The 72,089-nt window shown below is 39.6% G+C and overlaps 3 protein-coding genes across 3 annotated transcripts; 2 read left to right on the forward strand and 1 right to left on the reverse strand.

Annotated features, from left to right (window-relative positions):
* Nucleotides 1-40,387: 40,387 nt before the first annotated feature.
* On the reverse strand, nt 40,388-41,104 carry ACRALDRAFT_1069547 (uncharacterized protein; the record flags this gene model as incomplete). Its single annotated transcript, XM_071017679.1, has 4 exons — nt 40,388-40,450; nt 40,586-40,693; nt 40,841-40,927; nt 40,988-41,104. The coding sequence occupies 4 exons, from the start codon at nt 41,102-41,104 to the stop codon at nt 40,388-40,390; spliced, it is 375 nt and encodes a 124-aa protein (XP_070875844.1).
* A 2,615-nt stretch (nt 41,105-43,719) lies between these two features.
* On the forward strand, nt 43,720-44,872 carry ACRALDRAFT_1069548 (uncharacterized protein; the record flags this gene model as incomplete). The annotated part of the gene is made up of 5 exons (XM_071017680.1): nt 43,720-43,834; nt 43,930-44,070; nt 44,144-44,166; nt 44,633-44,775; nt 44,845-44,872. Coding segments are annotated over 5 exons (450 nt in total), but the record flags the coding sequence as incomplete, so codon positions are not given.
* Nucleotides 44,873-45,267: 395 nt separating this feature from the next.
* ACRALDRAFT_2079340 (uncharacterized protein) lies at nt 45,268-45,447 on the forward strand (the record flags this gene model as incomplete). Its single annotated transcript, XM_071022358.1, has 1 exon — nt 45,268-45,447. A coding segment is annotated over one exon (180 nt), but the record flags the coding sequence as incomplete, so codon positions are not given.
* Between the last annotated feature and the right edge of the window lie 26,642 nt (nt 45,448-72,089).

Here is a 72,089-nt window from a genome sequence, read left to right on the forward strand (position 1 = left end):
GGTAGTAAACCTATTACCGGTAATAATAATAATAGTAATAAGGGCGGTTCGGGTAATAATACCGCTAACTAAAGTCCTTTATAGAGGCATAATCTGCCTTTTTAGGAACTAATAGGGGGGCTAGTAGATTCCCCCCCTTTAATTAACTTATAACTAGCGGTTATCCTCCCCTTATATCTAGGTCTTTGTATTTTCGTGTATTCCTTATAGTATAGTCTTATAAAGGCCCGTTATTCGTATTAGCGGGACCGTATTTTACTTTAAAAACATCTAACGTTATAGTATTCTTTATAGCGTCTAGCGGTTCCTATATAGGTTCTACGTATCCTACTTAGCGTATTAATACCTTATATTATACGCCGCGACCTTACCGTTTATTCTATACGTATAGGATATTTTCTACCTCCTACTCTTTATTACCGTGGAGGGTATCTCGGATCGGTTTAGGCTAGGGGTCGGTCACGACTTATCCAGGGAGGGGGTCGCGACTAGCTTATTTTAGGATATCGATATAGAAGCGGGGATATATTCCTAAGGGTATATCTAATTCGACGATATAGGAGTTAATCACTTTTATTACTCTATACTTTTAATATAGCTAGCTTAGCTTTTTTAAAGGTCTAGGCGTAGAGTAATTAGCTATAAAAAGCTAGGCGAGGTCTCCTACCTCGAAGCGTTTAGCCGGAAGTCGTCGTTTATTCGCGGACTCCTTATCCTATAATTGCTTTAAGGCTATAGCTGCCTATATAAACTCTATAGCTCCTTATAAGCGACTTAGTAGGTTATAAGCGGCGGCTTTCTTTAGGTACGTGGGTATAAGGTCGTGGATTTAGATAGGGTTAACGTAGAACCCGTGTTCTAGGAAGAAATGGTTTAGCTAGGTCGTTAAGCTTTTCCTGCTATTAAGCCATAACTACGCGGCGGGTAATAAGCGACCCTAATCGTCCTAGGAATAGTATATAAAGGCGCGGAGATAGGCCTAGATAGCTTAGTTTAGTCTCTTAGGTCCTTTATCGGTTTAAGGGTAGTAAGCCGTGCTAAGTCGCTATTTAATCCTTATAAGCTTATAAAAGTATCGCTAGAACCTCTTAGTCTAGTTCGAGCCTTAGTCGCTAATAATTAAGAGGGGTATACCGTGGAACCTAAAGTAATAGTTTAAGAAGCGTTTAGTATAGGCCTCCGCTTTTATTATTTTTATCGCTTTTAACGTTACTAACTTTATTAGCCGGTCCGTGATTACCTATAAGAACCGCGCCTTACCTTTACTAATAGGTGGTAGGTCCGTTATAAAGTCTATCGCGAGGTAGCTATAGATTTACTCGGGTATAAGTAGTGGTTTAAATAGTCCGCGCTTCGTGTTCCGCTACTAGTTACTCCTATTACACGGATTATAACTACGTATAAACTTATATATATCCTTATTTATACCGGGCTAGAAGAATTATCGGGCTAGTATAGCGATTATATTCTCCTTACCCGGGTAACCGCTAATAGTCGAGTCGTGGATCGCTTATACTAAGCATCCCCTTAGCAGCGAGTCTTCTCCGGAGCTTAGAACCTAGAGGCGATCCCGGAAGGTTATATATCCTATAGGGTTAAGGCAATATTCCGCGATCTATGGCTATAGTCTAAGGGATAGGTTAAAGCTATAAGCTTTTATAGTAATCGCGGCGAGGACCCCTTAATACTAGGGGTCGGTCGTTATAGTCTTATCCTAAAGTCGTTAAAGGTCTTTATTTACTTTGAATACACGCTTAATCGATATTTTCCGTATTATCGGCCCGGGGGTTATTTTTAGGATCACGGAGTTAGGTATTAATTAAATTACCCGTCCCTATTCCCGGTTATCCGAGCTATTCTTTAGGGCGTCCTATTCATGATAGGAGAGTATATCCGCCACGAAGTTCTTAGTACCTCGCCGGTACTCTCGTATAAAGTTAAACTAAGCTAGTTCGCTAGCCTAACGGCTTTGCCTTTTAGTAAGGGACCGTTTAGTTATAAAGTACTTAAGGGCCTTATAGTCCGATAATATCGTGAATTACTCGTAGCTAGTTAGTTCTGCCTTCTAGGCGAGTACGTAGCTTATAATTACTAATATCTTCTTATCGTGAATAGGGTAGTTATACTTTACCGGGGTAAGCTTATACGAGTAATACGCGACTATATAGCAATATCCTAGTTATCTACCTAGGACAGGATACCACCTAATATATAGCCTAAACAGTTAGTCTTTAACGTGGTTTTATAGTCTGGGTTCTATAACTATAAAACGGGTTCTATCTAGAAGAGTCGTTTCAGCTTTTTAAAGGCGGTGTCTTCCTCGGTGCCCTACCTAAAGAGTCGATCCTTCTTTATTAGTGCTAAGAGGGGGGCTATAATACCTATAAAGTTATAGATAAATATCCGGTAGTAGTTTATAAATCCTAAGAAACTTTATACTCCCTTTACCGAGGTAAGGGCCTCCTAGTCGCGGATAGCCTTTAACTTCTCGGGGTCGTAAGACACTCCCTTATCCACCGTAATAATAAAGCCTAGATATTTTATTATCGTTATACTAAACTTATACTTAGCTAGGTCTAGGTTTAGGCTAGTATCTATAAGCCTATATAATACTAGCCGGACCTTCGCTTTATAGTCCTTATAAGATCTACTAGAGTAGATTAGGATATCGTTAATATACGCGGTAATAAAGTCGTTAAGGAACTCCTATAGCGTTTAGTTAATATAGCGTTAGAAGGTGGCGGGTGCGCCGCTTAGTCCGAAGGGGCATACTAGCTACTCGAAGAGACCGAAGCGCGTCCTAAAGGCAGTTTTGCTTTTATATCCGGGAGCTATACGGATCTTATAGAAGGCAGCGACTATATCGAGCTTTATAAACCATTTAGCGCTAGCCAGGTTACATAGGGTCTTAGTGATTAAAGGGAGGGGGTAGCGATCTTACTAGGTGATCGCGTTTAAGGCTTTATAGTTATAATAAAAGCGTAACCCGCCCCCTGGCTTCTTTATAAATAAGACCGGCGTAGCCGCCGCTAAGCTACTAGCTTATATAAATCCCTTATCTATTAGGTTATTAAGCGTTTTCCGGAGCACTAGCAGCTTTTCCCTTAATATACTATAAAGGGGACCCTATAATAGAGTCGGCTTAAGTTTATCGGGACCTTATTTTAGGGTAATTTCGTGGTTAACGCCTAGGTAGTAGGGGGGTAAGTCGTTAGCCTTATTAGGCGTAAAGAGGTTACCGAACTCTTATAGTATACTCGTAGGGATATAGTCCTAAGGGTCTACGGGTTCCTTCTCGTGGAGGGCCTTATCGATATCTTATATACTAACAGCACGTATTAAGGCGTTAAACTTATCTCTTTCTTTTCCTTTTAGCCTCCTTCTTATCTATCGTATTATAGCCGTAAACACCGATCCCGAGACTAGCCTCGCTTTACGGATAGCTTACACGTTAGCTAGTTCTTCTTCGCCTACTAGTCGTAGGTTAATATCGGCGACTCTATAGTATAACCTACGATTCTTCGCGTAATATATAATATTATTATATTCTAGCCATAGCTTCCCTAGAAATATATCCTAATCTAATCCTTTTACTATATAGGCGAAGACTCGCTATATATAGCCGCTAATCTTAATCTTAAACGCGGCGATCCTGGCGTTAGTAGCCGGCTTAGACGCGTCTAAGAATCCTTTTAGTAGTTATTTCCTCTTATCGACTAATAGTAACTAAAGTCTTTAGGTAAAGAGTTTATTTATAGTAGCGTAGTAGTTATAACCCGTATCTATAAGAGTATATATATATTTTCTATTTACTCGTATTAATATTAAAACTAAGTCGCTGCTAGCTAGGTATTTAACGCCTCCTACTCCTACTATAGAGCGGTTATCGGCTCTAATGCTTATTTTCGTATTAGAGCTATTCTTTTCCTAACTCTTTATTATCCGAACTATCCGAACTTATAGCGATGTCGCTATCCTCGGCCTAGACCTTCGCTACGCGGGCGCCCTTAGCCTTCGAGCCCTTATCCTTATCCCGGGACTTATAGTTTATACGGATATATCCCTTCTTCCTATAACCCTAGCACTCCCGGTTATTATAAGGTCGGTCTATAATCGTATCGGGCCGCACCTAATTAATCCCGCCTATTATAACGTCTTTATCGGCGTCGGTCTTTTAGTTCCGGGTTCGGTTCGGTATATAAGTATTCCGGCTAGTTAGGCATAGACCCTCTAGCTTCTGGGCGATGCTCTGGACCTTAATAACCCAGCTTATATAGTTATAGGGTAACTTCGCGGTAACTAAGGCGCTACGTAGCTTCTGGCTTAGGGCTCCTTCTAGGAAAGTGATCTTCGCCGAGTCTGCCTACTCGCTACTACCTGCTTAGGCGATTTATTTCTTAAATTTCAGTAAGAACTATAAGAAGGTTTATTCCTTATATTATCGGAGGGTATATACCACGAAGGCCGCGTAAGGCTATTTGTTCTGGTCCTTATATATACGGTCTAGGTAAGTAAGGAACGACTCCGGGTCGCGGGTACCTCCCGGCCCCCTAGCGGCGTAGAAGCCTAATACCACTTACTAGGCACTCCTTTCTAAGTATAAGTTAATATAGTACTATATTTCGGCTTAATTATTAAATAAGTGTTCGTCTAGTAGAGGTTTATCGCGTATCTACTACGACTAGGTAGCGTACTCTATTCGCCTTCTACTAAACTTCGCGGGGTATAGTAGGGGCTTAGTATATAGCGGACATGGCTCCTGATATGGCTCCTATAGGACTTTGATTTAGGGAGGGGGAGCAGAGGTCGCGGGGGTAGGAGGACCCGCTACTAACTCCGCGGGTGTATTTATAGGGGCTCCCTCTAACGGAGGCGCGAGGTTAAGAGTAGGTTACTACGGGGCCTAGGCGTTCGCGAGACTATTCGTAAGTTATTAGAGTAGCTCTTATTATTAAGCTATCTGTTCCTATAAGGGGCCGAGCATCGTATTAATAGCCTCGGTGATCCTTCTATCCGTCCACTTAGCTAGCTTAGCGGGGTTTATAGGACCGCCGCCGCCTAACAGCGTGTTTATATCTAACTCTATACTAACATAGCGCGTAGGGTTCGTAGCATTCTAGCTATATAAGCGGCTGGTTATAAGGTAATCGCACTAAGTAAGGCCGAATAATTATATTAGCTAGACTTAAGGAAAAGGAAAGGAAAAAGGTCTATAGAGAGGTGTAGGATTTACTAGGTTTATACGAATCCGCGGTAAGGGCAGCGAGAGGTCCAAGCGTCGGATCTGCGTGCTAATTAGCGGTTCCGGCCTTATACCGGAACTATACTTTCGAGGGGTTAACCCGTGATAATCTTATACTTTAGAAGCTTTATTTATTCCTTAAACCTAGGTTAAGGGACCGTCTAAAAGAGCAGACAGTATATCTCTAGCTACCTTCAAAAAGTCCTCCTTCTGTTTTATAAAAGGATTTACTAGAAGGGGCTTTATAATATCTTTAATATATTTTCCCTTATAGGCAAAGTAAGCGTGTATTCCTATAGTCTAGTTTTAATAGTCTATGCTGCCCTGGAGCTTCCGGACTAAAGTTGCTTTGCTAGTCTTTTATTAGGCCATTTTTAAGTAGTAGAACGATATTTTTATTATTCATTTAGGTTAAAATTAACTAAGTTATTTAACGATTTATTCTTATTATTTTTATTCGTTTTCCTTTATTCCTTTTTCTTTATTACGTTATCGATAAAGGATAGAAATAAAGAATACTAAGCTAAAGGTATGATTCTAATTAGCCTAGCTTTAAAAAGTGGGTCTAAAAGTGGGTCTAAACGGTAAAGCTATTTATAGATCTCGCGGCGCGAACCAAAGCGATACTCGTATAAAGCGAATAACAGGATTTCTATAGGCGGACTTTTTGCTAAAAGCTTATATACCGCGTTACGATATCCTGTTATTATAGGCAGCGCGGTAGGTCAAGTGGCTTAATTCTTATAGCCATTATTCGTGTATACATAATAGCTCTTATATTTAATCCACGTATTCGTTATTTTTCTTCTTTTTCAAAAAGTCCCTTTATAAATAAAGGAATAGTATATCCGATCATAACAAAGAGTCTTATGCTGATCGTATAGTTCTTCCCGGGCAGGAAAAGCTTAGTATAACTCTTAGCAACTGTATTAGGAAGAATAAAGAGCTTTAAATCGTGGTATCGGTACGAACGGTTCGAATCGATTAGCTATCTTCGGGAGATAAAGGGATTTCGTATAGTCAGAGATAAGGATCTACGACCGGGGGAGGATAAAGGGACGGCCTAAATAGGCAAAAACGGCCCAAAAAGGCAGGAGTCTTTTTAGTATTTCGAGTAGAATAATAGGGTACAAAAGAGTAGATTTTCTTCTTTACTAACCCGGGCTTATAACCTTTTAATAAATTAGGCTACGAGTAGTAGGCTGTACGCGGGGAAGAGAGGAATATTAAGTAAATAGCTATTAAATTCGTAGATCCGTAGGATTACTGCTTATTACGTAAACGCGTAGTTATATATGTAAAAAGCTTATAAAGAGCTGACTTCTAGGAGTTCCTCCGAGATCTGGGGCTAGTAAAAGACCCTAAAAGATTGGGTGGCGACTATTACGTTAATAGCCTACGCGACGGCTATCACGCTACGTTATTAGCTTAAGTAATAACCAAGATGTCGTATTTATAATACCTAGTGTATTTATATTATATATATCATAAGCCAAGTATATAGACACGTATAATACGTATAGTATTATAGTATAGGTTAAGCTGGTTATAAAGTAGACATCTAGTTATATAGTTATAACTATATACTATTTATTTTAACTTAGATATTATACTTATAATTATTATGATTATTACTTATTATAAGTATAATATCAACAGAGTGTATCACTTTAAGGGTAATAGCCTTTATAAGTCAGTTGGTTATAACCTATAGGTACCTATACTTCTTCTTTTTAACGGGAGGCAGATCCGTTATAAAGTTTATTAATAAGTCGCTCCTTATTCATTTAGGAATCGGGAGCGATTTTAAGAGTCCTTATCGGGTATTCCTCCACGCGTAGCTCTAGTTATAAATATCGTAGTTATATATAAACCTACGCACGTCTTTATTTATCCCGGGCTAGAAAAAGCATCTTGCTATAAGGGTAATTATATTATCTCGCCCTGGATAGCCTTTAATCGTGGAATCGTGTATAGATTAGATTACTCGTGTTCGTAGTATACTCCTATTTTAAGCTCCCGGCACCTATAAGCGATCTCGGAATATTAGTAGTCCTTATAAGGTGGTCCTATATTCGGCGATTTAGGCTCGGAGGCCTAATAAGGGAGGGAATTATCGATCGCCCCTAGATATAGCTTATATAGCTTAGCGATACTAGTTATCTTCCTCTACCGTAGCGTCCTATAGTTATTATAACTCGTTATCGGCTTTAAATACTCGTGGGTGTTTACGAAGAAGACGGATCCTTAGGGGAATTAAGGTCTCTAGGATTAACTATATATATCGTGTCTATTCCTATTCGTCGGAGAAGTCCTTTAGTTTATCTTATTCTCTTCGCGAGAAAGCGTTAATAGCATAGTTATCGGCACCCTTACGGTATTCTAATATAAAGTCGAAGTAGGCTAGCTCGCCGGCTTATCGGCTTTACCTTTTATTAAGTATCTTCTTTATTATAAAGTATTCTAAGGCCTTTTAGTCGGAAAGAATCGTGAAGCGACTATAAGTTAGGAGCTTTACTTTTTAATACGTTACGTAATTTATAATCGTTAATATCTCTTTATCGTGGATAGGGTAGTTATACTCGGCCCCCGTAAATCGTCTTAAATAGTAGGCGACTATATAATAACGCCTTTATTCGTCTTCCTAAACTAATACGCCTTTTAGTACGAATCCCGAGTAGTCGGTTTCTACGAAGGTCTTATTACTTAAGACCTATTACTATAGGATTAGTTCTTCTTAGAACCTCTTCTTAACCTTTTCGAAGGCCGCTTATTTATCGGGACCCTAAGAGAATACTCGGTCCTTTTTTATTAGCCTTATTGGGGCGGCTATAATATAGGGGAAGTTCTTTACGAATATACGGTGATAGTTTATAAAGCCTAAGAAGCTTTAGGCTCCCTTTACTAAGGTCGGGGCTTCCTACTCTCGGATCGCTTTTAGTTTATCGGGGTCGTATAAAATACCCTAACCCGCGGTAACTATAAACCCTAAGTACTTTATAGTCTTTATGCTAAACTTATACTTTACCGGGTTAAGTATTAACCCTACGTCGCTTAGCGTTTATAGTACTAAGTTAACCTTCTTTTTATAGTTATATAGGGATCTACTCGAGTAAATTAAGATATTATTAATATAAGCGGTAACGAAATCGTTAAGGTAACGCTATAGCGTCTTATTAATATATTATTAAAAGGATATACGGGCGCCGCTAAGTCTGAAGGGGTATACTAACTATTTAAATAAGCCGAATCGGGTTCGGAACGCCGTCTTCGCTTTATAGCTAGTAGCTATTCGGATCTTATAGAACATAGTAACTATATCGAGTTTTATAAACCACTTAGCGCGCTTTATGTTCCGGAGTATCTCCGTGATTAGTAGGAGGGGGTAGTGGTCTTTTTACGTAATCGTATTTAAAGCACGGTAATTGTAATAGAATTATAGCCCCCCTCCTGGCTTCTTTATAAACAGAACTAAAGCTCCGGCGGCGGAGCTTCTAGCTCGTATAAACCCCTTATCGATTAGGTCGGTAAGGGCCTTCCGTAGGACTAGCAGGTCTTCCCTGGATATATTATAAAGAGGGCCCTACGGTAAGTCTGGCTCCTTACCGTCGGGTCCTTATATAAGGTTTATTTTATAGTTAACTCCGGGTCGATAAGGGGGAAGGCGGTTCGCTTATAAATCGGAGAATAGGTTAGGAAATTAATATAGGATCTCTCCTAGGATATACTTCCGGGGGTGGACTAAAGACTTACCTCCAAGGGCTTTATCGATATCTTTAATACTAACTACGTAGAGCGCGAGTTCCTCTTTTTCGAACCGTTATCTCCTTTATAACCGGCGTATAATACCGGCGAATACTAACCCGGTTATTATTTAAGCTCCGGGAATAGCTCTGATATTATCGGGCTTTTCTTCGCCCTAGAGCCGGATATCTATCCGAGCTACTCTATAATAAAGGCGACGTCTTTTTACGTAATAGGTAATATCGTTATATTCTATTTAAGGTTTCCCTAGGAATATATTATAATCTAATCCTAGTATTATATAGGCGAATAATCGTTATATATATCCACCGATCTTAAGATCGTATACGGCGATACCGGAACTCTTAGTAGACCCTATAGTATCGGAGAACCCCGAGAAGGGTCTTCTAGTCTTATCGACTAACGGGAGGCGGAGGGACTTTATAAGATATTCGCTTATAGCGGCGTAATAGTTATATCTAGTATCTACGAGGGCGGTAATTAACTTCTTATTTATCCGCGCTTATATAAAAGCTAAGTAACTATTACGCGACTATAATATAAACTCTTTTTAATCCCTTTATTTTTTTTATAGTAGGCTTTAGTGCCCGTTTTCGTATTAGAGCTATTCCTTTTCCGAGTCTTTATCGTTATGTATAACTCCTATATAGGTTATCTTATCGTCTAAGGCCGTTAAGACCTTTACTATACGGTTCTCCTTATAATCCTCGGCGTCTTTTTTCTTTAAATAGTATCTCCTAGCAAGGTGTTTTTTCTTTCTATATTTATAGTACTCTCTTATCTTTATCTTCTTAGTCTATACTCGGTTAATACCTCCTATCTTTATATCGCCGTTATAATCACGAGTATAACTATTATTATTACTATTACGAGGCGCTTAGCCGAACCGCGGCCTCGTAGCGAGGGCTTTAAGTCTTTAAGCGATACTCTATACTTTAATTACCTATATATAATAGTTATTTAGTAGTTTCGCGGTAATAAGGGCGGTATAGAGACGATTACTAAGAGCTCCCTCTAGGAATATAATCTTCGCGGTATTATCCTATTAACCTTTATTAGCGATAATCAGCTATGATTCGAAACCGGGTATAAAGCTTCCGAACACTTAGTCTTTACACTAGCGTAGCGTCCTTAGGGCGTTAGCCGCGTAAGGTTATTCATTAATACCTCTATATATACGGTTAAGGTAATTAAGGAAGTTTTCGGGGTCGTATTAATTTTTAGTTCCGCTTACCGCCTAGAAAAAGGCGATAATATGGCGGGGAGCTTTATCTAAGTAAGCGTTAATAAAATACCACTTCTCGCGAGGGCTTTAGAAGAGGTGTTAGTTAAGTAGGAGCTTTTCGCGAATCTTAGCTAACTAGCTTATATACTCCGAGCGTTTACTGTTAAACTTCTATAAAAGTGGAAGTGCTTTAGTCCTAGGGTTTAGACTAAGGGTTATAACAGGAGTAGGCGTTAGGATAGGCGGCTAAGAGCCCGGTATAGTCTTTTCTAACAGGGTAGCGAGACGAGCCGTAGCGGTATATTATTAGTCTTATATCGCCTATAATAGCTAATTAATAGTATTCTATTACTCTTAGATCTAAGTGGTTAAGGTTATAACCTGAGTCTATAAAGGGTTAATAATCTCCCTCCTTTACTCCGTAGCCTTAGGCGACTCGCCTACTAGGCGTAACGGGGCGCTAGTAGGTGGATTAAAGTGATAGTCTATCTTTATTAGCGTAGCATATAGGTTTCGCTAAGCTTTAGATATATAGGCGGCTATTTATAAGTTATTTATAAGGCAAGGCCGAATAATTAAATTATCTAAAGCCAAGGAGAAAATGTTGCACACATCTACTAGCTTAGTCACACACACTCATTTAGTCAGCGGGACTATCACAGATATTAGTCTGTGGCCCCGCAGAGCTTATGCGAGCTTACACGGAGAGAATATATCTTCACTTTTCCTGATTTCCATTCATACACGTTTATAATACTATAGACGCGGGATTCCGCGTAGTAAATAGTAGTAACTGAATTATTATAATCGTTCGCCCTATACTCTACCCCAGATCCTTTTCCTTATTTACAAGATACAAATCAATAACCCTCCGTTTAAGATTATCCCCATAGCCGCCCCGCAACGATTTTCACTAGCCGTTAATCACCAGTCTATAATAGACAGACGTACACGTTACCTCCACCAGTAATACCAAAGATCCCTTTTTAAATAACTAATAAGACGCCTATAGCCGTTATAAAACGGTTCGCCTCGGAGCATTCGATAATCGTCTAAAACTACGCTCCTATAGACCTAGTTTGCCTATTTATCCTTTATTTTCGTTCTTAGCTCCTCTATAACCTTATTATTAATTAATTACGTTATCCACACACACTTGCACTTTCCTATTTTTACACCCACTAAAACCTACTCCACTTTACTTACACGAGCCATGAAAAACAAGCCATAAACTCTATACCTCTGCCACTTATTTCTTACCCCGCTATAACTATATATCTCTAGCACCCCTAATATAAATAAAACCACTAATAACTGCTAAAAGAGAGTTATTTTATATATATAAATTTATTTAGGTATACCCAGAGTAGGCAGTATAACAGAACTTACCCGATAGAGCCATCGCTATTATTAGACAAGAGGGAATAGCACTTTATAATAGAGCTATAAGGGAATATCGGGACGTAAACCGTATAGCTAGACAAAATAATAGAGCCCCGAGTACTAACACCGGACTAACCTTCCTAATATAGTAGGAGATAGATAATTAGGCGGTAAAAGTAACGCTTATAGCCGTACTAAGATACCTAAATATTAGTAAAAGTCGGAGTAATAGCAGAACCTACTCCCGTAATAATAGCTAGAACCCTTTATTGAGTATATAGGTAGGTAGACAAGCAGTTAAACGATATAGTCGATAGCTATTAGTCAAGAATAGATTATAGACCGTTAATAGTTAATTAATATCCCTAAATATTAACGCTCCCCGTAGACCACTATTCGAGGAATCCTATACATAGTAAGCGATAAACTAAGCTCCTTTAGTATAAGCTCTATAGACGCTAGAGGATAGTTAACCACCGCCCTACACTTCTCGAGAACCCTTAATAGCCCTAGAGCCGTCGCTACGCGAAGTAAATAGGATAGATACTAATAGATAGATACTAGCCTCTAGCTCTAGCACTTAGAGCCAGGGTGTCCTATAATAGTATCGGCATTAATAATAGCAGGCGGCCCCCTAGCTAGCCTATAGCCGCCCGCTATTATATTTACCCCTAATTAATTCTAACGTATAATAAGTTTCTTCGCTAATAGAGCTCCGGCTACTAGTAATAAAGGCACCGGAACGAATAACGCTAATAGTAATAGCGATATATAGTATAGCGGCGGCCTATAGGTTTTCCGTCGTAAACTAACTATAATTAGATTCTTTAGTCCTCCTAAGTATATATCGCTAACCTTTATCCTATAGTCGGTTTCCGGAGATAAAGTCCTTTAGTACGACGTTAAGCTCTTTATCGAAAACGTTAAGGAATAGGCGACTACCTCCGATATAGTAGAAGAGGCTCGTATTAACCTATACGCGCTATTTATAGGTAAAGCTGCCTCGTGGTGGCTAACTAGCCTTACGGCTATATAACATAGCGAGGTACGCTATTCCCTGGACGGTTAGTATATAGCTCTTTATCGACGCTAGTAAATTAACCTAGAGACCGCAGCGGCGAGGATAATAGACTTACCATTTATAGCTAGAGATATTATTAATAGAAAAGCCGTCGCTAAATAGGCAAATTATCTTGCTTAGCTATATAAAGCTTTAGGAATTAGCCCCCGGACTAATCTAGACGTATAATAAGAGATCTAGAATCGAATCGACCTATCGCTACGAGAAATTTACGCATAACCCGATATAAATAGGTATCTAGACGAATTTATCTAGTAAATCGAAGATTAAATCACTAACCAATAACTCTTGCTAAGGCACTAACTGCAGTATAGTATATTCCGTGCAGATTAACTAGGACCGTTATCGGCATAATGGATTACACCTCACGCTAACGTTACCGCACCCTGCGCTAATATTCTTGTATAGATAATCCCAGAAAATCGCCTAATCGTATACACGGCAGATATAGCCTCCGTAGACGATATAAACGAGATAGGCGAATATAAAAATTAGGGACGCTAGGGCGGAAGCTTTAATAGAGGACGATTTAATAACGGCGGAAATCGTTTTAGTAATTATAGCGGCTTTAGAAAAGGCTGTTCGTAAGGAAATAACTTTAGTAACCGTGATAAATCTTTCTAGGCTCGTCGAGGTAATAATAACCGCGGTAGCCGCGGTCGTAGAGGTTACTAGTTTTATAAAGGCGGACGCTGGTTCCGCGAGGAATATCGCCTATACTAGCGATATATACGATAATAGGTTAAAGGTAGCGGTAATCGTAACCACTAAGTGGTGTATATAGCGGAGGATAACCCCGGTAAAGATACCGATAAAGAAGACTTACGTGAAAAGGGCTATATTCTTATTGATAAAATTCTTAGTAAGGGTAAGGAGACCTACGTTTATAAGATTAGCGAGGAGGACTTAGCTAATAGTAAAATTAACGTTTATTATTCTTATTTTATAGGCTAAGCCGGCCGATCCTATATAAGTAACCGATAAACGTATAAACGTAAGTTAGAAGAACGAACCTCGATACGCTAACGATAAACCTTATAGACTCCCGCCCTACCATAATCACCGAAGCCGCCGATATACTAGTATAGAAAATATAACGCCTATTTCCCTAGTAATATATAACTCTTCTGACACGTATTTTCTAATATCTGTATAGAGCCGAAGCTAAAGGGATAGGGACCTTATAAAGCCCTTATCCTCCTAGCAATAACTAGGCTAATTATGCCGGAAGATCTAGAGACGCCGTCTAAGTCCTCGGAATAACTAGCTAAACCGAAGATCTCCACGGAAGACCCTATATAAATATAATCCACTAATATATAGTACGGATCCGAAGCCACGCATATATAGTTTATAGATAAGGAGACAGAGCCGATAATAGCCGATATAAAGCCACTAAGACCACCTAAGCCCGATAAGCTTAGCTACCACTTTATATTTAAGCTATATAAGATTATCGATATATAGGTATTAGTTAAACCCGGATTTAAGCGATATATATACTATGAAATAGCGATTAAGTTTATACCCGACGGTAAGACTATAGAAGTCTGTGTGGACTCCGGATATACCTTAATTCTGGTTAATAGAAATTAGCTAATAGAGTATAGGAAGAACGTCTAATACGGAAAAGCTATAAACCCGAAACCGATAACGGGGCTTACGGGGATAATCTAGGTATAGGAGGTTACTATATTCCACTTCTACGTTAACAGCTATATCCGAAATACCCTAGTCACGGGACACTTTATAATCATAGCCTAGGTAATTAACGACCTAGAACCAAATATACTACTCGGAGGAACGTTCCTAAAGACCTTTGGCGTTAATATCCTGTATTCTTCCGGTATACTACGGATAGCAGGATATTATAGTATATAGATCCTAATCGTCGGGTATCATAGAAAGCCTATAGATAGATACTAACGCCGAGTTATAATAGCGTAGACTATAGTAGTGCCGCTATATATAGCTATATTTATACTAGTATGGTATATAAATCTGCCTAAGAACCACGAATTTTACTTTAATCTAGACCCGAAGCATAATATAATACGATATATCTGCGATACAGACACCCCTAAGGTGGTATATTATATAAACGACTCGGATAAACCAAAAGTCCTACGCAGAAATAAAAGAATAGGCCGATTAATAGATTTATAGGACGACGAAGAAGTTAAAGAGGTTAACTAGGTAAACGCTTATACACTAATAGCTATAGAAGAGTATAAAGAGTTTAAGGACTCCGAATTAGTGCACCGATTACTAAGAGCCACCCCCGAGGAACTTTAGAAGATTATAATAGACGACACGATAAGGAATAGTAAAAGCGAAAAACCCAGAGTAGATAAACAGAAGCATAGCGATATAAAGACCGAACGGCTAGACGACGTACCCGAAATTATAATAAAGGATAGCGTATACGTGTATACGATAAACTTACCGAAGGCTCGGGAAATCGTTAAGTTATTAGAATCCTTTAATATATAGCATGATAAAGGAATTATACCTTTACCCCCTAATAAACGGATACGGGTCGATCTAGTCGATAGGTGGCAGAAGATAAACTTATACTTAAGGCCTTTTTAACTTAGTGGAGAAGATCATAACCTGCTTAATAATAAGTTCGACGGGATATATAAAGTCGGATATATAATATAGCAGAAATTACCGACCCCTTTCGCTTTCCTAGTATTTATAGTGTGGCGTATAGTATAGAAGCTTATAAAGGGTAGAGTGGTCGTGGATCTATAAAAACCTAACACGGCCGTTCTGCTAGATATATGCCCGATTCTATTATAGGACAAGATTATCTAGTGTCTATAAAGGAAGAAATGGTTTAGCGCTTTTAACGCTAGCTTATTCTTCTATTAGCTACTTATAAAGGAAGAGTATAAAGAGAGGATAACGATTATATCCCCTAAAGGATTAGAATGCCCGGAAATAATATTAATAGGTTTCCGAACCTTATTACCGTTTATATAATGATTTATAGACTAAAGACTATTTAAGCACCGTTATTTTTATAGGGCCTATATTAACGATATTATTATTTTCTCCGATACCTTCGAAGAATATATAGTATACCTCTAGACTATACTAAAGCTATTCGAAGATATCCGGCTAGCATTATCTCTAGTAAAATCCTTCTATATATATAATTCGGTTTAATTACTCGGTTTTAAGGTAGACGGTTTAGGTTTATATACTATATCCGACCGAATTAAAGTATTACGGCAGATTAAAATACCCGAAAAGCTTAGCGACCTAGAGATATACGTCGGTAAAGTAGTATTTCTACGACGATTTATCCCGTGGTTCCGAGTTAAAGTTAAGCCTTTATAGCGATAGAAGATAACTATACTTAATAACGCGAAAAAGGCCGAGCAGATTACCGTATACGCACCTAAGCACTTAAGGCAGAAGTAAACAGGTAAGTTAATATATAAACCCATAGATATCGAATAGTAGGCTTTTAAGATTATATAGAAGTAAGTTACCGAAAGGATAAGGTTATACTACTATATTCCCGATAAGACGACTTTCTTGAACTTAGACGCTAGCGCGAATAGTCTAGGAGTATTCCTCTTTTATCTAGCGAAGCCGTGGGATAGCGGTAAAATCCTAGTTAATACTATCTAGCCTATACTTTTCCTTTTAAGAAAGGTTATTATAGCAGAATCGCGATATAAAGCGACGGAACTAGAGATCTACGTACTGGTCTAGGTATATAAAATACTCCGGACACGCCTATAATCCTGCCGCGAGCCTATAATAGTCCTTACTAATCACTAAGCAACTAAGGGAATCGTCGGATAAACATCTCTAAAGGTAACGGACGTTAATAAACCAAACCCGCGCCTAATAGCGGTATCTATATTTCTTAGTTAATTTCGCCTAGATATCCGCTATATTCCGGGATAATAAAACATAGTATCGGATACACTATCTCGACTATTAACGGTAAACGATAAGGACTCTAAAGCACTAATAGGAGCCCTAAAAGCGAAGAGAACGGATAAGAAGAAATAAGCTTATAATAGCGAGTTAGACGATATATAGACCGAACGCGATAAGGCGTTAGTAGTATATATAGCTATTTCGGACCCGAGACTGCTAATAGACGCCGACGAATACTCCTTAACTTATATAGCGGTAGACTGCGCGATGCTAGACGACTTAAAAAGGGAGTTTTAATAAGTATACTAGGAGGATCTAAAATATAAAGCCATAATCGATAAAGTTAACGCTAAACGAACCGATAGACGAACTTTTAGCGGCAGAATAATAAGGCTATTACTAACCCGACTTAAGAACGGATTATTATATACGGTCGGAGAAGCTAATAAACTAAGGTTAGTGGTGCGCTATAAACTTATTAAAAAGGTCCTATAGATAGTATATAACGATAATCACTATTTTAGCGAAAAAGGAATAATACACGCCCTGGATAACTTTAGCTTTAAAGGTAAAGTACGTCCTATAGCGGAGTAGACGATATATTGCCTAGTATGCCTAGAGAATACCATAGATTAACAGAAACCGCTCGGAGAACTATAACCGATTCCACCGTTAGCGATACTATTTTCCGTTATTATAATCGACTTTATAATCGGCCTACCACCTACGGAATACCGATAACTATTCCAGAAAATCGAGAGTAAGCTAATAAATAAGCTGGATACTATGCTTATAGTCACCTATAAGACTAGTAAAAAGACTATCCTTATACCCAGATATTCGATATATATAGCTAAAATTAGGTAAAGCTACTGCTCCGGATACTATAGCTAACGGACTAGGGCCTGCCCACGAGGATTATATCCGATAAGGACCCGAAATTCGTATTAGAATTCTAGCGCGAGTTATTTAAGGCTTTAGGAGTGCTGCTAGTAATCTTAACGGTATAGTACAGTGGGTAAGCAAAACTGACGATTAGAAATACCCCACCAACGCGTTACAGCGCGTTTTCCTCCTTTAACACCATTAACCCTTTAACTTCAAAAATTCGTCAAAAATCAGAAAATGCCCCCAATTACGCCGCGCGTTGAGCATTCGCCTTATAAACGGACCCTGATTGCGCACGCCTATTTTAGTGGGCTTAGTTGAAGGGAGGTAGGGATCAAATTCAATATATCTCCAGGGTCAGTTTCTGGCATCGCGCGCCGCTATTAATTATAAATATTAGCCCGATTAAAACCACGGTCTGGCCGGCCCCAGGCCCTTAATACGTATAAAAAAAGACGTATCCTATATACTATCGGTATTAACCCTTTTATATCACCTTCTAAATTAAAGATTAAGCTAGGCCTTACTTACTTAAAACATATTATTATACGATACCTTTATTCACAGGGCTTCTAGCACTCCCGCGCGCTACGCCGGCCGACCCTAACCCTAAGGCACGCGTAAATACGTTTAGAGTAGTGCCTACGCCACGCCTCTAAACCCCTAGACTAGTGGAAACGGGTTATCTTTTTGGATAAAACCATAGTCGCGAGCGGAGAAGGGCAGAGGCAGAAATAGGTGTTCTGCTATGCTATAAGTTAACTTTTATAAGCGGCTAGTCACAGGGTAATCGCACTAAGTAAGGCTAAATAATTATATTAGCTAGAATTAAGGAAAGGAAAGGAAAAGGTCTATAGAGAAGTGCAGGATTTACTAGGTTTATACGAATCCGCGGTAAGGGCAGCGCGAGGTCCGAGCGTCGGACCTATACGCTGATTAGCGGTTCCGGCCTTATACCGGAACTATACGTTTAAGGGGTTAACCCGTGATATTACCCCCCTCCCCCCTCCTCCTCGGGTCGCGATAACTAAGCGCCGGTCCCCTTTACCCTAACGCTATACGAGGGAGGCGTGTATCCTCCCTTATATTAGACCGGTTAGTATCGCGCTAGGTTCACGGCGACTTCGCTTATAGGTTATTGGTGCCCCGCGCTCCGCTATACGCTTATTAGTTATATTAAATAACCCCCGGTTACTCCTTCTCCTTTATTCGTGAACTACCGTTATAAATAGCTTTATAGGCTTTTATCGTATTCTATTATTTAATATCGTAGTATAAGTATAGTTTTACCTGGATTTTTATTTATAGTTAGTTTTTCCTTTTATAAGCCTATAATATTATTTTAGTAGTAAGCTCCTTCGGTAATTCCGTGCTAAGAGCCGTGTTATTCTATACTAACTCGCGGCGTAATCTCTCCGACTTTATAGTTATTTCGTTAATCTATAATTTATCACTTTTTTATTTATCTTCTTTAATTATCGTGAGTTTCTTAATAAGCCCTTACGTTAAGCGGGGTAGGTAGTAGCTAATAGGGTGCGTATAGATATCCGCTCCCCGATATAGCGCCCGCTACGCCCGCGAGGGCACCGCTAAGGAATAGTTAGCCGCCGGCGATATCGCGCCCCCCCCCGCCTCCGATAATAAGGAAAGAGGTTAATCGGTTAAGAGTACGGCTAAGGAGGCCCTCGCCGTTATAGCGAATACCGGTAAGCGTCCGGCTAAAAAGGAGGTTTGTGATATAGCCTAATACTTCGCCGCGAGGATCTTACTAACTCTCCGGTAGGCCGCGACGCTTACTAAGCGTTAGCGTGGCCTAGCCTACCCCCCCGGCCGACCTTGTAACGCCTTTTATCGCCTATATACCGATTATATAGTTAGCGTTAAATAGAAATTTAATTAGATATATTATAATTAATCCGGGCTTAGCGCGGCCCGTAGTAACCCTAAATACTATAAATACGCCTTGGGATCCTACCCGTGCTACCCCGTGAGTTTCTTATAATTTATAAGCGAGGTTATTATAACTAACCTCCTTAGCTCCCCGCCACTACTATCCTATTTATTAAGCCTCTGGCCGATACGGGTTATGCTATACGCGATAACCCTAATAATAATAATATAAGTATCCCCCTTTATTCTTTTCTGGGTCGCTACTAACCCTAGCCTAGCTCCGCGAGGCCTATAAATTAGCTTATAGTAACTATTACGCCTCCTTATCCGAGGTAGCTCCCGCTATCGCCCCCGCTAACTCCGCCCCCGCCTCTATTAATAATAGCGAGGGTCTCCGCTATAAGGTAGCGGCCCTCCACCGTAAGGTTCGCTTATAGGGCGTAGGGATAACACGCCTCCTAAAGGGTATCCTCGCCGCCCTTTAAGGAGGTAGCGGTTCTATTACCGGTAATAGTAATAATAATAGCTAGAAGGGCCTAGGCGATAACATCGCTAACTAAAGTCCTCCGCGGAGGCAGTATCTATCTCCTTAGAACCCGGTAAGGGGGCTAGTAAATTCCCCCCCTTTAATTAACTTACGACTATAGGTTATGCCCTCCTTATATTAGGATCTCTTTATCTTCGTGTATTCCTTATAACGTAGTCTTATAGAGGCCTATTATTCTTATCCGCGGGGCCGTATTCCGCTTTAAAATCGTCTAACGCTTTAGTATTCTATACGGTATCTAATAATTCCTAAGTAGGTTCCGCGTATCCCGCCTATTATACTAATACCTTATATCGTACACTACGACCTCGCTATTTATTCCGTGCGTATAAGATACTTCCTACCTCCTACTCTTTATCGTTATAGAGTGCGTCCCTAATCGGTTCGGGTTAGGGGTCGGTTATAACCTATCCTAGGACGGGGTCGTGGCTAGCTCGTTATAGGATATTAACGTAGAAGCGAGGATATATCCCTAAGGGCACGTCTAGCTCGACGATATAGGAGTTAATTACTTTTATTACTCTATACTTTTAATATAGCTAGCTTAGCTTCTTTAAGGGCCTGGGCGTAGAGTAGTTAGCTATAAAGAGCTATACGAGGTCTCCTACTTTAAAGCGCTCCGCTAGGAGTCGTCGCGTATTCGCGGATTCCTTATCTTATAGTTACTTCGAGGCCATAGCTGCCTATACGAACTCCACGGCTCCTTATAAGCGACTTAGTAGGTTATAAGCGGCGGCTTCCTTCGGGTATACGGGTATCGGGTCGTGGATTTAGATAGGGTCGATATAAAACCCGTGTTCTAAGAAGAAAGGACTTAGCTAGGTCGTTAAGCTCTTCCTGCTATTAAGCGATCGTTACGCGGCGGGTAATAAGCGACCCTAGTTATCCTATAAGTAGTATACGAAGGTATAGAAGTAGGCCTAGATATCTTAGTTTAGCCTCTTAGGCCCTCCGTCGGTCTAAGGGTAGTACGCTATACTAAGTCGCTACTTAATCCTTACGAGTTTATAAAAGTATTACTATTATGGGTTGACCCCTTGAAAGTGTAGTTCCGGTATAAGGCCGGAACCGCTTATTAGCACGCGGATCCGATACTCGGACCTCGCGCTGCCCTTACCGCGGATTCGTATAAACCTAGTAAATCCTGCACTTCTTTATAAACCTTTTCCTTTTCTCTCCTTAATTCTAGCTAATATACTTATTCGGCCTTACTTAGTGTGATTAACCTATAACTAGCCGCTTATATAGCTAGAATTCGGCGAGCCCTACGCGCTGCGTTAGTATAGAGCTAGATACGAATACGCTGTTAGGCGGCGGCGGTCCTATAAACCCCGCCGAGCTAGCTAAGTAGACGGATAGAAGGATTACCGAAGCTATTAATATAACGCTCGGTCCCTTATAAGAATAGATAGCTTAATAATAAGAGTTACTTTAACGATTTACGAATAGCCTCGTGAATATCCAGGCCCCGTAATAACCTACCCCTAACCTTGCGCCCCCCTTAAAGGGAGCCCCTACGAATATACTTACCGAGTCGGTAATAGGTCCCCCGACCCCGGTAACCTTTACTCCCCCCTAGATTATAGTCCTATAGGAACTAAGCGAGCTATACCCGCCGCGTATTAAGCCCCTACTATACCCCGTAAAGTTTAGCGGAAGATAAATAGAGTACGTTACCTGGTTATAGTAGATACGTGATAAGCTCCTGCTAGATAAGCATTTATTTAATAACTAAGCCGAAATATAGTACTATATTAACTTATACTTAGAAGGGAGTGCCTAGTAAGTGGTATTAGCCTTTTACGCCGCTAGGGGGCCGGGAGGTACCCGCGACCTAGAGTCGTTCCTTACCTACCTAGACCGTATATATAAGGACTAGAACGAATAGCCTTACGCGGCCCTCGCGTTATATTGTTTTAAATAACGCGAGGAGTAAACCTTTTTATAGTTCCTACTAAAATTTAAAAAACAGATCGCTTAAATAGGTGGTAGCGAATAAGTAGATTCAGCGAAGATTACTTTCCTAGAGGGAGCCCTAAGCTAGAAGCTATATAGCGCCCTAGTTACCGCGAAGTTGCCCTACGACTATACGAGCTGGGTTATTAAGGTATAGAGTATCGCCTAGAAGCTAAAAGGACTACGCCTAATTAGCCGGAATACTTATATACCGAACCGAACCCGGAATTAAAAGACTAACGCCGATAAAGATATCGTGATAGGCGGGATTAACTAGGTCCGGCCCGATACGACTATAGACCGACCTTATAATAACCGGGAATACTAGGGTTATAGGAAAAAGGGATATATTCGTATAAACTATAAGTCCCGGGATAAGGGTAAGGCTAAGGGCGCCCGTATAGCGAAGGTATAGGCCGAGGATAGCGATATCGCTATAAGTTTAGACGGTTCGGATAACGAAGAGTCGGGAAAAGAATAGCTTTAACGCGAAAATAGGCGTTAAAGCCGATAGCCGCTTTATAGCAGGAGTAGGAGGCGTTTAAATACCTAGCTAGCGGCGACTTAGCTTTAATATTAATACGAGTAAATAAAAGATATATATATGCTTTTATAGATATAGGTTATAACTACTATACTACTATAAATAAACGCTTTACCTAAAGACTTTAGTTACTATTAGTCGATAAAAGGAGATAACTACTAAAAGGATTCTTAGATATATATAAGCCGGCTATTAACGCCGGGATCACCGTATTCGAGCTTAAGATTAGCGGCTATATATAATAAGTCTTCGCCTATATAATAAAAGGACTAGATTAGGATATATTCCTAGGAAAACCATGGCTAGAATATAATAATATTATATATTACGCGAAGAACCGTAGGTTATACCACGGAGTCGCTAATATTAACCTACGACTAGTAGGCGAGGAAGAACTAGCCGATATATAAGCTATCCGCGAAGTAAGGCTAGTCTCGGGATTAGTGTTTATAGCTATAATATAACGGATAAGAAAAGGATTAAAGGGAAAAGAAAAAGACGAGTTTAACGCCTTAATCCGGGCCGTTAGTATACGGGATATTAATAAGGCCCTCCGTAAAAAGGAACTAGTAGACCCTTAGGACTATATCCCTACGAATATACTATAAGAGTTTAGCGACCTTTTCGCGCCTAATAAGGCTAACGATTTACCCCCTTACCGACTAGGCCTTAACCACGAAATCACCTTAAAGCGAGGTCCTAATAGGCTTAAGCCAACCCTACTATAAGGGCCCCTTTACGGTATATCCAGGGAAGAGTTACTAGTGCTTTAGAAAACGCTTAATAACCTAATAGATAAGGGATTTATATAAGCTAGTAGCTCGGCGGCTACCGCGCCGGTCTTATTTATAAAGAAGCTAGGGGGCGGGCTACGCTTTTACTATAATTATAAAGCCCTAAACGCGATTACTTAGCGGGATCGCTACCCCCTCCCCCTAATTACTAAGACCCTATATAACCTAGCTAGCGCTAAGTAGTTTATAAAGCTTAATATAGTCGCCGCCTTTTATAAGATCTATATAGCTCCCGGGTATAAGAGTAAAACGGCCTTTAGAACACGCTTCGGCCTTTTTAAGTAGCTAGTATATCCCTTTAGACTAAGCGGCGCACCCGCTACCTTTTAACGCTATATTAACTAGACCTTATAGGAGTTCCTTAACGACTTTATTATAGCCTATATCAATAATATCCTAATCTACTTAAGTGGATCTTATAAGGATTATAAGGCGAAGGTCCGGCTAGTACTATATAGGCTTATAAACACCGGCCTAAATCTAGACCCGGCTAAGTATAAGTTTAGTATAATAACGGTAAAATACCTAGGCTTTATCGTTATAGTGGGTAAAGGAGTATCCTATAACCCTAAGAAATTAAAGGCTATCCGCGACTAGGAGGCCCCTACCTCTATAAAAGGAGTACGAAGCTTTTTAGGATTCGCGAACTATTACCGGATATTTATCTACGACTTTATAGGTATTATAGCCCCCCTTATAGTATTAACAAAAAAGGACTAGCTCTTTAGGTAGGGGACCAAAAAAGATACTGCCTTTAAGGAACTAAAACGACTTTTCTAGATAAAGCCTGTCCTATAGTTATAGAACCCGGACCGTAAGACTATATTAAAAACCGATTACTCGGGCTATATACTAAGTAGTATCTTATCCTAAGTAAATAAACTAGGATATCGCTATATAGTTATATATTACTCGCGTAAGCTTACCCTAGCGGAGTATAACTACCCTATCCATAATAACAAGGTACTAGTAATTATAAACTATATACTCGCCTAAAAAGCAGAACTAACTAGCTATAAGTAATTTATAATATTATCGGACTATAAGGCCCTTAAGTACTTTATAACTAAACGGTCCCTTACTAAAAGGCAAAGCCGCTAAGCCGGCGAACTAGCCTAGTTTAACTTTATACTAGAGTACCGGCGAGGTACTAAGAACTTTACGGCGGATACCCTCTCCTATCGCGAATAGGATATACCGAAGGATAGCTTAGACGACCAGGAATAAGGACGGGTAATCTAATTAATACCTAACTCCGTGTTCCTAAAAACGATCCCCGAGCCGATAATATAAAGGATATCCGTTAAGCGCGTGTTCGAAGTAAATAAAGACCTTTAGCGACTTTAGGATAAAACTATAAAGACCGACCCCTAGTACTAAGGGGTCCTCGCCGTGATTACCGCGAGAGCTCGTAGCTTTAACCCCTCCCTTAGACTATAACTATAAATCGCGGAATACTCTTTTAACCCCGCGGGATATATAACTTTCCGGGATTATCTCTAGGTCCTAAGCTCTAAAAAGGACTCGCCGCTAAAAGCACGCTTAGTATAAGCGATCTATAACTCCGCTATTAGCGGCTATATAGGCAGGGAGAATATAATCGCTATAATAGCCTAATAGTTTTTCTAGCCTAGTATAAATAAGGATATACGGAAGTTTATCTATAACTATAACCCTTATAACGGAGGTAATTAGTAGCGGAATATAAAGCGCGGACTATTAAAACCACTACCCGTACCGGAACGAATCTATAGCTACCTCGCGATAAACTTTATAACGGACCTGCTACTTATTAATAAGAGTAGGGCGCGTTACTTATAAGTAATTACGGACTAGCTAATAAAGTTAGTAACCTTAAAAGCTATAGAAATAATAAAAGCAGAAGCCTATACGGAACGCTTCCTAACCTATCACTTTAGGTTCTATAGTATACCCCTCTTAATCGTTAATAACCGGGGCTTAAATTAGACTAAGAGGTTCTAAAGATACTTTTATAAGCTTATAAAGATTAAGTAACGACTTAGTATAGCATATTACCCCTAAACTGATAAAGGGCCTAAAAGGCTAAACTAAGATATCTAGGCTTACCTCTATACCTTCGTATACTATTCCTAAGATAACTAGGGTCGCCTATTACCCGCCGCGTAGTTATCGCTTAATAGCAGGAAAAGCTTTATAACCTAGCCAAGCCCTTTCTTCTTAGAATACGGGTTCTATATTAACCTTATCTAAATCCACGACCTAACGCCCATATACCCGAAAAAAGCCGCCGCTTATAACCTACTAAGTCGCTTATAAGGAGCTATAGAATTCGTATAAGCAGCTATAGCCTCGAAGTAACTATAGGATAAGGAATCTATGAATAAACGGCGATTTCCGGCTAAACGCTTTAAGGTAAGAGACCTCGCCTAGCTTTCTATAGCTAACTATTCTACGCCTAGACCTTTAAAGAAGCTAAGCTAGCTATACTAAAAGTATAGGGTAATAAAAGTAATTAACTCTTATATCGTTAAGTTAGATATACCCTTAGGAATATATCCCCGCTTTTATATCGATATCCTAAAGTAAGCTAGCCGTGACCCCCTCCTTAGATAAGTCGTAACCGACCTATAGCCCGAACCGATCCGGGACGCTATCTATAATAATAAAGAGTAGGAGGTAGAAAGTATCTTATACGCACGGAATAAGCGGTAAGGTCGTGGCGTATAACGCGAAGTATTAGTGCGCTAGGCCGGATACGTAGAACCTACTTAGGAACTATTAGACGCCGTAAAGGATACTATAGCGTTAGATGTTTTCGAAGTAAAATACGGCCCGGCTAACACGAATAATAGGCCTTTATAAGACTATACTACGAAATATACGCGAAGATAAAAGGACCTAGATATAAGGGGAGGATAACCTCTAGTTATAAGTTAATTAAAGGGGGGGAATTTATTAGCCCCCTTACCGGTTCCTAAAAAGGCAGATAGCGCCTCCGTAAAGGACTTTAGTCGGCGGTATTACCGCCCTTATTACTATTATTACTATTGCCGGTAGTAGAGTTACTACCTCCTTAAAGGGCGGCGAGAATACCCTCTAGGAGGCGCGTTATCGTGGCGCCCTGGCCTTAAACCTCCTGGCGGAGGGCCTCTACCTCGCGGCGGAGACCCTCGCTATTATTAACGGGGGCGGAGGCGGAGGCGGCGTTAGTAGTGGTAAAGGCGGCGGCGGGGGGTTTCTTAGATAATAAGGCGTAGTAGTTACCGCGGGCTAACTTAAAAGCCTCGCGGAGCTAGACTAGAGTTAGCGGTGACCTAGTAAAAGGCTTAGGAACACTTATATTATTATTATCTAGATTATCGCGTATAGCGTGACCCGCGGCGGCTATAGGATAAATAAATTTAGCGGCGCCCGGGGGGAGCTAAAAAGGTTAGTTATAACCACTTAGCCTATAGATTATAGGGAACTTACTAGTCGGTATATATAAGATCCTATAATATACTTATAACACTTAGGTTTTTTTTAGGCGGCGCTAGGCCCGGACTAGTTATAACACGATTAGTTAAACTTTATTTTAATACCCGTTATACGATTAGCGTAGGGGCGATAGAAATTAGTATAATAATAGCCGGGGGGATAGGTTAGGCCGCGCGGTCGCTTACTAGGGATACTAGCCTGCCGGAGAGTTAGTAAGATCCTTATAGCGAAGTACTAGGCCTTATCACGAACCTCCTTTTTAGCCGGACGCTTACTAGTATTCGCTATAACGGCGAGGGCCTCCTTAGCTATACTATTAACCGATTAATAATATTCTTCTTTATTAGGGGCGGGGGGGGGGGATATAATATTACCGGTAACCGGCTACTCTTTAACGGTACCCTTATAGGCGTAACGGGCGCTATAGCAGGGAGCAGATATCTAGATATACTCTATTAGCCGTGATATAATAAGATTAATACGAGGACTTATCGGGAGACTTATAATAGTTAATTAAATAGTTAAAAGGATATTATTTATTAAATTAATAAAAAGACTACGAGTATAATACGATTATACCGCGAGTTAGCGGAGAATAGTATAGCCCTAAGCATAGAATAAGCGATAAAGCTTATTATTAACACGATATTATAGGCTTATAAAGGAAGAATTAACTATAAATAAAAAACCGGGCGGAACTATACTTATACTATAATATCAGACTACGGAATACGATAAAAGCCTATAAAGCTATTTATGATAATAGTTTACGAATAAAGAAGAAGGAGTAACTAGGCGTTTTTAATATAAAGGGCAGGCGCTCGGTATAACGCGGGACGTTAGCGACTTAGGAGCAAGGTCGCTATAAGCGCCGCGCGACTCGAGTATACCCGATATAAAGGAGGATACACGCCTCCCTCGCGACGCGTTTAGGAAAAACGGACTCGGCGCTTAGTTTTTACGGCCCCGGGGGGAGGAGGAGGGGGGTAATATCACGGGTTAACCCCTTAAAATATAGTTCCGGTATAAGGCCAGAACCGCTAATTAGCACGCGGATCCGACACTTAGACCTCGCGCTGCCCTTACCGCGGATTCGTATAAACCTAGTAAATCCTGCACTTCTCTATAGACCTTTTCCTTTCCTCTCCTTAATTCTAGCTAATATAATTATTCGGCCTTACTTAGTACGATTAACCTATAACTAGCCGCTTATAATTACTAGAACCTCCCGGTCTAGTTTTAGCCTTAGTTACTAATAATTAAAAGGGGTATATTATAGAACCTAAAATAATAGTTTAGGAAGTATTCCGCGTAGGCCTCCGCTTTTATTATTTTTATCGCTTTTAATATTACTAACTTTATTAGCCTATCCGTGATTACCTATAAGAACCTCCCCCCGCCCTTACTAGTAGGTAGTAGGTCCATTATAAAGTTTATCGTAAGGTGGCTATAAATTCGCTTTAGTATAAGTAGTAGTTTTAGTAGCCTATACTTTATATTCCGCTATTAATTACTCCTATTATACGGATTATAATTATAGATAAACTTCCGTATATCCTTATTTATACCGGGCTAGAAAAACTATTAGGCTATTATAGCGATTATATTCTCTTTACCCGGGTAGCCGCTAATAGCGGAGTCGTGGATCGCTTATACTAAGCGTCCTTTTAGCGGCGAGTCCTCTCCGGAGCTTAGAACCTAAAGGCGATCCTAGAAGGTTACGTATCCCGCGGGGTTAAGAGAATATTCCGTAATCTATAGTTATAGTCTAAAGGAGGGGTTAAAGCTATAAGCTCTCGCGGTAATTATAATAAGGACCCTTTAGTATTAGGGGTCGGTTTTTATAGTTTTATCCTAAAATCGCTAAAGGTCTTTATTTACTTTAAATACACGCTTAACGGATATCCTCTATATTATCGGCTCGGGGACCGTTTTCGGGAACGCGGAGTTAGGTATTAATTAGATTACTTATCCCGATTCCTGGTTATCCGAGCTATCCTTTAGGGCGTCCTATTCGCGATAAAAGAGGGTATCCGCTACGAAGTTCTTAGTACCTCGCCGGTACTCTAGTATAAAGTTAAACTAGGCTAGTTCGCCGGTCTAGTGGCTTTACTTTTCGGTAAAGGACTATTTAGTTATAAAGTACTTAAGGGCCTTATAATCTAATAGTATTATAAATTACTCGTAGCTAGTTAATTCTGCTTTCTAGGCGAGTATATAGCTTATAATTACTAATATCTCCTTATTATAGATAGGGTAGTTATACTCCGCCGGGGTAAGCTTATACGAATAATATATAACTATATAGCGATATCCTAGCTTATCTACCTAGGATAGGATACTACCTAGCGTATAGCCTAAGTAATCGGTTTCTAATATAGTTTACGGTCCGGGTTCTATAATTATAGGACGGGCTTTATCTAAAAGAGTCGTTTTAGTTCCTTAAAGGCGGCGTCTTCTTCGGTCCCCTACCTAAAGAGCCGGTCCTTTTTCGTTAATACTATAAGGGGTGCCGTGATACCCATAAAGTCATAGATAAATATCCGGTAATAGTTTACGAATCCTAAAAAGCTTTATACTCCTTTTATAAAGGTAGGGGCCTCCTAGTCGCGGATAGCCTTTAACTTCTTAGGGTTATAGGATACTCCTTTACTTATTATAATAATAAAGCCTAGGTATTTTACCATCGTTACGCTAAACTCGTACTTAGCCGGGTCTAGATTTAGGCTAGCGTCTACGAGCCTGCGTAGTACTAGCCGGACCTCCGCCTTATAGTCCTTATAAGATCCACTTAAGTAGATTAGGATATTATCGATATAGGCCGTGATAAAGTTATTAAGGAACTCTTATAAGGTCTAGTTAATATAGCGTTAGAAGGTGGCGGGTACGCTGCTTAGTCCGAAGGGGTATACTAGCTACTTAAAGAGACTAAACCGTGTTTTAAAGGCCGTTTTACTTTTATACCCGGGAGCTATACGGATCTTATAGAAAGCAGCGACTATATTAAGCTTTATAAACCACTTAGCGCTAGCTAGGTTATATAGGGTCTTAGTGATTAGGGGGAGGGGGTAATAATTCTATTAGGTAATCGTATTTAGGGCTTTATAATTATAGTAAAAGCGTAGCCCGCCCCCTGGCTTCTTCACGAATAAGACCGGCGCGGTAGCCGCTAAGCTACTAGCTTATATAAATCCCTTATCTATTAGGTTATTAAGCGTCTTCTAGAGCGCTAATAATTTTTCCCTTAATATACCGTAGAGGGGCCCTTATAGTAGGGTCGGCTTAAGCCTATTAGGACCTTATTTTAGGGTGATTTCGTGGTTAACGCCTAATCGGTAAGGGGGTAAAGCGTTAGCCTTATTAGACGCGAAAAGGTCGCTAAACTCTTATAGTATATTCGTAGGGATATAGTCCTAAGGGTTTACTAGTTCCTTTTTACGGAGGGCCTTATCGATATCCTGTATACTAACGGCCCGGATTAAGGCGTTAAACTTATCTTTTTCTTTTCCCTTTAATCCCCTTTTTATTTATCGTATTATAGCCGTAAATACCGATCCCGAGACTAGTATTACCTCGCGGATAGCTTATACGTCGGCTAGTTCTTCTTTGCCTACTAGTCGTAGGTTAATATCGGCGACTCTATAGTATAACCTATAATTCTTCGCGTAATATATAATATTATTATATTCTAGCTATGGTTTTCCTAGGAATATATCCTAATCTAGTCCTTTTATTATATAGGCGAGGACTCGTTATATATAGCCGCTAATCTTAAGCTTAAACACGGCGATCCTAACGCTAGTAGCCGGCTTAGATATATCCGAGAATCCTTTTAGTAGTCGTCTCCTTTTATCGACTAACGGTAACTAAAGTCTTTAGGTAAAGCGTTTATTTATAGTAGTATAGTAGTTATAACCCGTATCTATAAGAGTATATATATATCTTTTATTTACTCGCGTTAATATTAGGGCTAAGTCGCCGCTAGCTAGGTATTTAAACGCCTCCTACTCCCGCTATAAAGCGGCTATCGGCTTTAATACCCGTTTTTATATTAAAGCTATTCTTTTCCTAATTCTTTATTATCCGAACTATCTAAACTCGTGGCGATATCGCTATCCCCGGCCTGCACCTTTACTACGCGGGCGCCCTTAGCCTTACCCTTATCCTAGGATTTATAGTTTATACGGATATATCCCTTTATCCTATAACCCTAGCACTCCTGGTTTTTATAAGGTTAATTTATAATCGTATCGGGCCGGACCTAATTAATCCCGCCTATTATAACGTCTCTATTAGTATTAGTCTTTTAGTTCCGGGTTCGGTTCGGTATATAAGTATTCCGGCTAGTTAGGCGTAGGCCTTTTAGCCTCTAGGCGATACTCTAGACCTTAATAACCTAGCTTATATAGTCGTGGGGTAACTTCGTGGTAACTAGGGCGCTACGTAGCTTCTAGCTTAGGGCTCCTTTTAGGAAAGTAATCTTCGCCGAGTCTACCTACCCGCTATTACCTGCTTAGGCGATCTGTTTTTTAAATTTTAATAGGAACTACGAAAAGGTTTACTTTTTATATTATCTAAGGGAATATAACGCGAAGGCCGCGCGAGGCTATTTATTCTAGTCCTTATATATACGGTCTAGGTAGGTAAGGAACGACTCTAGGTCGCGGGTACCTCCCGGCCCCCCGGTAGCGTAAAAAGCTAACACTATTTACTAGGTACTCCTTTCTAAGTATAAGTTAATATAATACTATATTTCGCCTCGGTTATTAAATAAGTGTTTATCTAGTAGGAGCTTATCGCGTATCTACTATAACTAGGTAGCGTACTCTATTCGTTTTCCGCTAAACTTCGCGGGGTATAGTAGGGGCTTAGTGTATAGCGGACGTGGTTCGCTTAGCTCCTATAGGATTATAATCTAGGGGGGAGTAGAGGTCGCCGGGGTCGGAGGACCTGCTACCGACTCGGTAGGCGTGTTTATAGGGGCTCCCTCTAAGGGGGGCGCGAGGTTAGGGGTAGGTTATTATAGGGTCTAGATATTCGCGAGACCGTTCATAAATCGTTAGAGTAGCTTTTATTATTAAGTTATCTGTTCCTATAAGGGACCGAGTATTATATTAATAGCCTCGGTAATCCTTTTATCCGTTTACTTAGCTAGCTTAGCGGGGTTTATAGGACCGCCGCCGCCTAATAGCGCGTTCGTATCTAACTCTATACTAATATAGCGCGTGGGGTTCGCTAAATTCTAGCTATATAAGCGGCTGGTTATAGGGTAATCGTACTAAGTAAGGCCGAATAATTATATTAGCTAGAATTAAGGAAAGGAAAGGAAAAGGTCTATAGAGAAGTGCAGGATTTACTAGGTTTATACGAATCCGCGGTAAGGGCAGTATAAGGTCCGAGCGTTGGACCTACGTGCTAATTAGCGGTTCCGGCCTTATGCCGGAACTATACGTTTAAGGGGTTAACCCGTAATAACTTTATCGATACGTTATACCCTTACTAATAAATTTATAAGGAAAGCGACTTTAATATAATATTATCTAGCCTCGTGATAAGCCTACGCGCTATTCGCAGATATTCTAGGTCGGTTTTTTATATAATAAACGCACCGAATTAATCGCCCTTTACGGCGACCCTAATACACCGCGTAGAGGCATTACGGTAGCTATTATTAAGCGCACGCTTAAAGAAGCACTTCCTACGATATACGAACTGGGTAGTATATTCGTTTAAGATCACGCTGCCGTATATAAGGCGCGCCTTATTTAAAATTAGTTAATACCATAGGGTCTAGAGAATAAGGTTACTATCCTGGATTAGCCGCCGTATTCGCTTAATCTTAATCCTATCGAAAACCTATAGAAAATACTAAAAGAGAGGATCTATTTACGGAATCCTAGTCTAGTACGGATAGGCTCTACGATAACCTCGCACGAATTACTTTGCCGGGCCGCGGAGGAGGTATAGAACGATTTTAAAGAGGAGCTTCTATAGGCTCTAATTAAGTCGATGCCGCGAAGGGTTAAGGCTTATATCGCGGCTAGGGGGTGGTACCCAAAGTATTGAAAAGATACAACTAGATATTTCTTTTATACGGTCACTCCCCTTTATAAATCCGATTTTTCCGAAGTTTTAGAAGTAGTATTCGTAAAGTTATTTGTATTCGTATTCGAAGGGTCAAAATAAGGTTCTCGTGATGACATTGAGATATGGGTCGCCTAATCGCCACTTTTGCTTACTCACTATATATATAAACTAACGGATTATCCGAGCAGAAGAACTAGTCTATAGAAATTATCCTAAGATATTATACCTCTATTAGTGATATTCCGTGGCTAGATATTAAAGAAAGGCGAAGCAGTCACTATGCAGAACGGCTCCGCGTAGGGCCAAAACAAACAACCAACCAATAGGCTAGCCGAAGGGAGGGTCAGGCTCGTCACGGGTCCGTATCTAGAGCTAAAGGGTCCCGAGGAGACGGTCGCCGGGACTCTAGAAGGATCGGCAGTGGTCTGATCAGGGGAACGAATAGCATAGATAGGCAGGCGGGCCTACGGTCGGCTCTTCTGGATCGTCTAGATATCCGGAAAAGGAAGGATAATACAAATTATAATTATAATAGGTGATAGGTAACGATCGTGAAAGATCGGACAAAAAGCTAGCTAGATATAGTGGGTCTATTCCGAAGAATAGCCGCATACAAGACCAGATCTCTAGGACCGCGTATATGGTCACGTGATATCCATAACGTCCAGGCCCGGAACACGGGTCTGCCCCTCTACAATATTATTCTAGCGGTATAGCACGCCTTAAATTAAGTATATACCGAGACGCTTAACACCTCCCTAAACGAATTCCTCCTCGGATTCCGCCTATAGATAGTGGCAGACTTAACGGTTAGTATAGGTGCTTTATAAGTCTATAATAGAGAGTGGACCGAGTATATTAGGCAGCTATATCACTAACAGGCGGAATACCTGGCGACGATTACTATAGCCGATATAAAACGACGATACGATAGGATATAATGCCCGTATACCTTCGATAAAGGCGATTCTATATATCTTCGACTATACTAAGGATATAAGCTGCCGGGATAAGCTTATGATTCGAGAAAGTAGTTATAGCAGAGGGTCGGATCTTTTTAAGTGATTAGGGTGATTAATCTACTCGTATACGAGTTAGATTTCCTTTAGTCGTGGTGAGTCTATAGAGTGGTATCAATCGCGTAGCTGGGGACCCGTTTAGCCGGGAACGAATAAAGCCGGGACCTATAGTAGTAGACGGAGATAACAGCGAATAAAGGTCCCATAAGATTAAGAAGCTATAGAGACGGCGAGTAATAAAAATCAGGGGACGATTATAGACGGAATACCTAGTAAAATAGAAAGGCTGGCCGGTATAGTATAATAAATGGTATCCACGATAGCTATTAATAGAAAACGTAAGCGATATAGTATACGATTTGAAGAGGCGGAACCCGATTACTATAGCGGAATTAACAGGTTAAACGATAAACGATAACAAGGCAGAGGAAAGAATAGTTAGTGTTAGTAGATAAAGAAATTAGAGGTATATCGAGCTAGTGCTCCTATACGGCCGGCGCAGGGATAATAAAGAATATTATAAGATAAGCTTTAACGACGATAACTGATAAAGAAGACACCCACCTCTCCTTACTTTCGCTTATACCTTTACCCTTATTTCGCTTACCCTTTGTCTCTATTTCCGCTTAGCCCCCTTTCTTTTCCCTTATTCTCTTATCTTATTCTTATTTCTAGCCCCACTCCCTTATATAAACAGAAGTCAAGGAACGACTTATAAGAGCGTAAACGTAGTTATATCCCTCATAAGAAAACCTATTTAAACGTAGAAAGAACGCGAGACGGCTAGCCGCTTCCGGAAACGAAGGCGTAATCAGATATCCTTTACCTTACTTTCGATTTCCACTTACTAATACTCCGAATAGAATAGAGATATAACTATCTAGCCCGGAGACTTCGAATAGTAAACCTGTATCTTTACTTCTACTCTCTTCACGACCACGGAAGTTAGTCTTAAGCTTTTTACTCTTATAGTGGCGATAGTTAAGATTCCTCTTCTATATAAACGGACACGCAGACACACTTAGCTCTTAATGATTAACTAATATCCTATTATAGTGAAGAAAAGCAAAGACGCCGTTCCTGACCTAAAGGAACGTCGCTTTATTCGTAATAAGGCGGATAAGAGTATTAAGCTGCTTAGAAAGATTTCTAAATATCTGTATAAATACTACCGCTTATACGAGTCGTATCACGACGTGCTGCTATTTCTATCTATAGAATAGAGATGTATTAACTAGGATAGAAAAGCCACTATAACTTTCTATACTAGCTAGATAGTAGTGAGCGGTAGTAATAGAAAGAAGGCCGATAATTTTAACGATTTCGTCCTTAAGAATAACCTGAGCCTATACTTGCCGGAAGCCTAGTATGCCGTATACTATATTTAGACGAATAGCGTAAAGCGATAATTTAACGACTAGTAAGAGGTATGAGACGCTATAAATAGACGGATATAAGATAACGACTACCTGCTAGACGACGAGAATGCCCTATAACTATTCGAAAGGGCACTAGTCGACACAGAAATATTTAGATACTAGGAGGACCTAATATTTATTATAGACGCCTCGGATAATACCGTAGTAGGAGATAATAGATAATAGAATATGGATTATATGAACTTTATAATGTCTAGTAGTGATATCTATATATACGGCGATAATAACTTCGGCCTAGGCGATAACGATAACGCTAATAATCTAAACGAAACCACTATAGTAACTAGTATAGGTAATCTATAGATAGCGACCCTATTACCGATAACTAGTTAGTAGACGGACCCTGGCTAGTAGTAGGTCGTTACCTTATAGTTAAGCGTAGTATTATAGATAATTACTAGCACGGCCCTATAAATAATAGCCGACTTAGCTCTATAGCCCTCGGCTAGCGTAGCCACTTAATAGCCGGCGACTAGCCTATCTTAGGCATAGCTGGATAGTAACGATACTCGGGTAAAATAAATGTTTATAGATTAGTGGTTTATTATCGTAGGAGCCGAAGGGGTAATTAACTAGTATATAGCTGCTAAAGTGGATAACCTGCTAGGATCCATGTTTTTCGATTATATAGATCTCGTGGTTAGACTTAAGAATAAGCTAGTAATCGGAAAGTCGTCCATTAAACACTATATTATCGCCCTAGCGCTTAGAGATAGCGGAGTTATCGGATTAGACTAGCCGAATATAATAAGCCGCGAGGTGATTATGGATTAGATTATATAATAGCGGTAAAAGGGCGAAAATAATAGATAGCGGAAGCGGCTAGTATCCCTTAGCGATCTGCAGGAATTTATAGATATAAATCCTAGAAAGAAGAAGAAGACTATTAACGACCCTGACATTAAAACGATAGCCCCTATATAGACGACTATACCGGTAACGTAGTTGATAACGAATTTTGCTATAAAGGACGAACTAAAGGCTATAGACGTAAGATCGAATAATTATATTAAGCGTCTCGAGAGAATGATCGATGATAGAGATAAGGCGTTTAATAATAAATTCGTTTAATAGGTAAATAAATTCTAGAAAAAACTCGATTAGAGAGCCGATATTATATATAAAGGATAGGATAGATACTATGTTCGGATTGATTAGCTAGAGGGCGACGGCTAACGATAAAAAGCAGAACTATAGTAAATCGGTAAGAAAGTCGATAATAATTAGGCGGTTATAGAGGTAAGTATTAGAGTAATAGAAACTTAAATTACGGTAATATAAAAGGAGATCGCTTAGTTCAAGAAGGTTATAAAGACCTAAAAATAGCTAAAATCGGCTTATCTAAAGTCGACCTAGCCGACTATGCCTTAGCTATTACTATAAGCGCCGCGACTATAACCGCTATAAAAGAAGACTAAATCTTCCTAGCCGTAATCTTCGTAGCCGTAATCTTTATAATCTTCTTAATAGCAGCCGTAATCTTTATAGCCGTAAGCGTAACCTTTATCACGATAGAAATCGTAGTCGACTAACTAGCTAGAAGATTCCGATTAATTAATGGGATATATAAGCCGAGATAGACGATAAACGAAACGGAATTTAGGAGGAGGAACGAATAAGACGAATTTAGTTTTAGGATAACGGGTATTAATTTGCTTTAAAATAATACTATAAACAGAAGTACGTAAAGGAGTGTAGTGTGGTAATCGGGACGGTTGCTTTTACGGGGGAGGGCACTTATTATATATATCTACTAGCGTAGTTATACACACTTACTTAGTTAGCGGGACTATTATAGATATTAGTCTATGGCCCCGTAGAGCTTATACGAGCTTACACGGAGAGAATATATCTTCACTTTTCCTGATTTCTATTCATACACGTTTATGACACTATAGACGCGGGATTCCGCGTAGCAGAAAAGGAGGAAAGGAGAAATTTCTATAGGTGCTTACGACCTAAATATAATATCGCGGCGATACACTATGTACGTAATATAATTAGTCGGAAGATCCGGTGCCCTACCGGATTATCTCTACTGGGTTAACCTATAATAATTACTAAAATAAGGTTATAAGCTTATAGGAAGAAAACATAACTATACTGGGAAAAATAGAAAAACTACGCTTATACTACGATACTTTAAGGGCGGAGATCGCTTAAAGCCCTCGGAACCGTCTAATTATATAGCCTATAAATAAGAAGTATCACGGGTATAATTCGTTAAAGCCAGGGATAGCCTAAACAGGAGGGAATAATATATCTTAATAGTTACGAAGGGGATAGGATAGGGTATAGCGTTCGGAGACGGACGGACGAGTCGATTCCGGGACTAGTATTATCCGGGCTAACCTGGTATAGTATAATAGGGAGGACTACTAGCGGATGGATCGCGGTCCTAGCGATATATTTAAGGGGATTCTACGAGGTTCCTAGGGAAAAGGGCTCTAGGTATCTATTAAAGGGATAGTTAAAGCTAAACTCCTGACTTAGAAGTTTAGCGAATAATTTAACTCCTAATTTAACCTATTAGTTTTATATCACCGCTTTAATTATCTTATAACGTCTTTTTACTCTTTATATAAAAACCCCTAATATATTATTCGCTTAACCGTCCTAACGGGTATAACGACCGTTAAGAGTTATAAGTATAATTCACCTCTACTAGTCAGCTAATAAATAACTATACCTCCTCGTACACGCTTTACTACTACTCCTCCCGAGGACGGAGAACACGAATCGGTTTATAAGTATACGCCACCTCCTAGTCCTAAAAGCGATACTACCGCGCATCTGCCTAGGGAATAGGAGACTATTACCCCGCAGGATATTCTAGCACCTTAATATAAGACCCCCCACGTAAGATATCCACGGCTCCCTTAGTTAATACTATAAAGCTATAGTCTAGGACTTAGTTAAGCATACGGTATAATATCGAGGAACTAGAGAATTATCCTCCGGATTAACTGCTCCCCGAGGAACTAGACTTCCTCCTAAGTTACTATAAAGAACGTAAGGAGCGAGAGTATAAGTTAAAGCGTCTAGAAGCTATCCGTCGTAATAAAGATCCGGACGTTACCCTACCCCCTCACTTAGTAAACCATTATTATCCCCGAGGTAGTCGTGGTGATTTATTTAAGGTAAACCTCCTAAACCTAAAGTAGGGGGGTAAGTTATACGATTAGTTTAGGACCATCATAAAAGAGATTAAGGAACGCTTTTACCTTAATCTAGCTAGTTTTATAAGAAAGGCGAAGAAAGTCTACTTTACTGCTAGTTACCTTAAAAGGAATATAAAGTCCTATTAGCGAGTTTACTAAAAGATAACCTATAATTCTTTAATAAAGGCGACGTGGGCTAAGCTAAAGGCCTTCCTAACTAAGTAATTAGTTAATAATAAGACCCGTGAGTTATTAGTCATAGAATAGAGTTTTTCGGAACGGACCTTTTAGTAACCCGGTTAGACCTATAACTAATTCCTTAATAAGCTAGATTCCTTATTTAACAAGGTGTTTATCCCCCTTCTCGATAAATAGCGTATAAAGTTTATTATATTTAAATTAAATAGACCTCTACGCGATTAAATTATTACTAGGATTATACCTAAAACCTTTTAGGAGCTAAATATTATAGCTTATTAAGCTAAGGTCACGTTATCGTATAAGGGTAAACCGCCTAATTAGGACCGCGGCTATTACTCGTATATACCCTATTATTAAGGTTATAAGAGGAAGCGCGGAACCACTAGTAAACCCCCGGTATCCTAAGCTAGTAGGTCTTATAAAGACTCGCCTACGCCCCCTGCTACTATAACTGCGGCTATTACTACTGCCCCTGCCTAATAGCGGGACGACCCTAGCGGAACCTCGGAATTCTTAGGCCCTCGGAAATATTACGAATATAAAGAAAAGGGCTATATTCGACCTTTTTACCCTTATCTACGGAATAAGCGGGCTAGCTAAAGTTCTACCTCGGCTATTAACCCTAATTAGGAGGCTATAGCTCCTAGTCAACCCACTTTAGGTTAGGTATAAGCCCTACCCTAAGCCCTATAGGGTTAGGCCTAGGATAACGCATTATTAGAATCGTCTCCTCCCCCTAGTCTAGTAAGGGTAAAGCTTAATATATAACTAAACGGTGGATAGGACCGTCGAGTTATTATTCTAGATAGCGCTACCGACTTCGATATTATCGATAAACGCGTAGTGCCCCCCCGAAAAGCGATTACTAGACCTCCTAGGGAAGTTAGGTGATTAAATAAGGAATATATAACCTAGATACTCGGATTGATTTTATCTATAGTCCAGATCACGGATAATTAAAATCGTACACGAATATAGTATATAGAGTTATATATTATAGATATAGGTGAAGATAGGTCGGAGGTTATCCTAGGTATCCCTTAGTTAACTAAGTATAACCTAGTAGTTAACTAGGCGGAGAAGAGTTAAATGTTTTGGATTTAAAAGGAAGAGTTAAAGTTTATAGGTTCGCGGAAGGAGTTAAAGAGGGCTATAAATAGGGCGAAGGTAACCGTTAGACTCGTTAAGGCCTAGGTAGCGCGGGTTAGTTATATCTAAGCTTATATCTTAGACGATATAACCACGCCTACTCCTTTACCTAAACCACCGCCTAAACCCCCGGAGGACCCCTTACCCGTAGGTTAAGAGGAGTTATTAATAGCCGTGCTAGAGTAGTATTATAAGTTCTTAGATATATTTAACGTGGAGCAGAGCATTAAAGAAAAATTACAAATTACAAATTACATTACAAATTACATGTAATGTAATGTAATTTTTCCGGAAAAAATTACATTACATGTAATGTAATTTGTAATGTAATTTTGTAATGTTAGGGGAAAAATTACATTTTTTATACTATATATAAATCTCTTATTTTAGAGTATATAGTATATATATAACTATATTTATAAATATATAATAAAGCTATTACGATTTACTCTATATTATATATATAAAAAAGGCTATATTATATATATCTATATATAATAAGGAGGGATAAATAACTCTTAAGTATATATTAATATAAATACGATATAGTCTTATTAGTCTAGGTAAAGACACGTACTACTATATAATATATTAAGAGAGGATATAATAATAGATAATATACTATATACCTATATCTTCTTATTTACTATTTTCCTAAGTCGTCTTAGTACGAAGCATACGTTCCTTCTTAGTCCCATAACAGCGGCCGCCCCTTCGCTTATACCACCGTAAGTGGGCAGTTAACTGTGTCTTAGTTCTAAACTTAGTACTTCCACAGTAACTATATAAAAGCCCCTATTTAATTAGTTATAGTTAGCTATATTATACTATAGTATATATAAAGAAACTTACCGTAGTAGTAGCACCCTGAACTGAGTTCTGTGGAGGTATTTCGGCACTAATCTCTGTGTCGGGATAAGTATTCGTATACGAGATAGGCTCTAAAGACAAAGAGAGTTCCTATAATAATATAACTAATTAGTATATATAAATATATAGTTAAAGGAGTATAAGGTACTCGTGGAGAATATATAATACCTCTTAAGTCTGCTGCTGCATATCTAAGTCTTGAAGATGCAGAAGCTCCGAAATTAGGTTGTTATATACCGTGGTACCTCCTAGACTAGTATAGTCCAGTAAGAGAAGAGTGGGGTTAATTTCCTGATTAGGAAGGGTTTCCGAGGGCCTAATAGGCTGTGTGATAGTCGAAGGTGGAGCTTATTATAAAAGAGAAGCAGATATAGTAGAATCTACTAACGAAGAATTGTTGTTATTAAGCAGCCAAAGGTCCAGGTACTCAAAAAACCATTCTTTTAGCCAGGCAGGGCCCGTATTAGGGGTCTGTAGTCCTAGCTCGAAAGGGGAAGTCATCGTTGATTCTAGAGATAAAAAGGAAGTCCTAAAGCTATACTATTAGCTCTATATATATTTATTTTTCCCTTTATTAATTCTAGAATTACTAAGGTAAGTACTAACTACCGTTAGATCTAACTGCCGTAAGGTAATAATTACCCCGCGTTACAGATTACCCCTCTACGGGGCGATAGCCACCGGGATATATTAATTATCCCGTGTTACAGATTACCCCTATACAGGCTAGTAGCCGCCGGGATATATTAATTATCCCGCCTTACAGATTACCCCTATACGGGCCGATACCCACCGGGATATATTAATAATTCCACGTAAAAGCTTATTCTACTATGCGCTAATACTCTATTATAATAAACCAGTTATTATATATTATAGTTTACTTTATTATAGTCCTATATTAGTATCCTTACACGGAATATTCCATATCTAATATATATTAATCTAACTCTATATTATAGCCTAGATTCTAACCTAGTTTATGGTTTAGACTATTGCTTAGTATATACACTATAGTATAGCTTAGACTATAGCTTAATATATAGACTATAATATAGCTTAGAATATAACTTAGTATATACTGTATACACTATGGTATAGCTGAGAATATAACTTAGCATATACACTATAGTATAGCTTAGAATATAACTTAGCATATACACTATAGTATAGCTTAGATTATAACTTAGTATATAGACTTGAGTATGGCTTAGAATATAACTTAGCATATAGACTCTCGTATAGCTTAGGATATAATTTAGTATATAGACTATACTATAGCTTAGAATATAACTTAAGGCGTAGACTATAGTATACCTTAGTATATAGCTTAGCATATAAACTATAGTATAACTTAAGATATAGCTTAAAATATAGACTATCGTATAGCTTAGAATATAAGTTAGTATATAGACTATAGTATAGCTTAGAATATAGCTTAAGGTATAGCTTAGATTATATCCCAACTTATAGAGTATTTTCTATACCCTATACATAGTATCTATTATAGAATCTATATATATATTTATTAATATACTATAAAGATCTAGGAGTATAAATAAGTTACTCTCTGCTCTATATCTAAATTATATTTCTTAATTTCCTATACTACCTAAGATATATATACTCTATATCTAGTTACATCAGCTTCTTATATTACTACTTACTAACTAAATTAGTTACTATACTTATAATCTCTTTGATTTTCTAACCTTTTACACTTAGAAAATAGACTCTCAGGACACTTATACGGCTTCTGTTACTAGTTCGACGTCCGAGGATCAACAGTTCGATACACCTTCGAATACTAGGGCTACGTTTAATACGCCTTCGAATACAAGAGTCACGATAACCCCCCCTGCTAGAAGATTTGCCAAGGATAAGGAAAATAACCCTATTCGGGTATAGAAGCCTAGTAAAGCATATATACTAGTTAAGGGGCTTTTTAAGGCAGAAGTAGCACCTATTAATCCTAGCTACGAACGTCGAACTTACCTTGAATACCAGATACCGAACTATAATCATATAGTTACAGTTAAAGCCAAGCGATTTCAGGCTACGAATACTGTCCAACACTATCAGAATAAGCATCGTTATATAGCTACATCAGAGGCTGAAGAAGCTACTAAAGCTATATATGAGTTATACTATATTTAATATATTATATTATACTTAAGTATAGTTATATAACTAATACTAACCTTATATAGTTAATAATATTCGAACCTCTGATTCAGAGGGCCCTAGTCAGCCATCGGATATAACTGGTTATTTTAATAAACGTCCTCGCCAGAATACTATTATTGGTTTTAATAATTCTATCGCTCTTCGCAAGGTTATTCATTTTATAATCGATAATAATCTTTCGTTTCAATCGGTGTCCTCGGAGTCGTTTAGAGATCTATTACAATATTATAATGTGTAAGATATATACACTCAATATTACCCCCCCCCCCTCTCTTTCTCTCTTTATATATATATATATTACTTTTACTAATTAACTATAATACAGGCAGGGACCAAAGCTATATTATTCTAAGCTCGCGACAGCTATTCGACAGGTATTCAATTCGAAGCTAGATACTATTATATATTAGATCGCAGAGGATATAAAACACTATACACAAGTATCAATTCAACTTGATATTTGGACGTCGATCGACTCGAAGAACTACCTAGGCGTGATTTGCAACTATATTAGCCCGAGGTTTGTTTTAGAGTATTTTGTTATTGGTAAGACCTCTTAATATATATATATATATATATATATATATATTTATATATATATATATACTATTAACTAGGATTTGAAGAGCTATAAGACACGCACTCTGGTATTAATATCCTCGACGTATTTAATCAAGAGATTATAGAAAAGTATAAGCTATTTATAATTCTATTTCAAGGTATTATAACCCCCTTTTATATACTCTTATATATATATTATATACTAATATAACTCTAGTATCACGCGGGATAACGGAAGTAATAATAATACCTTTCTACAAAGCTTTATTACACAACAAAAACAAAAGAATCTACAGTTTTTCGATATTCGTTGCATTTGTCATATTTATAATCTCGTTACAAACGATATTATAAATAACTTTACAGTATTTAGTACGAAGGATAACGAGGTTTTAGAGTTCCGAAATCTATCTATAGTCAGCAGTCATACGCTTGAAGTTCTCACTGACGATCAACGACGAAAGGTTCAGTCTTTAATGAATAGTAAGTTTATAAGCTATATATATATATGTATATATATATATATATATATATATATATTACCTTTTTTTAATATATACTTACTTAAATAATAATAGGTATTCTAGGGGTTTTAAAGAAGCTTATTATTACTCTTAAGAATAACAGTAAGCTTCAAAGTGAATTCAAAGACGCTCTTTCTATTACGAAAACCAAAGGCTTAATAGCAAGCAACGATAACCGAACAAAAATACCTCCATGTACGTAATAAGACTCTACTAATTATAATAATCTTATATAACTATAGTATATATACTAATACTATCATACTAGGTAACGATACACGATGGAACTCTGTATATCTTGTGCTACATACGGCAATCGACTTACGGCCTGCTTTATTCATTTTATATAAAAACACTAATAATCCGATTATTAGAACTAGTTTCCCAACTGAAAATCAATGGCTTCAGCTAGTATATCTACGCGATATACTATATACTCTTTATCCAGCTACAATAAGGCTACAGTCACAGTCATCTATCACAAGCAATTTAGTTCTACCTTTAACAGGTAGAATCTATAGGGGCCTAGAAGATGAATTAGAACTCCACCAAAGTAACTATAATCAGGTCGACGAGGTTAGTTCCCTTTTCTTATATATACTATATTAACTATTATAGTTATATACTAATATATATATATATATAGAGTGGAAAAGGCCTAAACCCTTATGCAAAAAGCTTTATACAAGCTATTAAGGCCGGCCTTACTAAGCTAGAAAAATATATACCCCGCCGTATTTCCTCTTCGAATTATAAGGTCTTCCGACCTTATATATTTAGTGTTATCCTAGATCCACGATTTAACTACTCGTTTTTATTTCGAGATGCGAATATGGGTACCTTTGATCTTTTCGCCTTTAAGCAACAGATATACGAGGATCTCGAGGAAGAATACAATACGTAAGTATAAGTATTATAAACTAGTTATTAATAAGCAGTTAATAATTAAAGCTAATTTATATTATCTAGCCTACGAAAAGAAATTATTAATAAATAAAAGAAGGATAATAAGGTCGATTTTAAACTAGGCTATTCGAATAAACCAATCGAGATAGTCGATTTATCATCTAGCTCTTCAGACACGGATAGTTCTGATTCGGAAAGAGATAATTCGATTCGGCGAACTAATTTTAATATCGAGATAGGGGCAGCTACAGCTAAGGGAAAACTTCCTTATAATAATCCTAGGCCTAAGCCTAGTATAATGGGACTAGACGATCTTTTCCCTGTACAGTCAAAGCAAATAAATCAAAAGGCTCGAGTCGACGAAATGGCTACCTATATAGAAGAGGCTCAAGCTATGGATAAGGTATATATAATCCTTAGCTACTATACCTTTTACAACTTAAGTACTAATATATACCTTTAATTTAGATCGATCCTCTAGAGTGGTGGGCTAGTAACGAAGAGAAGTATCCTATACTCTCAATTATAGCCCGTCGATATCTAGCAATCCCGGCTACGACAGCTGCTATCGAGGGTAATTTTAATATCTCGGGTAATATTATATCTAAGCGTCGAACGTCTCTTAAAGCCAGTACTCGAAAAGAACTAGTTCTACTAAAGAATTGGGAATTCAAAGATAGTATAGGAACGAAGATGTATAACGACCTATTCGACTATGGGCTAGAAGAGGACTTATATACAGAGAAAGAAGAAGAAGAAGAAGCTGAAATAGCAGCAGCGTCTAGTTTTATAGTTGATGACGAGGATATATATAACTAGATTTAGTTATATATACATATATATATATATATTATATATATATATATATATATAAGGAGTTAAGGAGTTTTAGGGCTATATTAGTCTATATTTTATACTTTATCTAATTTATCTATAATATATATATACCTATTATATTTTATCTAAATATAAAGCTATATGGATATTAGTAAAGGAATTTATTAAGATAGTTAACCTAGATATATATAGTATATATTTATAGATTTAAGCTTTAATAACTATAATAGGCTATAGTATATATAATATATTATTATATAGCTAGTATATAGTATCTAATATATATAGAAAGTATATAATAAAAACTGTAATTTTTCCCCTAACATTACAAAATTACATTACAAATTACATTACAAATTACATGTAATGTAATGTAATTTGTAATGTAATTTTTTTAATGCTCTGACGTGGAGGAGGCAGGTAAGCTACCTGGTTATTATTAGTAGGACTATAGGATTAAGTTAAAGGAAAGGAAGACGCCCCTGTTTAGGCCGATTTATCCGTTAGCGGAAAAGGGGTTAGTAGCTATACGGGAGTACCTCTAGGGCGCCCTCGCTAAAGGTTAGATTTATTATTCTATTAGCCCTACGGGTGCTCCTATTCTTTTTATAGTAAAGAAGGGTAGGAAGTTAAGACTATATATAGACTACTAGGGGTTAAATAAGGTTACTCGTAAAGACCGGACGCCGCTCCCGTTAATATATAAGATTATAGACCGGCTTTTATTATTAAAGGTCTTTACTAAGCTAGATCTTAAGGACGCCTACCACCGACTTTGTATACGGTCTAGTAACGAGTAGAAAATAGCTTTTAGAACTCGCTATGGTTATTTTAAGTATATAGTTATGCCTTTTAGGCTTACTAATACCCTAGCTAGTTTTTAACGGTATATTAACTAGGCCTTAAGTAGGTTAGTTAATACGATTTATATTATTTATCTAGACGATATCTTAATTTATAGTAAGGACCTTAAGCTTTATCGAGTATACGTTAAGGAGGTTTTAGGGAGGTTAAGGGAGTGGTCGCTATACGCGAATCCCGAGAAGTATATATTTAAGACGTAAAAGGTGGAGTTCCTAGGGTTTATTATCGGAGTAGATAGGGTTCGTATAGATTAGTCTAGAGTTAAGGCTATCCGTGATTAATAAGAACCGAACTCGGTAAAGACTATCTAAATCTTCCTAGGTTTTACTAGGTTCTACTAGCGCTTTATTAAGAACTACTTAAAGATTACGGCGCCGCTCTCGGACTTAACGAAAAAGAGTAGAGTAAAGGGTGTATTTATATTATCTATAAGAGAGAAGGAGGCTTTTAATAAGTTATAATAAAGGTTCTAGGAGGCTCCGGTTTTATAGTGTTTCGACCCTAAGTTACTTATTCGACTAAAGCCGGATATATCGGGGTTTACCTTAGGGGCGGTAATTAGTTAGTATATAAATCGGGTATAGTATCCTATCGCGTTCTTCTTAAGGAAAGTTAGGGGAGCGGAGTTAAACTATTTAACTCCGGACACGGAGTTAATAGCTATTATTAAGGTATTCCGGTACTAAAGGTATTGCCTACCCTATAGCTAAACTCTAATAGAAGTATTAACGGACTACCTTAATTATCGGTACCTAATAGATAAGCTAAAGATTAAGCCGTAGTATACACGATAGCTAAAGGAGCTATCGGTATTCGACTTCGAGATTAAGCACCGGCCAGGAGCTTAGACTCCGGCTAATAGTCTATCGCGGAAGCCGTAGTATATTTCCGATTAGGCGGACCTAGGCACGGAGCGTTAGAAGCCTATTAAGAGGTTTACCCGTAAGTTTATCTTAAAAGTGGTAAAGAAGGCGGGCAGAGCACCTAGGGTCTCCGAGGACTTATTACTAAGTTTAAAGGAAAAGGTGGCCGACGCCTAAAGGGATAACCCCTTTTATATTTCTTTATCTAGGACGGACCGGTTATCCGACCCGTGTTTAAGGGATAAAGAGGGCCTAATCCTTTTTACAGGTCGCCTCTTTATTATAGATATATAGGGGTTAAGGAAGAAGATCCTATAGGCCTTATATAATAAACCCACCGCTAAATATCACGGTTCCAGTAAAACGATTAAGAGGATTTCGGACTTCTTTTATTATAAGGATATATCCCGGGATATAAAGAAGTTTATGCCTATATATATAGTTTATTAGAGGATAAAGGAGAGATAGTATAAGCAGTATAGCCTATTAGCTAGACTTTTAGTTCTATCTTATCCGTTTTAGGAGATTTTAATTAATTTTATTACGGGTCTCCCTCCTATTAATTAGGGCGGAAAGAAAAAGGATATAATCCTTATAGTGGTTTACTATTATATAAAATATTCCCTTTATATCCCTTATAGGAGTATACAAACCGTTAAAGGTCTAGCCCATATTCTATAGTTAAGAGCCTTTAGTGTTTACGGGTTACCGGAGGGTATTAATTCGGATCGGGGTTCTTTAGTTACTAGTAAGTTTTAGAGGACCCTATATAGTCTTTTAGGTGTTTACTATAGGATATCCACTATATTCTATCCTTAAACTAACGGCTAGACTAAGCGTTAGAATTAGAGTATCGAATACTACCTTTATAATTATTACTCGCGGGAGCAGACCGACTAGGTAGATAAGCTATCCCTTATATAGTTTACTTATAACACCGTATAGTACTCGGTAATTAAGTAGATACCCTCCGTGGCGTTAATAGGCTATAACCCTTATAGCCCTAATAATATCTAGTTACCTAAGTCGTTAGATATTAGGGCGGTATCCGCTAAATAACGGGTAAAGCACCTAATCGCTAATTATTAAGTAATAAAAACTTTTATTCGGAAGGCCTAAGAGTCTTATAAGAGGTTCTATAATACTGGGCGGACTTAATAGCGGTTTAAGGTAGGAGACTACGTCTTAGTCTCCTCGAAAAACATTAAGTAAAAACGGCCTAGTAAGAAACTCTTAGATAAGTACCTCGGGCCGTACCGTATTACCTTAGTTATCGGTTATTATAGTCTCGCCTATAAGCTAGACCTCCTATAGTCGATAAAGATTTATAATATTTTCTAGATCTTTTTATTAGAACCCTAGCGGTCTCGTAATAGTTAGGCTCCCGAGCCTATAAAGGTGGACGTAGAGCCGTAGGAGTCGGAGGAGTATAAGGTGGAGGAGATTTTAGCTTATCGGTTTAATAGAAAGAGGAGGCAGTATTTAGTTAAGTGGGCAGATTATAGGTATAAGAATAACACCTAGGAACCGAGGCGTTATATCCCGGAGGAACCTCTTTAAGAATAATATAATCGGTAAGAGGAGAGGGCGCGGAAGGTGCAGAAACTATTATAACCCTATAAGGCCCTTTATTAGCATTATTAATTTATCTTAGTATAACGCCGGAGGGTCTTATCGTTATCTTTATTAATGTATTATATTATATCCTTAAACGCTAAAAAAAATAGAAATAGTGGTATCCGCGATATATATACAGTGAGTAATCAAAAGTGGCGATTAGGCGACCCATATCCAAATATTATTACCAGAACCTTATTTTAACCCTTCGAATACGAATATAAATAACTTTACGAATACTACTTATAAAATTTCGGAAAAATCAGATTTATAGAGGGGAATAACCGTATGAAAGGAATATCGAGTTATATCTTTTTAATACTTTATATACCACCCCCTAGCCTCGATATAAGCCTTAACCCTCCACGGTATCGACTTAATTAGAGCCTATAAAAGCTCCTTTTTAAAATCGTTCCATACCTCCACCACGGCCCGGTAGAGTAGCTCGTATAAGGTTATCGTAAAGCCTATCTTCGCTAGAGTAGAATTCCGTAAATAGATCCTCTCTTTTAGTATTTTCTATAGGTTTTCGATAGGATTAAGATTAGGCGAATACGGCGGCTAATCCAGGATAGTAACCTTATTATCTAAACCCCACGGTAATAACTAATTTTAAACGAGGCGCGCCTTATATACGGCAGCGTTATCTTAAACGAATACGCTGCCCGGTTCGTATATCGTAGGAAGCGCTTCTTTAAGCGTGCGCTTAATAACGGCTACCGTAACGCCTCTACGCGGCGTATTAGGGTCGCCGTGAAGGGCGATTAATTCGGTGCGTTTATTATAGGAAAAGCCAGCCCAGAATATCTACGAATAGCGCGTAGGCTTATCAAGAGGCTAAATAATATCCTATTAAAGTCGCTTTCCTTATAAATTTATTAGTAAAGGTATAAAGTCTTAATAAAGTTAACTTATAGAACGGTAGAAAACCTATTTCTGCCTCTACCTATCCCCGCGCGCGACTATGGTTTTATCCGAAAAGATAACCCGTTTCCACCACTCTAGGGGCTTAGAGGCGTGGCGTAGGCACCATTCTAACCGTATTTACGCGTGCCTTAGAGTCAGGGTCGGGCGGCGTAGGGCGCGGAAGTGGTTAAAGCCCTCTAAATAAAGGTATCGTAATAAAGTGAGTTTTAAATAAGGAAGACCTAGTTAAACCTTTAAATCCGTGGGTGATATAAAAGGGTTAGTACCGATAGTATATATAATACGCCTTTTTTAGTGCGTATTAAGGGCCTGGGGGCGGCCAGACCGTGGTCTTAATCGGGCTGATATTTATGATTCGTAGCGGCGCGCGATGCCAGATACTAACCCTGGAGATATATTGAATTTGATCCTAACCTCCCTTTGACTAAGCCCACTAAAATAGGCGTGCGTAATCAGGGTCCGTTTATAAGGCGAATACTTAACGCGCGGCGTAATTAGGGGTATTTTCTGATTTTTGACGAATTTTTGAAGTTGAAGGGTTAATGGTGTTGAAGGAGGGAAAACGCGTTATGACGCGTTGGTGGGGTATTTCTAATCGCCACTTTTGATTACCCACTGTATATAACGTCTATACTTGTTAGACTATTAGATCTATTTCTGGCCCTATACCTATAGACTAACGAAATTCTGCTTATTATTATTATCGCCGCCGGTTTTAATACCACTAACGACCCGTAAAAGGTCTTGGATTTAACGGAGGGCCTTTATCTATTTACGGGATTCGCGAGCCTGGATATTATATAAGGTAATTTAAGCCTCCGTAACTATATTTACCCAATAACGCTTATACCGAGCTATATTAAAGCTTTAGTAGTTATAGTGCTAGTTATTAGCGTAGGCGCGGCGTGGCTCCCCTTAGAGCTTATAGGCGGCACGCTAAGAAAAAGGAGTTAGTATAAGTATATAAACGAAAAAGGGGAGAGATAACTTATAAGCTTTTTATTAGTGAATCCACCGTACTATATAGTACTAATAAATACCTCCTGTATAGCGATGGCGGCACGGGTAGTATAGAGGTTTATCTACGAATAAGTTAGTATACCGGGGCGGTCTATAGCGGGCGGGGAGTATAACTATACCTCCTCGTATTTCTTATTATTCTAGTCTTCTTAATAGTAATAGTATTTAAACAACTATCGACTAGAGTTACGGTATAAACAAAAGATAATAGGACCTTGGCTATCTAAGATAATATTAAGGAATCCGGAGTAATACTATTAATAGGGAGGGTTATAGAGGTCGCCCCTTATAACCACTTCCTAGACCGGGTAAAGGCCTAAGGGATCGCCGTTATTAGAAGGCGTAGTATCGTTATTGCCCTTATTAGCCCCCGGACCTTTATCAGTAACGTTATCGTTACCGAAGACACTATTACCTAGGAAGCTCTTACCTTTACTAAGGATAAAGTTATTATCCTTGCTTTTATTACTACTAATATAGAGGATACCGTTAGCGCTACCCGATATAGTTATATCCCCTTTATAGTCGATAACACTATCGTCGATATCGTTATCGTCGTTATCCTTATAGTCTACTAGCGCCGGAGATAGAGTCCTCTAGTCGCTAGCAGACTAGCTACCGGTCGAATTATCGTCTAACCTAATTACTAGGAAAAACCGGGTAAGAACCCGGCTAACCTGGTAGTTAGGGACCGCGAAGGTCTTCTTAGTATAGAGGGCTAAGCCCCTCGCTTTAGTAAGAGTCGTAAGCGACTCCGTACTAAGTATAGTTAACCCCTTCGTTTTAACGGGTATCTTAGACACCACGCCGGGCATAGCGGACCCCTTATTATTTAGGCGCGCTTTAGTAGGAGTTATAAGCGACTCCGTACTAGGCGCGGCCGGCCCCTTTACTTTATTAGGCGTCTTAGATACCGTATTAGGTATAGTTAACCCGTTATTAGTACCACTTTTCTTAGTAGTCTTCTTAATAGCGCTATCCTTATTAACAGAGGTCTTATTAGTGGCGGTATTAAGGCCACCACCGGCCTTCTTACCGTTCTTTATAAGAGTAACCGGCTTTTTAGGGGGAGCGGGCTTCTTAATGGGAGGGTTATTAATAGCCTTAAGCTAATAAGCTAACTTGTTAGCCGTATATAACTAACGCTTTTAGGGGGCTATACTAGAATATAGGGGTTAGCCGAGTTTATAGGGCTATACACGATAATTACTTATATTATTATTCTATACGGAATTAAGGTATATTATTATTAGGAGTTATTATCGTTTATTTAAGGAATACTTATAATAAGCTACTCCTAGATATTAGAACCACTAGAACTAAGGGATAGCCGGGGATCTCGCGTAACGCGACGAGAAGACCTCTAAAGAACTTAAGAGGAACTATTAAGATAAAGCCTTAAGAGTGGCCGGGATATAGTAATAAGGATTAACTTATAGATAGAGCTTTAGGATAAGGCTATTATAATAGTTACTCGAATAGGTAAAGAAGTGGAGAGGAAAATAATAATAAGCGAGGAGGATTAGTTAGGGATATATTCTATAATAGTTATCGGACCTCGAGTAAAGCCTATATAATTACTCCTGCCTACTCTACGATCTGGGTATACCTGCCGTATTAGGAGTATATAGATGGTTTATTATTTAGATAATAATAAAGCGTCGCGTATACTCCTTTAAGTCCTTAGGCTTTATGTTTAACTAAATGACCCGATTATTTACGCGTTATTTATAAGGCCTTTAATAGTAACTTAAAGGCGGAGTGTTAAAGGATCTACGAAGCTTTATTTAGGCTTTATCACGATAGTTTAGAGGTTTAGAGGGATTAATCTTTATATTTATATTTGGCTCTAGCTTTAATAAGTTATTTATAAAAGGCCTTATAGTAGGATAGCTATAACCTGGATACGGATAGTGGCTTATAAGCTAGAAGCCTAGTAAAGGCTGACTTAAGCTATTCGTAGTCGGGTACCGTCCCGGGCCGAGTCGTCTTTTTCGGAGCTATATCCGGAGGATATAGGTTAGGCGGGAGAGGGTCCTTATAAGGGTACCCGGTTAACTATATTACTCCTAGGGATATAAGCACTAGAGGAGGGGGCGTGATATCACGGGTATAATTCGTTAAAGCCAGGGATAGCGTAAATAGGAGGAAATAATATATCTTAATAGCTATAAAGGGGATAAGATAGGGTATAGCGTTTAGAGACGGATAGACGAGTCGATTCCGGGACTAGTATTATCCGGGCTGACCTAGTATAGTGTGATAAGGAGGACCACTGACATGCACTAATCGTATATATCTCTGGCCAGCTAGTACTATAGGACCTACGAGAGGATTTAAGTTAGGTAACCTTGGGGTGTAGTAAATAATATATAAATAGGATGATCCTCTAAAGGAGAGGGCGAGGTTCTGGTCGTGTATATCTACGGGGGAACCTCGGGCTATCTAAGGCTAGGCGCTATACTAGGTATAGTGCTAGGACGGTGCTAGCACCGGTCTAGCGCTATACTAGTTTAGTGCTAGTATAGGGCTAGCACTAATCCAGCGCTATACGGGTTTAGTGCCTATATAGTGCTAGCACTAATCTAGAACTATATGGTTTTGGGTCCTGGTATAGTGCCGGATTGTGGTGCGTAGTATATACCCTGGGAGAGATAAAGCCCTGCGTCCCGCGGGCTTCCCCTTGGCGTGTGGTCTACGCTATCTAACTTAGACTCGGTATAGCCGATTATTATACTAGTAATAAGTCGTAGATATCGTTAGAAACTTTTATTTCGGCTAAGGCCGTATACATAGAAAAAAAAACTATAGTATATAATAGCGCCCTATAGCGCGACTCTCTAACTCCGTTAGGCTCTATTTATAGCACTAGTAACTATGCCTGGCCGCCCGTCCCTCCTCCGCGTAAATACTATCCCGGGACTTAGTGTAGATAAAGGAAAATAATAAGAACCCCTAAAAGAAGGAAGAGACGATAATAATAAAAAATCTAAATATAAAGGGGCCGAATCCTCCGGCGCCGTTCCTTTATAATATCTTAACCTCCGGAACCTTGGGCTCTAGGTTAGGTAATCCCTATTCCTTTATAGGTAAGTCGAGGATAGCGGCTACGTCCTCGGGGGTGATATTATCTAGGCGTTTCCTTAGGTCTTCGCCCGCTAAATCGTATAAGGCCAGAAGCCCCTTACGGCTATTCTTACTATAATAGTTATAAATAGCGGCGGTATAGTGGATAAGGTCTATCGCCGTCTAGGCGTTATTAGTTAGGCGGAGGGATATAGTATTCTTCTTAGTATCGTCTAGTGCTTTATTACCGTCTAATCGGGCCACCTATATAAAGCGTTCTATACGCTATATCGCGATAAGGAATAGCAGGTCGGCTACCTACTATACTTTATTAGGTATAACGTGGTCCTTAATAAACTATATTATAAACTTAGCGGTTAGTAGCAGGGTAATAATAGCGTGGCCGCGCTAGCTTATAATAGCTAATCTCTAACCGTCCGTCTCGAAGTCTATTCTTTAAGCCCGGGCGTTAGGGTCTTTAAGCCTAGCGGCGAAGGCTTTAGCCGCCTATACCTATATCTTATCTTCCCCGTGCCTAGTAAAAAATATCCTTTTACCTAGACCCGCTAGGCCCGACCCGTTATATAGCCGTTTCCTAGAAGCGGTGATACTACTCGGTGTAGCGGTGCTAGTATCGGAGGGGGATAGTTATAGGCTTATTTAGGCTAAGATATCTATAACGGAACGGATAGCTAGTATAGGCCGTTCCCGTAGCGTTTATATATAGTCCTTAATAATTATAGTATACTATTAGATATATTCCCGGTACTCTTTAATCGCAGTAATAAATAAGTCTATATTAATATTACCCTCGCTAAGCTTATCGATTATATCGGCTAATATAAGGCTAATACTACTAGTCTTATTTATCTTATTAATTATCGCGGCGGATAGGTAGGCGCCACGTAGGTTTAGGCTCTAGTAAGCTATCGGCGTATTATTTACGCGTATAGGGGATCCCGTTTTTATTATTATTACTCTACTAGCCCGGCGGGCCGATCTATATAAAAACTGTCTATCTAGGCCGCGGGGGGTATTATATTATACTATTATAAGGTATTACTCGAATAACTAGTTATACTATAGCTACTAGGCGATAATTTAGCTACCGTCTAATAAGAACTGCGGCTATAGGTATTCTAGCGCGATCTCTTTAGCTCTTGTTATAGTAACGCTTTTATTAGTAATAGCCTCCGGAGCGAATATAGTGCGATCTAATCGTTTATTCTAAGGATCGTTATATCCTTTTTCGATTACCTAATAACGGTACCGCTTTACTATAGCCTCGTGCTCTATAATCTATTACTTAAATATTAGACCGGCTATAATAAGATAGTAGGCGACGCCGTTTTTATCGCTGAATAGGCTAATAGCTTTAAAGTACCCGTCGAATATTAAGCCGGAGCCGTCCCGGCCGTTTTTAAACTAATAAGTAACCTCGTCTCGTAGCGTCTAGTCCTTTAACCGGTGGACATCGGTTAGGTATATAACGACATAGAACGTTACGTTAAGGGGTATAGGGTCGCTTAAGAAGCGGCTAGGCGGTGCTGGATTTATAACGGGGAATAGTTCTTATATACTAGGATATAGTAAGGGTAATAGGATTTAGTGCTAGGTGGTGATAGGGAGTGCTAGTCGCGGTAAGTATAATAAGGAGATAACTATATACGATAGGAATTAAGTAAGAGAATCGTTAAGCGAGCTTATAGTTAAAGTGATTATTATAATCGCTTAACTATAGGTAAGGAATAAAGGAGGATAGCGAAGCTATAGGCTGCTAGGAGAAATCTTTTATTTTCGAGCTAGCTATACTAATTTACGTGTATACTAGGGCTATATAGCCGGTAGGGCTTTTATTCTTACTAGTTTAAGATTAGATAGTATTATTCTTTTTATATCGGTTATACCTTCTAAAGGTGTTTCCGTTATTAAGGGGGACGGTTCTTTAGCTCTAGCCTAGCTCCGCCGCGAGGCTAAATAGGTCCCTTTACTTCTTTAGAGCTCGCCGGGCTCTAGCCTTTTAACTTCTTTCGCTCCCTTTAATACTAAACGGAGCATTTCTAAAGCTCTTTAACGTTCTTCGAATTCTTCTACTAAATCCGGAGCTTTTATCGCGTCTACTAGTATCCAGACGTTTTACGAGTCCGGCTAGTCTTTTTACCGAATAAGGTACTTAGTATATAGCTTACCTCTTCCTTTACGAGTAATCCGTTTATCCAGGATAGCTTCGATCTTATAGTGCTTATATAGGTCCCGCTATTACTCTTAGTCGCTATCTTATATATCGACGGGTCCTTTAGTCTCGGGTATCTCCGCGAATCTAATTATTTAGAGTTAAGTAATACTAATAACGGGGTGCACGTTAAGAGTCTTAGGCAGATCTAGTCGGTACGCTAACGGCGATACTTATTTAAGAACCTTAAAGGGGCCTATCCGTTAAGCGCCGAGCTTAGGGCTAGCCTTACCTAGGAGCGAGTATCCGCGGCTAAGGCGGACGTATACGCGGTCGCCGGGCTAGAACCGAATATTACGCCGTTTCTTATCGTATAGGCGTTTCGTGTATATCTAAGCTATTACGATAATAAGTTTCGCGTCCTCCTAGAATATCTTATATACGAACTTAGGATTAATATTACCGATTAAATCGAGTAGGCTATTCGTTTTAGTACCGTATAGTATCTTATTTAGTATATAGCTAAGCGTCTTATTAAAGGCGTTATTTAGGTTAAACTAAAGAGGTATAATCACCTTTGGTTATAAGGCGTTTAGGTTATCCGCTAGGTATATACGTATCCCGATCTTAACGGTTTAGTTCTTTCTCTCGGAGATATTATCGGTTTAGGGATACTAGGCTATTAAGAACTTTAGCTTAGTTCCGGCTACCTTTTATAGAGTTATCTAGAAGTCTAATAAGAACTTAGGGTTACGATCCGAGATAATAGCGCGGGGGATACCCTAGTTACCTATCTAGAGGGCTTAAAAGAGCACGGACGCCTAGTCCTCGGCGGTATAGGTACTATAGCCAGGGATAAGCAGGGAGGCCTTTAAGAACTTATCCGTGATAGTCAGGAGGGCGTCGAATAAGGGGAAGCCTTCGCGCTACCAGGGAGTCCTTATAGAGGGCACTTCGGGTAGTCCGATAATAAAGTCTATAGCGATAGTATAAAAAGGGATAAAAGGCGTTAGGATAGGCTATATCTTACTAAGGGGAGCCTGCCGAGCCGTTTAGTAGGTACGATATATCTTATATTAAGCGATATATAAGTCGACCTCCTTACGGAGTTATAGGATTATAAAGCGGCTAACTAAATTATACTATATCCGTTTAGCTCCGAAATAATACCGGTTATTATAGGCAGCCTAGAGGAATTCCTTACGCAGGGAGAAGGGGATATAAAGGCGTCTTCTCTTATTTAAACCCACTTAGTATAGGAGACTATTATCTACCTTAAAAGAGATCTTAACTAATGAGTTATAGTTAGTAGTTTAGGTAAGGATAGGTGCTTACTTCGAATCGTTAGCGTATCCTTTAATAATCCTTTATCGTATATTATCCTTTATTTAAATTTCGCTAATATAGTGTATAGCCTAGTCTTCCTAAATCCGGTCCAATTCGCCTAGACCTTCGGCTAGGGGGCTATCGGTGGTGGGTAGCTAAGATAAGGCGTCGGCTACTACGTTTATCTTACCGGGGATATATCGATAATCTAATTAGAATTAGCTAAGAAACTCGGAGGAGAGGGTAAGCTTTATATTTAGCCTGGTTTTATCGGTGCTAGATAGGACTATCGACTTTATAATACTAATAGTAGCGGCGTGGTCTATAAGGACTATAGTCGGGTTACGATAAGCGGACTAAATAATAGTACGGGTCTTATAAACAGCCTATACTAGGCAGGCAACCTTAAGTTCCGTGGGCTAGTACTTTTCTTTAGCGGCATTAAGCCCCATATTAATATAAAGCACTAATCGAATATCGGTCTTCTTAAAGGTTCCTTTAGTAAGCCACTTAGTCTTATTAACTATCTAAAAGAGTATAGCGGAGAACCCGTGCTCTTTAGAGGCGTCTAGCTAGATAAAGAGGATCTTAGTAGGGATATAATATAATAGGTAAGTATCCGAGGTAAGAGCGCCGGTGATATTATAGAATATAGCTAACTCTTTAGTAATAGCCTCGAATATTATATATCTAGTATACGCCTTATAGGCCTATCCCTTATCTTTCCCGATTTAATAAGCCTTAGCTAAAAGGGTCGTTTTCCGTTACTAAAGGGGAGCGATTCGGTAGGAGAACCGGGGAATAAGATAGCGAAGCTACCTTATTATTATAGGTTTTTGTGTAAGGAGTGAAGAGAGTCGTCAAGACTATAACAAGAATAGGTCACGAAGCTGACCTTAGGGGGGGGGAATAATTATAAAATTATTCGTTAAGCCCTCCCTTCCAGGACTTAACAGGAAAACGTCTACTTTAAGGTCCCCTGGCTATCCTCCTAGTAGGTAGCCGAGCCTAAGGCCCTAAGTCTTAAACGGACTCTTACTAACTTAAATAAACCCGTTTACGTGCTAGCCTAGGGTCCTCCTAGGGGCGGGTTCCGTCCACATATTCCTTAATATCTCTTATCGCCCCTTAACTAGAATGCCCCTGATATCACGCCCCCCTTCTATGGCTTACGTCCACGGGAGCCGGTGTTTATCGTAGGCTCGGCCCGCTTAAACCTAACCCACCGAGACCACTAGTCCTCTAGTAACCCCCTCCTCTAAGTAACCTAAACCTCTAAGTAACCCCCTAGGCCTCGTATAGTATAGCCATAGTTCTTTATAAACAACGGGGCTTATAGTTATCTTTAGATAAAGCATAACTCTCTATAACCCCCTTTATCTATATACTCCCCTATATCTATACCAGGATAAAACCTAACTTACCTAAACTAGTACCTTAACGATAAAGGCACTTAATTAAGCCTAAGGCTTATCCCTTCGGGTAACTATTAGGTAGCGGCAAAGGGAATTAGAAATAGTGAATAGAATCCATAGGCGCCTATCCTCCTTAAGCATGCCCTCCGTAATTCCCCTTTACCCACTACTATTATTATTAGGCCGACCTATAGTTACTATAAAGGAGCCGTAGCTTAATAGTAAAAAAAACTCTCCCGGTCCGTAATCGACCTCTTTTACTTTTTCTAGGATAGTCGTGACGTTTACCTAGATATTAATAAATATAAAGCCTACCCGTAGGCGCGTACGCGCGTATACTATAATAGTGCCTTAGACGCGCCCTTTATTAACTAAATAACCGTATTATAGAAGGCCTTATAATACGTAGTAGAATCTGGGTAGAAAGGGAAAGAGTAAAATAAAAAGGGCCCACCTTAGGTTATACGACCACTTAATATATAGGAACCTTCTATCTACCCGACTTATCTTATTATTTTTTTCCCCCTTTACCCTTTCTTAATTACCTATCTATATCACTAACTCTGTTACTATTATAATAAGTCGTCCTACCCTATCCACGTATAGGGCGTGGACCTATCCTATAGGCTTATTTATCGCGATATATATTATCTTAAGGGTCTACGTGTTATCCTAGCGGCGTGCGGGTTCGTGTATTAGGCTAAGAGTTAACTAATATCGCGGCAGATTATTATTATTATTATTAATATTAATAATAATAATAACACTATTATATAAGTATCGTGTCCCCTTTAAGGGAAACTAAGGCTAACCTATAGTATTCGAAGCAGACTATCGTATAATAGCGCCCCTATCCTATAAGAAGGGTAAAAAGTCTAGCGTGGCCGGTAAAAATAATAAGTATAGCGGTAAAAAGTCTAACGCGGTCGGTAATAAGTCCACCTAGGTAGCGCCTAAGGTTATCGATAAGGGTATAACTAAGACTGCCAGGAAGAAGGCCCGGTAAGCGGCTTAGCGGGCTTAGGCTAAGGCTAAGGCAGCGGTAGCGGCGGCTACTCTTAAATAGCAGCTATTATAGTAAAAGCAGTAATAGTAGCCTGACTCGTTATCCGAGTCGTTATCGGATTCGAGCTCGGAATTAAGCTCTATTTTATCGTCTTCTTCCTCCTTAAAGGACAAAGCTATTAAGCAGCTAGTTACGGCGGTAGCTCTAGCTAGATAACCTACGCTAGTCGGGACCGTTAAGCAGCTAGTTACTATGGCAGCTCCGGTTACTAAGTCGACCGGCCCTCCCCTTTTAAAGAGCGATAGCTTATCCGATAATGCTCCTAAGTACCTCGATACTCTAGAGGGTGTCTTTAACTATACTAGTAAGGACGTCGTTATAGGCGGTGGTGCCGATAAAGCCACCGTCTTTAACGAGGAGGAGGCTTCCTTTAACGGGTCGTCGTTATTAGAGTTCGTACCCTTAATTAATAAGTCTAATAGTGGACCCTCGGACTTTAGCGATGGTAACGGCGTCGTTATAGCGGTGCGTCCCGTTATTTTAGTCAGGTCTGGCCTAGAGCTTTATACTCCCTGCGGGCGGTGCGCCCGTAGCTTTATTAGCTTAAAGCTACGTGGCGATAGCGCCACCGGTCCTATCACTATACGGCCTTACCGCGGTAGTAAGGTATCCGATAAATACTATTACTACTAGGATAGTAATAGTAAAGACTACGAGTTAGTACGTTCCTACCTATAGCTATAGCCCCTTTCTCTTTAACCGCTCCTAAGGTTACTAACTGGATATAGCTTTGATTATAGGCGGAGCGGGTAGCTAAGAAGCTATAGAAGATATTAGTGGCGGCCGCGCGGGGCGGCGATAGTCTTAATAACTATACTTTTATAGGTTAACCTAAAGTATACTTAGTGTGTATTAAGATAGTACTAATCACGTTTATAGCGGCGGGCCTATCGGGTCTAAATTAAGTTACGGCGGCCCCTTAAGGCTATAAAAAAATTCGCTTATAATAATAAAGGGTTCGACCCCGTGGCGCGTCGTCGCTAAGAAGAGGAGGAAAAGGCCGAGGAGAAACAGCGCGGCGCCTTTATTAAGACAGAGCGTTATCTAGCCACTATTAGCCGTTATCCAGGCTAGTTAGTCTAAATTAAGAAATCGAAGTTAGCGGAACTTTATAAAAAAACCGACTATAACTAAGCTTTGGTCGTTATTAGGTATAGGTTAGGGGGAGTTAGGGGGGAGGGGCGTTAGAGTTACTTCGTTTTTTTTTTTTTTTTTTCCTTTTTTTTTTTTTATTTCTTAACTATCCTATAAATAAAAAAGTCCCTATAGGGTATAACGATGCTATTAACTAATACTGTCTTTCCGATTATAATATTCCTTAATAAGCGTGTCGGGGAGGTATCTCTATAGCTCCTATATATTATATTTATATCCGTAATCGGTCCACTTAATAAGGTATTTATGCCTATTACTATTATAACGATAGGCCAGGACCTCTTCGACTTTGTATTTATCGGACTCCTAGGGCTTAACCTCTATATCCGCGGGTATAGGCGACTTACTATCTCGGGACTTCCACGGTTTAAGGAGGGAGATTAGGAAAACGTTATAAATCTTTATAGACTCCAGGAGTTATAGCTTATAGGCGAGCCTATACTATCCTATTACGGAGGTGATCTTATAGGGGCCGAGGAACTTATCTAATAACTTTTTATTAGGGCGGCGCTACTTAATATTCTTCGCGGATAATAGTATATAATCCCCTGCCTTAAAACACTAGCCTGCGTAGCCGGTATTATAGTACTTCTCGTAGGTGGTTTAGGCCTTCCTTATAAGGACCTTTATAGCTTTACGATTCGATATAAGGTGCTTTACCCTCTACTTAGCTGCCGCGGCGCGGACCTTACCTAACTTACGTATCTATATATTATAAGGCCCGCGCGGGTTAAAACCTATTAACGCGATAGAAGGCGTTTACCGGATAGCCGAATACTATACGGTATTATACGTGAACTATACTAGGGGCAGTTAGTCTACCTAGTCGTCCTGCTATAGGGAATAAAACGCCTATAAGAAGTGCTTTAGGTTCTGATTCTAGCGCTCCGTCTAACTATCCGTCTAGGGGTGGAACGTAGTGGATAGCCTCCTTATAACGCCTAGGAGGCTATATAAGGTGGTCCAGAACTTATTAGTAAATAGGGACCCACGATCCGAAACGATACTATCGGGTAATCCGTAAAGGCTAAAAACGTGCACCTATAGGATATAAGCTAGACCCTTAGCTATTAGGGCGCTACTATAAGGGACGTATAACGCGTACTTAGTATACCGATACACTATAACTAGGATAGCGTCCCTCTTTTTACCTTAGGACGTTATAGGGGGGAGACCCGTTATAAAATCCATCGAGATCTTTTAAAACGGTTATTCGGGCACGGGCAGAGGTGCTAGGTACCTAAAGGGCTTATACTAATAAGGCTTAGTCCTCTAATAGATCCTATAAGTGGGCACGAACTTTTTAACGTCTCGCGAGAGGTACTCCTAGTAGTAGGACTTAGAAATCCTCTTAATAGTTTAGCCTAACCTAGGGTGGCCTATAATAGGCTTATCGTGAAAAGCTTAAAGGACCTTATCGTGTAAACCTAGCTGGTTTAGGACGTAGATACGGTCCCTAAAGTAGACCGCACCTTAACTATTATAGGACTAAGGGTCCGATAGGTTATCTTTCGCTGCTAAGGAGATATAAAAGGGATCGTCCTTCTAAGTAAAAATAACTTTGTTTTTTAAACTAGCCAGACCCGAGGGCTTAGGTATACCTCGGGACCTTAGAAGGCCGATTATAAACTTCTTAGTGAATCCCTTAACGGGTTTCTGCCGCTCCGCTTTAAGATCCGCCTAATCTATAACGAGCTACGGCTTCCTTAATAGTCTATCCGTAGGGTTCTAAGCGCCCGGGCGGTAACGAATCTTAAAATTAAAGCTAAAAAGCTCCTTTAGCTAATAGGCGTGTTAAGGTTTAATTTAAGGCTTATTTAGTAGATACCGGTGGTTTAAGTAGTTAGTTAGCACCTTTATAGGGGTCTAACTATACGCTAGGTAGTAGCGCCATTACCGGAACGCTTTAATAATCGCTATTAGTTTAGTGTCTAGTATCGGGTAGTTTAGTTTAGGTCCCCTAAGCTTCCTAGACAGGAACGCTATAGGGCGCTAGATCCGATCCTTATACTAGCTGATTATAGTACTAAGTATAAAGTTAGAGGCGTCTAGTTCTACACGAATAGGTAAGGCTAGGTTAAAATACCGTAGCACGGGTACCGACTAAAATAATAATCGTAACTTCTTAAAGGCGGCCCTCTCTATATCCCCTAACTAGAATATACCCGGTCTGCCTCCTAACCTTAATAGGTCCGTAAAAGGAGTAGCGACCTTTAAGTAGCCTTTAATAAAACGTCGGTAAAACCCGGTAAAACCCAGGAAGACTTAAATCTTCTTAATAGAGTTAGGCTCCTCCTAGTCCTTAATAGCCTCGACCCTCTTAGGGTCTATAAAGATACCCTTAGGGCTATATATAAAGCCTAAGAACTCAACCTCCTGTGTCTTAAACATATACTTTTAAGGATTCGCGAAGAGGGACCACTCCCTAAGACGCGCGAGGATCTCCTTAACGTGTACCCGGTAAGAACTAAGATCCTTACTATAGATTAGGATATTATCTAGGTACACGATATAGATAGTATCGATAAGACCCTTTAGGGCTTTGTTAATATAGCGCTAAAAGCTAGCCGGGGTATTATATAGACTAAAGGGTATTACTAAGTACTTAAACTACCCGTACTTAGTCCTAAAGACCGTCTTTTATTCGTCCCCTTCTCGAATTCTTAAGCGATAGTATACGTCCTTAAGGTCTAGCTTAGTATACACCGTAGAGGTCGTAAGGCGGTTAAGGATTTCGTGTATTAGTGGTAGAAGGGTACGGTCCTTTTAGGTTACCTTATTAAGGCCTCGGTAGTCTATATATAGCCGTAGTTAACTACCCTTTTTCGGCACGAATAGGATCGGGGCACCCGTAGGGCTAGACGAGGGGCGGATCTATCCCTTCGCCGTGGCTTCCTTAATATAGTCTTATAGTATAGCTAACTCCTGTTTAGCTAGGGGATAGATAGGGCCGAATAGGGGTGACTTACCTTCCTCTATTTCGATCGCGTGGTCCTATCGCTAGTAGGCGGGCAGATAGCCGGCCTCCACGACGTCGAAGATATCCTAGAACTCTCGGTACTACTCGGGGATAAGGCTTTCCGGTACTTCCTTATCTAATTCCTTTTAATAGGGCCCTGGATTAATATATACCAGAATTCCTTTATTATATTATATATAGTTAGGGGGTATAAGGGGTGGGGGATAGGACGGGTCTAATTAGATAACGGGGATTAAAGGACTATTAGGTAACGTGTCCTCTGCTTCTCCGGGGGTATTCCACCTTATACCTATAACCCTACTAATACGGGGGGCGCTTGACTTTATTAGCCGAACTATTAACTAAGAGTTCTCCTTAGCTTTTTTTAGCTCCCTCTGGCTCGGGATACCCCTAAGGTCGTCCCTATAGAGTCGATATATCTATTCGCCGGTTCGGAAGGAGGTAACGGGGTTATATTTAACTAACTAGGGTATACCGAGGATAATCTAGGATCTATCCGGGTCTATATTTAGCACCTCGAACTTAATAGGGTGTATCCGCGTTCGGTCCTAGCTATCTATAACCTTAATATACGTTTTAAAAGTCCCGAGGGACTATACTTCGACCCCTAGGATAACCCACCCTAGTTTCTTTAGCGGGCCTAAGGGCTTATAGTCAGGGGGTAAGGCTCTTTAGTCGATTAAGTTAACCTTAGCGCCTCCGTTAAGCTTAGCGCTCCGGCGGCCCTATCCGCCGCTTAGCCGTATCTCTAACTTCGCCTTAATCGCGCCCTTACTAATAAAGAACAGCTAAAATAGCGGCCTATCCTAGGCCTAAGCCTATCTAATAATAGGGGCCCGGGGGTTAATCGGTAGGTTATTAGGGTTCTGACTAGCGGAGTATCCTAATAACTAACCTAAATTAGAGGTTTCTTTCGGGTACTTATTCCCGGTAATAGCCCTTCTTATTATATCCGAAATAGGTAATATTACTTTTATAGCGCCTCTTAGGGGGACCTTAGGTCTCCGTGTCGTCCACTTTAATTAACTCCACGAAACCTTAAGGCGGTATAGAAGGACGGGCCGTTATAGTACGGGCCCTATTAAGGGTACTATTACGCCCACGCTTTTCGCCGCGATTATACCTTAGGCGATCGTTCCGGGGTGGCTCTTCTTTATTCTTATATAAAAGGGTGATCTCCGCTTACCGGGCTACGACTCCTAGTACCTTACTATCGGTGGGGATACCGGCTACTATAATCTAATTATATAGTGGCTTATTAAGTTTCGTTAAGATTAACTATATACGCTACTTATCGGGGAAGGGTAGGGACACCTTATTAAATAACGAGTTAAGCTTATCGATAAACTTAGCGTAGGACTAATTAGGCTTCTATAGGGTCTAGTCCGAGAATAGCTTCTCGGTTATAGATATCTCGCGGGTCTTATCGTTAACTAATTACTCGGTTAGGAACGACTTAAGGTCCTCCTAAGTAGTACCTTTAGTCTTCCTATATATACGTTTATAATAGGCACGCTAGCGGGACTTTATTATCTTCGGTAGTAGGGTAGATATAAGGTGTATTTTCTCTAGTTCAGTGGGTTCGATATCGTTAAGTATAAAACGCTCTTCGAGTTCCTCGACGAAGGTCTAGAACTAGTTATAGGACTGCCCGTCCTATTCCGGGAGCTTTTACGGAACCTTATACTAACTTTTATAGGAGTCCCCTCGGGGTGCACGCTTAGAGGTATCGGGGTCCTTCCTTTATCGAAGGGTAAGGAGGCGCTTCTCCTTTTTTTTACGGGCTCGGCGGTCCTTATAGTGCTTAATCAGGAAATCAAGCTCCGCCGACGATAAGGTGCCGGGGGGGCGGCTCTTAAGGTCTTTAATATCGAATTAGGGTTCTATTCGGATAACTTAGGGGGTCCCCTGGTCGAGTAGTGGTCCTATTATAGGATCACGAGCGTCCGGGTTAGCTTATCCGCGAATCTCGAATTCGGGGTTACTATCTTTATCCTCTAACTCGGGCATAAAGGATTACTCGTGATCAGCGCCTAATAGCCCGGCTTCGGCTCCTTTAATAGCGGGGGAAGTATCCCGGGTACGAATAATAGTAGTGCGCTTAGGGGGCATCTTAAGTACTAGCTAGGGGCAGTGGTAGGATTTATAAAATATCTAGTCTTTCGAACTCTTAACGGTCGTTATACCCGTAAACGGTTAGAACGAATAAAATATTATAGGTTTTTATATAAGGAGTAAAGAGAGTCGTTAAGACTATAATAAGAATAGGTCACGAAGCTAACCTTAGGGGGGGGGAATAATTATAAGATTATTCGTTAAGCCCTCCCTTCCAGGACTTAATAGGAAAACGTCTACTTTAAGGTCCCCTGGCTATCCTCCTAGTGGGTAGCCGAGCCTAAGGCCCTAAGTCTTAAACGGACTCTTACTAACTTAAATAAACCCGTTTACGTGCCAGCCTAGGGTCCTCCTAGGGGCGGGTTCCGTCCACACGTTCCTTAATATCTCTTATCGCCCCTTGACTGGAATGCCCCTGACACTTATTATCCCGATCTAACGTTCTAAGGACTAAAAAGAAGTCGGAGGGCGAATCTTTTATAAAGCCTTAGTACGTTCTTTAGTATTCGATAGCCTAAGGGCGTTAACCTTAAATCCTAGCAGTTAAATTAACGGATATCCGATAAAGGACTTATTAGGAGAGATACTAATCCTCTTTTTACTAAACAGGGAGAGCACCGTGCTTAAGTGCTTAGCATAATCGTCCGCGGTATCCGATATAATAACGATATTATCGATAAAGGCGGAGATAAAGTCCTAGTATAGGCGAAGGAGCTAGTCTATATAGCGTTAAACGTATATTAGCGAGTTACGGAAGCCTATTAAGGCGACTTTTAGTTATTCCTATCCTTATTAGGAAATAATAGTAAACCGTTTACGGTGCGGTTTGTATATAAGGAACTAGTAGAAGAAAGCCTGGGCGTCGATAACAGAGATAAACTTCTTCCCTCGGAGTCGCTTAATAACCTTATCCTAGAGCGGTATCGGGTATATATCTAGGATAGTAACCTTATTTAGGGCACGAAGGTCGATTATTATATAGCCTTTATATTTACCTTTTACCTCTTACTATATAACGAAAACCGGAGTATTAAAGGGCGTTAATACCGACGTTTATTCTATACGGTCCTGGCTATAAAGTCCGTCCAGGGTTTAGTCTAGAAAGGCTCGGTCCTTATAGCTAAGCGGATACGGCTTTTAGCTAATCCTTTAGGTATACTACCCGTTAATTAGGGGAACGCGTATATAATCCTTCTTATCTATATCGATAAGGCCTTAGTCCGTCTAAACCTTAGGATAGTTACCGATAATCCGAGTAAAGCGTTATATAAAGCGGGCTCCGTGGTTATAGATAGTCACGCCTTCTAGAGTCGCTTTAGTTAGAGTATCTAGGCTCTTAGCGATTCCGAGCTTCCCGCCTATAAGTAAATACCCTCTAAAGATATCGCCTTATCCTTCCGGACTCGGGGACTTCTTAGCGGCCTCTAATTATTTTATTAGAATATCGCGGGCTTCGTCTTACTCTATATTAAAATATCCGTTAACGTAGAAAGGATCTATATACCCTAGCTTACTACCCCGGGAAATAAGTAGCGGCCGGTCGCTAGCGTTATATATTAGGACGGATATTCCTTCGCTAAGGATATAGTTTAATAAACCCTCGATATCCGGTTAGAATTCTATAGAGTCTAAGGTTATATTCCGTTCCTTAAGTAGGACGAATCTATACTAATACGGCGGAATACTGACTTTCTTAGCGGCTTTTAATTAGCGCCTAACTAATAAACGTTTAGCGAAGATATGCGCCGGGACGATAAGACCTTTATAGGACCTAATCTGGATAGCGTCCCGCGAATTAAGGATATCGACCTTATTCGGATAGTTAAATTCCTGCCCGAGGAGTAGACCGGCTTCTAGCTTAGGGACCACCTAAGCCTTTATATATAGCCGTCCGACTCGGGGCTAGTCGTCTATTATACCTTATACTAACAGGGTAAATAAAGCCTATCCGATAGTATCTAAGGTACCCACGCCACGGAGCGTAGATCTCTTAGACGTATCGACTTTTATATTAGGGAGGTAAAGGAGGAGGTGCTGGCTTATAACGTATCGCGAGGCACCTAAATTAATATAAACTTTAAAGGGAGCGCTATTTAGGGTTATATAAACTTAGACCCTTACGTATATATAACCGTATAGGCCGGCTACTAGGTCTATTATTTCCTATAGGGCGCCTTTAATTAGCTAGGAGTCCTAACCGCCTTATTCCTTTATTAGGAATAGGTACGAATAGGATTTCTCGTGGCGGAGGGCCTTATTATTAGATCTTATTAGCTATTTATACCTAGTATATTATCGTCGTACCTAATAGAGATTATAGTACTTAGGTATAAATCCGGGTCTATTAGCGACCCAGTATAGTTAATCACTACCTCTGTTAGTCTCGGCTTTATTGTTTATAAGGTCCTCGGAACTATTAGATTCCTCTTTAAAATAGTAAAGGTCCTCTGGTTCCTTATCGTTGTTATATCCTTTATCGGAAACCTCGTTATTAACTATAGTGTTTACTAGATCCCTGGATTATTCCCGGCGAAAGTTCCGGTTTCCGCGCGCTAGTTAATCGGACGTATTATTAGCTAAGGACCGTTATCCGTATTCGTTTACGTAACGGTTTAGCGTTCCTAGGGCTAGTAGGGCGCGGTTATTCCGGCAAAATTATCCTAGTCCTGGTCCTAGTCCTAATAAGTAACGTTCCGGGAATAGTAAACGATAATCCGGCGCTAAGGAATGTCGTTTAGGCTACGGTAAGCGGCGTGGAGCCGGGCTACCGTGTCGATCCGGGTACCGGGGAAAGGGCGAGTATACCTACGAAGATTAGTTTAAGGTCGATATCTATTCGATCCATAATAGGGTTTATTAGGTAATAAGTACCTTTTAGGCTTTATTAGTATAATTCCGGTATTATCCTGGTATTATATTAGCTAGGCTATTTATAAAGTCGGTCGCTATAGTTTCCGGTCTAGGATAGGGAATAGTATTTACTAGGTTAGCGTCTAAGCGGTCCTATATAAGAGCTAAATACTTACCTTTAGGTTTATTAGCCGCTTTTACGAATCGGATTACCTTATTTACGAAGACACGGATATTATAGCGGGTGACTATATCGTCTAGGGTGTATCGCTTATATCTTAGCTTATACTCGGCTTCCTTTTAAGGCAGTTAGAACCTTTCCTATAAGGCGGTCTTTTATTTAGTAACGGTGGCTATTATAGTAAGGTATAAACGTCGTCCCTTATTAAGACTTATAAACTACACGGAAGCCTCGCCTAATAAATAGCGGGCTAGTCCGCGGGGAAGGGACTCGCGGTGCTAGGCACTTAGGCCGGTATATTAGTCTATTATATTAATAAAGCGGAAGACGTCTATATAGATTAGTTTAGTTCCTTCGGTTTTAAGATCCTAGTCGGTAGCGAAGTATAAGGGAGGCTTAAAGTAGCCTAGGTTATCGGCCTTAAACCGGTGCGTCCGGTTATCGCGCTAGCCGAGGATAGCGAGTAGATCCGATTATCGTATATATAGGTATAGTTCCGGGTAGCTAGCGCCCGGTATATTCCCTAGGGGAGGACCTATACTAGGGGAATTTTATCCGGGGGTATTATTACCCGGAGGGGCTACCCGGTATTACTAGTATTCCGGATTCCCACCGTTCCCGGTTCTAATATCCTCTATTTAGTCGCGAGGGTAATATATAATATTAGAGGGCGTAGGGCTTATACGATTATCGCGGTGGCTTATAGTATCTACTTAAAGACTTTCCTAGTCGGAGAATAGTTTACGGTTATTAGGCGTTAAGGTATAGTCGGGTATTCCTTTAAAAGGTTTAGCGTACTTTAGTAAAGGGCTTTCCGCTATATCTTCGGGGAAACTTCTGACCGGCTATTCGACTATACTTATAGCGGGGCGGATTAGAAGCGATTCCGATCCCTTAACCTTAATCTTTAATTCCACCGGCGGAGAATCGTGGCCGGCGGTAAAGGGGGCTAGCTCCTTTCCCTTTACTATACTATTACGGGGTATAACTATAGACTTATAAAGGTTAATATATTCGGGCTCCTTCTTTAGCTAATTATAGAATACCTTTATAAACGAGTTATAATAGGTAACCTACTTAGCAGGATAGGTTAGCTAAGGAGGCAGGATAGCTTTAGAGACTTTTCCTCTAGAGGTTATAGCATAGCTAGCTCTATTAGTACTAAGGAGGTTCCCTGCTTACTCGGCTATAGAGAGGAGTAGCCGATATTCGGGCGTAAGAACCTTTTCGGCTATATCTAGATAGGCGTTCGCTATTATAGTAAGGGGATATACGCCTTTTAGATCCCTTAGTGTTAGAGGGGAGTCTAGGAGAATAGGGTAAGGAGCGTCGGTTATTATTAAGCGGGTTCTATAATAATACTATTTAGTGTTTAATAGGTCGTTTTAGATATAGGCCTATCGGATAACTAGCACCCGTGGACTCTTATACTTATCGCTTACTCGCCTAGTCCTAATAAAGGGGAGGCGCTTTACTTAGTGGACTACGGTTAACCGGCACCGCTTTAGCTACGTGTCCGCTTAATACGTTATATATAGCTATTTAACTAAATAGGGGTTTAGTACGCAGACCTTTATACTTTACGCTAGAGGGCTAGTAAGCGTAGTAAGGGGCGCGTGGGTAAGCAGTTCCTTATCGGTACTATTAGGCTATAGCTTAATAATCGCTACTCGTCGCCTAGTCCTATTTAAGGGGAGGCACTTTATTAATAACGGATAATTACTTATCCTAGGATTATATAACTAGAATAGTCTACACGGTCGTTTAATAGGATCAGTACGCGAACCTTACTAAGATCGAATAATCTTATTCTAGTTACTATTATTTAATATACACTAACTGTATATATCTCTGGCTAGCTAGTACTATAGGACCTATAAGAGGATTTAAGTTAGGTAACCTTAGGGTGTAGTAAATAATATATAAATAGGATAATCCTTTAAAGGAGAGGGTAAGGTTCTGGTCGTGTATATCTACGGGGGAACCTCGGGCTATCTAAGGCTAGGCGCTATACTGGGTATAGTGCTAGGACGGTGCTAGCACCGGTCTAGCGCTATACTGGTTTAGTGCTAGTATAGGGCTAGCACTAATCTAGCGCTATACGGGTTTAGTGCCTGTATAGTGCTAGCACTAATCTGGAACTATATGGTTTTGGGTCCTGGTATAGTGCCGGATAGTGGTGCGTAGCAACCACCGGCGGATAGATCGCGGTCCTAGGGATATCTTCGAGGGGATTCTACGAGGTTCCTAGGGAAAAGGGCTCTAAGTATCTATTAAAGGGATAGGTGAAGCTAAACTCCTGACTTAGAAGTTTAGTAAATAATTTAACCCCTAATTCAACCTATTAGTTTTATATCACCGCTTTAATTATCTTATAACGTCTCTTTACTCTTTACACGAAAACCCCTGATAAGAAGGCAGGAATAACGGAGCGTATTTAATACCGTAGGTAAGTATATCACGAGATCTAAGGGATATACGATCTTAGGAATATATTAGGGCGAATATATCGCGGCCTTAGTGCACGGACTACCTAAGCCGGACATAGGAAGTAGTATTAGACAGGTCGCGCCTCCCTTATTTCCGTTCTAAGAAATCTAGCTCGGGTTTTAATAAACCCGGGAGAAAGACAAGGGGGGGGGAGTACTATGATAGGTTAACCCTATTTATATATAGATCCGGTAGAAGCCGGAATAACTAACCAGCGCGCGAGTCCTACGCTCGGACCACGCTCTGCCCTTATAGCGGACTCGTATATATTTAGTAGATTCTGCACCCACCTTCCTATATCTCTTCTCTTCCTCTCCTTTAATTCTAGCTAATATAATTATTCGGCCTTACTTAGTACGATCA

The sequence above is a fragment of the Sodiomyces alcalophilus genome (genome assembly GCF_042370955.1).
Source record: "Sodiomyces alcalophilus JCM 7366 unplaced genomic scaffold ACRALscaffold_3, whole genome shotgun sequence".
Classification (NCBI taxonomy): domain Eukaryota; kingdom Fungi; phylum Ascomycota; class Sordariomycetes; order Glomerellales; family Plectosphaerellaceae; genus Sodiomyces; species Sodiomyces alcalophilus.